The sequence below is a fragment of the Capricornis sumatraensis genome, chromosome 6 (assembly GCF_032405125.1).
Source record: "Capricornis sumatraensis isolate serow.1 chromosome 6, serow.2, whole genome shotgun sequence".
NCBI classification, from domain to species: Eukaryota; Metazoa; Chordata; class Mammalia; order Artiodactyla; family Bovidae; genus Capricornis; species Capricornis sumatraensis.
The window spans coordinates 14947938-15020026 of record NC_091074.1 but is presented as its reverse complement, the minus strand read 5'-3'; the positions used below and the strand labels follow the sequence as shown (position 1 = coordinate 15020026).

At 38.8% G+C, this 72089-nt stretch overlaps 1 protein-coding gene across 3 annotated transcripts; it reads left to right on the top strand.

Annotated features, from left to right (window-relative positions):
* Nucleotides 1–35178: 35178 nt before the first annotated feature.
* Nucleotides 35179–70570, top strand: HPGD (15-hydroxyprostaglandin dehydrogenase). 3 transcript variants are annotated; one of them, XM_068974090.1, is made up of 7 exons: nt 35179–35297; nt 35580–35703; nt 38192–38298; nt 48495–48591; nt 62681–62757; nt 66456–66619; nt 68607–70570. In XM_068974090.1, the coding sequence occupies exons 1-7, from the start codon at nt 35205–35207 to the stop codon at nt 68743–68745; spliced, it is 801 nt and encodes a 266-aa protein (XP_068830191.1). In that variant the 5' UTR covers nt 35179–35204; the 3' UTR covers nt 68746–70570. The 3 variants fall into 3 exon arrangements, with proteins under 3 accessions (XP_068830191.1, XP_068830193.1, XP_068830192.1); XM_068974092.1 differs by lacking the exon at nt 66456–66619; XM_068974091.1 differs by lacking the exons at nt 38192–38298; nt 48495–48591.
* The last annotated feature ends 1519 nt before the right edge of the window (nt 70571–72089 follow it).

Sequence of the window (72089 nt, the reverse complement as noted above, 5' to 3'; positions counted from 1 at the left end):
TGTGTGTGTGTGTGCATGTATGTCCAACTCTTTGTGACCCCATGGACTGTAGTCCACAAGGCTTCTCTGTCTATGGGATTTCCCAGGCAAGAATATTGGTATGGGTTGCCATTTCCTACTCCAGGGGATCTTCCTGTCCCAGGGATTAAACTCGTGTTTCTTGCATTGGCAGGCAGATTCTTCACCACTGTGCCACTTGGGAAGCCCCATTAAGAACCAATACTCGGGGCATATCAATGGGAGTTCAGGTTGTAGGGGAAGCAAACATGTCTTTTCCTTCTACCCATTTTAGGTTATCTGGCTAGGGCTCTGTAAGTCAGACTGACAAAAAACTAACAAGAAAAAAATAAGCAGAAGTTTATGAACATGTTTATTGCACATACAAATGGAAACACCCAGTGATGAGTAACTTTAAAAGGTGGTTAAAATTTGGGTTTATATAGCATCTTAAAAAAAAAAAAAAAGAACGATGTTATAAAGAAATGGCAAACCAGAAGAAAGACTTTGAGCTTCTGGGGTGTGCTTCAGTTCAGTTCAGTCACTCAGTCGTGTCCGACTCTTTGTGACCCCATGAATCACAGCACACCAGGCCTCCCTGTCCATCACCAACTCCCGGAGTTCACTCAGATTCGCGTCCATCTAGTCAGTGATGCCATCCAGCCATCTCATCCTCTGTTGTCCCCTTCTCTTCCTGCCCCCGATCCCTCCGAGCATCAAAGTCTTTTCCAATGAGTCAACTCTTCACATGAGGTGGCCAAAGTACTGGAGTTTCAGCTTTAGCATCATTCCTTCCAAAGAAATCCCAGGGTTGATCTCCTTCAGAATGGACTGGTTGGATCTCCTTGCAGTCCAAGGGACTCTCAAGAGTCTTCTCCAACACCACAGTTCAAACACATCAATTCTTTGGCACTCAGCCTTCTTCACAGTCCAACTCTCACATCCATACATGACCACTGGAAAAACCATAGCCTTGACTAGACGGACCTTAGTCGGCAAAGTAATGTCTCTGCTTTTGAATATGCTATCTAGGTTGGTCATAACTTTTCTTCCAAGGAGTAAGCATCTTTTAATTTCATGGCTGCAGTCACCATCTGCAGTGATTTTTGATCCCCCCAAAATAAAGTCTGACACTGTTTCCACTGTTTCCCCATCTATTTCCCATGAAGTGATGGGACCAGATGCCATGATCTTCGTTTTCTGAATGTTGAGCTTTAAGACAACTTTTTCGCTCTCCTCTTTCACTTTCATCAAGAGTCTTTTTAGTTCCTCTTCACTTTCTGCCATAAGGGTGGTGTCATCTGCATATCTGAGATTATTGATATTTCTCCCGGCAATCTTGATTCCAGCTTGTGTTTCTTCCAGTCCAGCATTTCTCATGATGTACTCTGCATATAAGTTAAAGAAGCAGGGTGACAATACACAGCCTTGATGTACTCCTTTTCCTATTTGGAACAGTCTGTTGTTCCATGTCCAGTTCTAACTGTTGCTTCCTAACCTGCATACAGATTTCTCAAGAGGCAGGTCAGGTGGTTTGGTATTCCCATCTATTTCAGAATTTTCCACAGTTTCTTGTGATCCACACAGTCAAAGGCTTTGGCATAGTCAATAAAGCAGAAATAGATGTTTTTCTGGAACTCTTGCTTTTTCCATGATCCAGTGGATGTTGGCAATTTGATCTCTGGTTCCTCTGCCTTTTCATGTCCAACTCTTCGCAACCCCTGAACTGTAGCCCGACAGGCTCCTCTATCCATGGGGATTGTCCAGGCAAGAATACTGAAGTGTGTTACCATTTCCTCCTCCAGGGAATCTTCCCAACCCAGAGACCAAAGCCAGGTCTCCTGTATTGCAGGCCAATTCTTTACCATCTGAGCCATCATGGAAGCCCAAGAATACTGGAGTGGATAGCCTATCTCTCCTTCAGGGGATCTTCCTGACTCAGCAATAGAACTGGGGTCTTCTGCATTGCAGGCAGATTCTGTACCAGTTGAGCTACCAGGGAAGCCCCCCTTTGAGCTTCTAAGGGAAGCGAATTCTGGGAAGGCAAACACAGGAGGTCCCCTCCATAGGAACAAGTTCCATTTTGAGAGCATGCTTGTGAGTCCAATTTGTTCTTAAGTCCAATAAAGTTAGCCTAGATACCCAACTAACATAATCAGCTATAAAACACTATACTGTAATAGGTCTGTAATACTTTTCACATAAATAATACACAACAAACACAGAAAATAAGGAAAACATTTTTACTCTTATGGTACAGTACTTTGAAAAGCATAGCTGTACTAGCCACATAATCACTGCTTTTACCCTTGCTTTCGGACATCCTGGGCTTGAAATAAAGATACTGTATTACTGTACTCTATATAGGACTATACAGTAAAGGACAGAAAAGCGCAACCACTTGTAGAGGATTCATGCACATAACAATGTACACCAGACACGTGAACTAACTTACCGGATTTGACAGGTCAATGAACATTCGCATCTTTGAAAGTTTGCTAAGTTCATATGTAAGGGACTTAATATATAGGGGAACTTGATGGTAGATCAGAGCTACTTTAAGCAATGTTTGTTGTATAGATTCTTCTAGTGCTGCCTCTGGGCTGACACAGGTCTAGCATTGTCTCAGGTAATTATCATCTGGTCTTCCTGGTAGAAACGAGACAGGAGACACCTACACAAATTTATATCCTGATCTTGGGCAAATAATGAGAGAGCAGAGAGCTTTTCTTACATCTACTTCTCATTTACCTTCATATCAAAACAATCACTATGACAAAGGGACATATTTTGGAATAGCATCTTCCACCTTTGACAGTCATCGCAAACTGTCTTCAATAATGTAATTCAGGAAATGTGTTTCTTCATTTTATTAAGGGTTTTTTTTTTGCATGAAAAAAAGAAATTTTGTTTTGTAGATGTTCAGTTCATACATTTTACTTAAATGAAGAAAAAAAAATTTTCCCTACCTTGTCTACAAGTAAATTAATTTTACCATATCATTACCCTAGAAGGCTTTTTTAAGTTTTGTTTTCCCGTATGTTTAAGGATTGAAAAAGCCGGTAATAAAGCAAGATATCTCATGATTAGTATATGCCCTATGGAATAGCAGATGTTACAATGCACCCTAAGGACAAAAGAAGCTGCCAAAATAGAACAGGCCAGCTTTAACAACCCTGGAATTCAGTTTTGCCAAATGTTTTAAGTACAGGAAATGACTGGAGCCACTCTGTATTTCTTTTTATTTAAAGCATGACTAAAGGTTGAGTCTTCCAGATCTGAGGCAAGTAGCCAATTAAAGCCATGTCTATCACCTGCAAATTTCTCCATGAGATTGCTGTGCCCAATAACCCAGAGAGTTATTTACTTCAATTATCTCAAGTAATAAGTCAATGCTAAGACCCCCAACCCCATGTTTTCAGAGTTATTTGCAATGATCCAGACTATATGGTCCAAGTCAGATGGTACGAATAAGGAATTGGAGGAAATATGTTAAAAAAAAAAAGTTAAAATCTCAATGTGATATTTACTTTCCCATTTTTTATTCTCTGGATTATAAATCTTGTATTTATGTTTTCATCCAACATATATTTATGAGTTTTTTTTAACCCAATTCACATTTATAATTATAGATACTCAAAGCATACTAAAGGGGCATGGAAATTAATAAAAATACTTAAAATAGTCTATCATGATTTATTGGATTAATTTTGTGAGAAATTGTAGACTTTTGTAAATTTGTAAGAAGTTGACTAGAGGAAAAATCAGGAATATTTTTGGACATATATTGTACATATATTTATGTTTGAACAAACAACCCTTAAGCCATTTAACAGTTTATTCTGGCAGAGGGCGGAAGGTCATATGGTTAGCCTCTTTGTGTGACAGATGACTTTCTTTTATAATCTCTGACATCCTTGAAGGATTACAGCTGTATTTGTCACAAATTTATCATCAACGACAGAAAAACAAGTCAAAGTACATGCAGATTGGGCCAATAACATCATGATTTGCATAGGTACTGCAAGACTTTTAAATCCTGCTCTCTTGTTTCAATTTTTCATGTGTCCAGGTTACACTGTCACTATAATCCTAGATTGCATCAAGGATATACAGAAGGGGTGTGGATATACAAGTCGTGGTGTGTGTGAAACGTAGTATAAATGGCTCCTGGAATTGTCAGAGTAGAAGAGATGGATGACTCTTTCGTTCTGGCAAAACCCCATCCTCTCAGAACTCAGCTTAAAAATCATTTCCTCTGGGAAACACTGAACGACCCTCCACTTATCCACCTCTTCAGATAATTTGTTTCCATTGTGCTACATGGGAATTCTACTTCCTGTTCAATTTTTTTGCAAACCTGAAAGTGCTCTAAAAATTTAAATCTATTCACTTAGATGTCCTGAAAAATAGAATGCGTAGGGGGTCACAATTTTGTTTCACATCCTTAATTGTGTTAAATTTTTTTTCTTAAACTTTACAACTGCCATCAGAGTATTTAAAAACTCTAGGGTCAGCATATTAAGATTAATTTGGCCAAGCTATATTTTGACTATCTCAGATTCTTTACATTTCTGACACACTGCCAATAATCATTACTTGGCAAAGCAAGTTTCTCCTTAGGGAAACTTCCCTACTTCTAAACATGCTTTTCTGCCTGTCAGCAGCCTGCTAATGTTCACAGTAGATGTTTTTGCAAGGGAAGAGTTCCGTGTTCAGCTGTAGTAGTATTTGTTTGAGGATTCTATGTGAACTTTTTAATAACCTGTATAATGAATTTATTATACTAATAGATTATATTCATATGATATGTATGCCTATATTTATTTATTTTTGACTGTGCTGGACCTCTGTTGCTGCATGGGCTCTTCCTCTAGTTGCAGTGAGCTGGGCGCTGGGGTTGAGTGGGGGTTTTCTAATCTCTATTGCAGTGCATGGGCCTTTCATTGAAACGGCTTCTCTTCTGTGGAGCACCAGCTCTGGGGCGCTCGGACTTCAGGAGTCACAGCACATGGGCTCAGTAGTTTAGGCTCCTGGGATCTAGAGCAGAGGCTCATAGTTGTGGCACACAAGCTTAGTTGATCCGCTATATGAGGGATGTTCCTGGACCATGGTTTGAACCCATGTCTCCTGCATTGGCAGGTGGATTCTTTATCACTGAGCCATCAGGGAAGCCCCTCAAATAGTGTGTGTGTATATATATATATATATATAGACTCAAATCTATAGTGCTGAAACTATTTCCTCTATCAAAATAAATCTTTAAAATCTGCCCCATATACACTTTCAGCTGTTATGTACTTCATTAAGCTCAAAAATACTGAAACAGTTAAATAGGATTATAATTTTCCAGTGGTCATGTATGGACATGAGAGTTGGACTGTGAAGAAAGCTGAGAGCTGAAGAATTGATGCTTTTAAACTGTGGTGTTGGAGAAGACTCTTAAGAGTCCCTTGGACTGCAAGGAGATCCAACCGGTCCATTCTAAAAATCAGTCCTGGGTGTTCTTTGGAAGGACTGATGCTAAAGCTGAAACTTCAATACTTTGGCCACCTGATGCGAAGAGTTGACTTGTTGGAAAAGACTCTGATGCTGGGAGGGATTAGGGGCAGGAGAAGAAGGGTACAACACAGGATGAGATGGCTGGATGGCATCACTGACTTGATGGACATGAGTCTGAGTGAACTCCGGGAGTTGGTGTTGGACAGGGAGGCCTGGCATGCTGCGATTCATGGGGTCACAAAGAGTTGGACATGACTGAGCGACAGAACTGAACTGAACTGAATAATTTCTCTAGAATCTCTTATCCTTCCAACAAATGTTTTTAACTACATAACTTCCAGACCAGGTGTGAGAAGCTGGGAATATAAAAGAGAACAATCTTACCACTAAGGAATTTACACTTTCTTGAGTGAAAGGGACCAATGAACAATTATACTACAGCATAATAATTTCTGGACTTCCCTGGTGGCTCAGACGGTAAAGTGCCTGTCTACAATGCGGGGGACCTGGGTTCAATCCCTGGGTCAGGAAGATCTGCTGGAGAAGGAAATGGCAATCCACTCCAGTACTATTGCCTGGAAAATCCCATGAACAGAAGAGCCTGGTAGGCTACAGTCCATGGGGTCACAAAGAGTCGGACACGACTGAGGGACTTCACTTACTTATAATAATTTCTACAATAATAGGTAAATTTAAGATTGTTAGTGAGTAAAAAAGTATTCACATACCTATTGCTCTTATTGTCATTCTGAAAATATTGCAGAGTTGAATTGACTGGATAAGAAAAATGATTAGGAAAGGGAACAAGAGATGAAGAAATAGTAAGGATATCACGGGGGAAGTGAGATAGAGACACAGCGCAAATGAGCAGGACCTAATTCTGGAGTCCGTTCGAGGTGAGAACGGGAGAGTGATCTATATAGATGAAATTTTAGGTTCAAGAACTGGACTTTAGATTTGAGAATGGTCTCAGTTCAGTTCAGTCACTCAGTCGTGTTCGACTCTTTGCGACCCCATGAATCGCTCTAGTAATTTTCTTGTGGAGTCTTTAGGGTTTTCTATGTAGAGGATCATGTCATCTGCAAACAGTGAAAGTTTTACTTCTTCTTTTCCAATTTGGATTCCTTTTATTTCTTTTTCTGCTCTTATTGCTGTGGCCAAAACTTCCAAAACTATGTTGAATAGTAGCAGTGAAAGTGGGCACCCTTGTCTTTTTCCTGACTTTAGGGGAAATGCTTTCAATTTTTCACCATTGAGGATAATGTTTGCTGTGGGTTTGTCATATATAGCTTTTATTATGTTGAGGTATGTTCCTTCTATTCCTGCTTTCTGGAGCGTTTTTATCATAAATGGATGTTGAATTTTGTCAAAGGCCTTCTCTGCATCTATTGAGATAATCATATGGTTTTTATTTTTCAATTTGTTAATGTGGTGAATTACATTGATTGATTTGTGGATATTGAAGAATCCTTGCATCCCTGGGATAAAGCCCACTTGGTCATGGTGTATGATCTTTTTAATGTGTTGTTGGATTCTGATTGCTAGAATTTTATTGAGGATTTTTGCATCTATGTTCATCAGTGATATTGGCCTGTAGTTTTCTTTTTTTGTAGTATCTTTGTCAGGTTTTGGTATTAGGGTGATGGTGGCCTCATAGAATGAGTTTGGAAGTTTACTTTCCTCTGCAATTTTCTGGAAGAGTTTGAGTAGGATAGGTGTTAGCTCTTCTTGCAATTTTTGGTAGAATTCAGCTGTGAAGCCGTCTGGGCCTGGGCTTTTGTTTGCTGGAAGATTTCTGATTACAGTTTCAATTTCCATGCTTGTGATGGGTCTGTTAAGATTTTCTATTTCTTCCTGGTTCAGTTTTGGAATATTGTACTTTTCTAAGAATTTGTCCATTTCTTCCATGTTGTCCATTTTATTGGCATATAACTGCTGATAGTAGTCTCTTATGATCCTTTGTATTTCTGTGTTGTCTGTTGTGATCTCTCCCTTTTCATTTCTAATTTTATTGATTTGATTTTTCTCTCTTTGCTTCCTGATGAGTCTGGCTAATGGTTTGTCAATTTTATTTATCCTTTCAAAGAACCAGCTTTTGGCTCTGTTGATTTTTGCTATGGTCTCTTTTGTTTCTTTTGCATTGATTTCTGCCCTAATTTTTAAGATTTCTTTCCTTCTACTAACTCTGGGGTTCTCTAATTCTTCCTTTTCTAGTTGCTTTAGGTGTAGAGTTAGGTTATTTATTTGACTTTTTTCTTGTTTCTTGAGGTATGCCTGTATTGCTATGAACTTTCCTCTTAGCATTGCTTTTATAGTGTCCCACAGGTTTTGGGTCGTTGTGTTTTCATTTTCATTAGTTTCTATGCATATTTTGATTTCCTTTTTGATTTCTTCTGTGATTTGTTGGTTATTCAGAAGTGTGTTGTTCAACCTCCATATGTTGGAATTTTTAATAGTTTTTCTCCTGTAATTGAGATCTAATCTTAATGCATTATGGTCAGAAAAGATGCTTGGAATGATTTCGATTTTTTTGAATTCATCAAGTTTAGATTTATGGCCCAGGATGTGATCTATCCTGGAGAATGTTCCATGAGCACTTGAGAAAAAGGTGAAATTCATTGTTTTGGGGTGAAATGTCCTATAGATATCAATTAGGTCTAACTGGTCTAATGTATCATTTAAAGTTTGCGTTTCTTTGTTGATTTTCTGTTTAGTTGATCTGTCCATAGGTGTGAGTGGGGTATTAAAGTCTCCCACTATTATTGTGTTATTGTTGATTTCCCCTTTCATACTTGTTAGCATTTGTCTTACATATTGCAGTGCTCCTATATTGGGTGCATATATATTTATAATTGTTATATCTTTTTCTTGGATTGATCCTTTGATCATTATGTAGTGGCCTTCTTTGCCTCTTTTCACAGCCTTTGTTTTAAAGTCTATTTTATCTGAAATGAGTATTGCCACTCCTGCTTTCTTTTGGTCTCTATTTGCATGGTATATCTTTTTCCAGCCCTTCACTTTCAGTCTGTATGTGTCCCTTGTTTTGAGGTGGGTCTCTTGTAAGCAGCATATAGAGGGTTTTGTGTCGGCCAGTCTTTGTCTTTTGGTTGGGGCATTCAACCCATTTACGTTTAAGGTAATCATTGATAAGTATGATCCCGTTACCATTTACTTTATTGTTTTGGGTTCGGGTTTATATACCCTTTTTGTGTTTCCTGTCTAGAGAATATCCTTAAGAATTTGTGGGAGAGCTGGTTTGGTGGTGCTGAATTCTTTCAGCTTTTGCTTGTCTGTAAAGCTTTTGATTTCTCCTTTGTATTTGAATGAGATCCTTGCTGGGTACAGTAATCTGGGCTGTAGGTTATTTTCTTTCATCACTTTAAGTATGTCTTGCCATTCCCTCCTGGCCTGAAGAGTTTCTATTGAAAGATCAGCTGTTATCCTTATGGGAATCCCCTTGTGTGGTATTTGTTGTTTTTCCCTTGCTGCTTTTAATATTTGTTCTTTATGTTTGATCTTTGTTAATTTGATTAATATGTGTCTTGGGGTGTTTCGCCTTGGGTTTATCCTATTTGGAACTCTCTGTGTTTCTTGGACTTGGGTGATTATTTCCTTCCCCATTTTAGGGAAGTTTTCAACTATTATTTCCTCAAGTATTTTCTCATGGTCTTTCTTTTTGTCTTCTTCTTCTGGGACTCCTATAATTCAAATGTTGGAGCATTTCATATCATCCTGGAGGTTTCTGAGATTGTCCTCATTTCTTTTAATTCGTTTTTCTTGTTTCCTCTCTGATTCATTTATTTCTACCATTCTATCTTCTATTTCACTAATCCTATCTTCTGCCTCTGTTATTCTGCTATTTGTTGCTTCCAGAGTGTTTCTGATATCATTTATTGCGTTATTCATTATATATTGACTCTTTTTTATTTCTTATAGGTCCTTGTTAAACCTTTCTTGCATCTTCTCAGTCCTTGTCTCTAGGCTATTTATCTGTGATTCCATTTTGATTTCAAGATTTTGGATCATTTTCACTATCAATATTCAGAATTCTTTCTCAGGTAGATTCCCTACCTCTTCCTCTTTTGTTTGGTTTGGTGGGCAACCCTCCTGTTCCTTTACCTGCTGAGTATTCCTCTGTCTCTTCATCTTGATTATATTGCTGCATTTGGGGTGGCCTTTTTATATTCTGGTAATTTTTGGAGTTCTCTTTATTATGGAGCTTCCTCACTGTGGGTGGGGTTCTATCAGTGGCTTGTCTAGGTTTCCTGGTTAGGAGGCTTGTGTTGGAGTTCTGGTGGGTGGAGCTGGGTTTCTTCTCTCTGGAGTGCAGTGGAGTGATCAGTAATGGGTTATGAGACGTCAAAGGTTTTGGAGTAACTTTGAGCTGCCTGTATATTGAAGTTCAGGAGTGTGTTCCTGTGTTGCTGGAGAATTTGTGTGGTATGTCTTGTTCTGGAACTTGTTGGTCCTTGGGTGGAGCTTGGTTTCACTGTAGGTATGAAGGCATTTGATGAGCTCCTATTGCTTAATGTTCCCTGAATTCAGGAGTTCTCTGATGTTTTCAGGCTTTGGACTTAAACCTCCTGCTTCTGGTTTTCAGTTTTATTTTTACAGTAGCCTCTAGACTTCTCCATCTATATAGCACCGATGATAAAACATCTAGGTTAAAGATGAAAAGTTTCTCCACATTGAGGGACACCCGGAGAAGTTCATGAAATCCTGAATTGCAGTAGTTAATGCAGAAAGCCAGGGACTGTCACACACAACATGGAGCCACACCTTGTTTACAACTCCCACAGACAGATGAAATTCAATTCCATGCCAATCATACCCCTTCAATCACGCCTAGCTCTCCTCCCGGCCCGGGCTCCGCGGCGGTCCCCGCTCCAGCTCTCAACAGCGCGTGTCTCCTCCCGAGGCTCAGCGTCCAGCCAGGACGCACGGAGCTATGGATAAGTCGGTGCGAGCGGAGGGCGTGCAGCGAGCAGAGCTGAGCGGGTGGGAAGGATGGGATGGTCGCGCTCACCGCTGCCACCGCGGGGACACCACAGACACGGCCTCCTCTTTCACTTTCCTCAAGAGGCTTTTTAGTTCCTCTTCACTTTCTGCCATAAGGGTGGTGTCATCTGCATATCTGAAGTTATTGATATTTCTCCCAGCAATCTTGATTCCAGCTTGTGCTTCTTACAGCCCAGCATTTCTCATGATGTACTCTGCATATAAGTTAAATAAGCAGGGTGACAATAAACAGCGTTGACGTACTCCTTTCCTATTTGGAACCAGTCTATATTTAGATAAAACCGATGCCAGAAAATGCATATGCATAACCAGGGAGTCTGCATAATGTGTGAAAACAAGAGAAGGTGTTAACATTTAGAAGTTGACTTCAACAGATTAATAAAAGACTTTGCAAATAACCATGAAAAGACTCAAAAATTAGAGGGGAAAAATGCAGAGTGCAAGTTCAGGAAAATTCAGGACAAGAAAATGTTTCAATAGGTAAGTTATAGAAAGGGCCAAGTGGGTAAGATAAGTAAATGTGATCAAGACTGAAATGTGCACGGGCCTGTGGTGTGGGTACAGTTGTCACCTCAAGGGAAATTTAACACAGTTCTGTTTCCTCTCCCCACTCTCAGTGGGGAGTCTAACTTGGGATCCACCATCATTTGCTCGCTCAAAAAATATTTGTTGAGGGTCTATTATGTCCCATGGAGAAGGAAATGGCAACCTACTCCAATGTTCTTGCCTGGAGAATTCCATGGATGGAGAAGCCTGGTGGGCTGTGGTCCATGGGGTCGCAAAGAGTTGGACACAACTGAGCGACTAACCCATTACGTCCCAAGAAATGGGGTTTTTGAAAGAAAAGGGCTCTTTTTTGCTCTTTCAGGCTTGGGCTACATCAGAACCAAAAGACCCAAACCCTTGCCCTTGTTGTGCATCCCTGACAGAATTAGGTAAGATGGACAATAAAAATACTTTTTATTGTAAATTAATAATTTTTGTATTTATTTGTATAAATATAAGAAGAAACTTTATATTCTTCAATCCATTTTAATGGATTAAAGAATAAATAGGAAGTGATAGATTTAAGATGATTAGTATGTACCGATATCAAAATTGTTGTTGTTGCTGTTTAGTTACTAAGTCGTGTCCAACTCTTTGCAACCCTAGGGACTGTAGCCTACCAGCTCCTCTGTCCATGGGATTCTCCAGGCAAGAATACTGGAGTGGGTTGCCATTTCCTTCTCCCGGGGATCTTCTGGACCTAGGGATTGAACTGAGGTCTGCTGCATTGCAGGCGAATTCTTTACCGCTGAGCCAATGTGACAGCAACAGATCTTTTTTTTTTTTTTCTAAAGTGTTTCCGTAAGATTGATGCCAATGGAGAAAGAGAAACTGAATATAAGGGGGAAAGAAAGCAGATAAATGGTGAACTAACATTGCCATGAAGAGGAAAGGACTGGATTTTAAAGTATAGATGGAAAAATTAGAGTTATGCCAAAGATGTGACATTGCTAGTGTGGTCTAGATGCAAGGAAACAGGAAGAAAAAGTCATGGGTATGATAATAATAAGAGAGACAATAAGATAATAATATTATGATAATAACACTTTATGCTTTCAGGGAAATTATAAGGTCTCCTCCTGACAGTAAAAGGAAAAGTATAGAGATAGAAGGGCTAGTAGAGACTTTGAATCCTTGAATTATTACCCCTGAGTATGAGAGGACAGCAAAGAGCTGGGCATGAGAGAGAGGACTGCCAAGAGGGTCACCCTTATCATTAGAGTTAATGCCCTTGTAGGACCCGAGGCCTGAATTTGAAAATAGAGAAGTTGGATAGATTTGTCATTATAGTTCATCCAGTATATGAACATTGGTGCTTAGGTAATTGGCAAGAAGGTAACGCACTAATGGGTTGTGGATCCTAGAGAATATGTGTGTGTGTGCTCAGCTGCTCAGTCATGTCTGACTCTCTGTAACCCCGTGGACGGTAGCCCACCAGGCTCCTCTGTCCATGAAGTTTTCCAGGCAAGAATACTGGAGTGAGTTTCTATTTCCAATTCCAGGGGATCTTCCTGTCTCAGGGATTGAATCCATGTCTCCTGCATTGCAGGCAGATTCTTTACCACTGTGCCACCTGGGAAGCCCAGAAAAGATGAGGATCAGAGAAAATGAGATGCCAGGTAGGCAAGGAGAATGCCTGAAGATATGGAGGTGCAAGTTTAAAAACCTCATATGTTCAGCTAATCAATTCTTTTGTGGATCATGCTGGATGTACAGACTTATTATCAAACCCAAAGTCAACCTACATATCCACCTATTTTACCTTCCAGGGATTTTATAGTTTTGCATTTTACATGTAAGCCTGTGATCCATTTTGAGTTAATTTTTGTGAAGGGTCTGTGCCTGTTCATTATTTTGCACATGAAAAAATGTGTTCCAGCTGTCCCACCACTGTTTGTTGAAAAGACTGTCTTTACGCCATTATATTGTCTTTGCTCCTCTGATGAAGATCAGTAACTACACAGATCTCTCTTGACTTATGATGGGGTTGTGTCCTGTAATTTGAAAATATCAAAAGTCAAAAATGCATCTAATATACCTAATCTACCTCTTAGGAACAGCTTGTTCCTCCTTTCTGACTAGTTAGGACATGGTTCTGACCCCATTTTGGAAAATAAGACCCAGACTGGATATTGCTGGCAACTTGCAAAAAACTATGTTCTTCCAGTTTCAGTCTAATTTGAGTTGCTGACAAACCCCACCTAGAAAAGATTACAGGGCTCTGTGGTACTATTTTGTGTTCTGGATGCCATGGTTTTTTGATGGTCCAGAGGTTGCCCTGTGGAGGAGGAAGCTGTGACAGTCTCTCATGCTTTCAGGAGAAGGATGAATTGATTCTCTTTCCCCAGGGGATGTCACATAACACCCAGCATACAGGAGGAGAGCTGTTCCCAGGTACTGCAAAGGAGCGTGCACTCTGACGTCCAGAATTTGGTTTGCTAGAATTACTTGTGGTAAGTTGACAGGGGACAGGCTGAAACCATAATTGGTGCAGAGACACTGAGGAGAAGGCAATGGCACCCCACCCCAGTACTCCTGCCTGGGAAATCCCATGGGCGGAGGAGCCTGGAAGGCTGCAGTCCATGGGGTCGCTAAGAGTCGGACACGACTGAGCGACTTCACTTTCACTTTTCACTTTCATGCACTGGAGAAGGAAATGGCAACCCACTCCAGTGTTCTTGCCTGGAGAATCCCAGGGACGGGGGAGCCTGGTGGGCTGCTGTCTATGGGGTCGCACAGAGTCAGACACGACTGAAGTGACTTAGCAGCAGCAGCAGCAGCAGAGACACTGCATATGATTAATAGGGTCTGGAGCTGACTGCCCTGAGTTAGAGAGAAGGTGCCTTTTCTGAAAGTGCATCCATAGATGTCCCAGTGACAAAGTCTATAAGAGATGAATGTGTACACCCCATACTAGGACTCTTCCTGGAACTGAGGTCATTGTCAGAGCAACTAAGGGTTTGTTTACTCCCACAGCCTCCAGACTGTTCACCTTAAGGCTATTGCTGCACAGTCAAGAAAATGAAGATAGAGGAGAGAGAAATCGTATAGTCTTTTATCACGCAGCCAGAGTTTTGTTGACTCAGATAGAGATAATTTTTACTGCTTGCCAATGTGGCCAGCTACTAAGGAGGGCTGCTCTTCCCAAGGCATGGAGAGACAGAAGGTCAAGTAATTATAAGCTTGCCAAAGCCTCTGGTTTCTGGAAAAAATATAGATAGAAACTTTTACTGAATCATTTTTTAAAAGTTCTATTGACATCTGATATGCTATAGACTGCATATTATTAAAGTGTACAATTGGATTTGTATGCTGCTGCTGCTGCTCAGTCGCTTCAGTCGCGTCCGACTCTGTGTGAGGTACGTATAAATCCATGAAACCATTGTAACCATGCTAACGAACACATCCATTGCCCCTATGTTCACCCTGTGTCCTTTTATAATCTCATCCTGCCCTCACCAGCCCTCTGGGAATCCACTGACTTACTTTCTTTGACAATAAACTCATTTAAATTTTCTAGAATTTTCCATGACTGGAATCATAACGTTTACTTTAAAAAAAAAATCTGGTTTTCTTCCTGCTTCATAAGAAGAAGGAACCTGTTTATTTTCAGGCTCAAAAACAGTATTTATGTGAATAGTTTATTATTTCTGTTGTTGAGTAGTATTCTACTGTTTGGATATACCACTACTTGTTCATCTATTTAGCTGTTAATGGACATTGGGGCTCCTTCCAGTTTGGGGCTATTACAGAGAAAGCTGCAGATTTTAAATGTATAATTTGATGTTTTGATACATGCTTAAATCTTTGATACCGAAAGTCTCTTTTCAGCCTTTTTACATCCATCCTTTGTGACTTGTAAAATTATTGGTGCAAGGACTCTCAGAGTGGATATTCACTTGCAGTGGATATTGATATGTCCATACAAATGATGAGGGCCCTGTTATGAAGCCCTAGTCCTTCACTGACTGTCATCTCACAGCTATTCTTGTATCATCAGTCTCCACCACATTACAGGGTTATTTTACTTGTAAGTTCAGACATCCTGTCACTTAATGCATAACCTCTTCAGAGTGTATTTCTAAAGTGTAATTTCATAGCCTTAATAGCTATCACACAAAATAAAAATATTTAAACTATGACCAAAAATGGATAAGGTGAAGGAGTTTACAATTCACAGAATAAAAACATTAAAATTGACCAATAAACATACAAAAAATACCCAGCTACACTAGCAATCAAGATATACACATTCAAATACAACCAACAACCAGCTGTATTAATTTTTTTGCTCAAATTTAGCAAAAATTTAAAAGTGTGACAGCATTAGCTAGTAGGAAAATGGTCACTTTTATACTAGTTGGTGGGAGTATACATTGGTATCACATTTTTGGAAATTTAATCTGGTATATCCTAACTCAGAACTTTTACTTTTTGGAATTTAAATTAAGGAAATAATTATAAAGGGTTTTTTAAAGTAAAAATGCAAATAATTGAAATATCCAAAATAAGATATTTCCTTTCATGGAGTAATATGTGTCATTTAAAATAATGATGTTAAATAAAGAAGATGGGTATATAAATACAATGAAATATTACTCAACCATTTAAAAGAACGAGATAATGCCATTTGCAGCAACATGGATGAACCTAGAGACTGTCATACTGGGTGAAGCAAGTCAGACAGAGAAGGAGAAATAGTGTTTGACATCCCTCCTATGCAAAATCTAAAAAGAAATGATACAAAAGAATTTATTTATAAAACAGAAACAGACTCACAGATTTAGCAAATTAATTTATGGTTGCCAGGGATAAGGATAGGAGAAGGGTGATTAGGGAGTTTGGGATCTACAGGAACACACTGCTGTATTTAAAATGGATAACTAACAAGGTCCTACTGTATAGCACAGGGAAATCTGCTGAGTGTTATGTAGCAATCAGGATGGGAAGGGAGTTTGGGGGAGAATGAATCATGTATATGTATGGCTGAGTCCCTTTGCTGTCCACCCAAACTATCACAAGTTGGTTAATTGGCTATACTCCAATATAAAATTAAAAGTTTAAAAAAATTAGATAATGTGGTTAATAGGATAGCAAATGTATTTCAATTCATGTGCAAAGTCTAAAATATGACTTTCCTTTATGGATCACAGTATTATGTAAATATAAGTAACACTGATTTGTTTGTGTGTTTAAATGTTGACATTTTATTAGCAAAGTCATACATGTGTTGGAAATAGTGTGTCCATGGCAGTATAATCCAAGCAATCAATATTCAGTTAATAAATGCTTTGTAGACCACATGACTTTAGTACAACAGAAAGACATTTGAAATATATAATGTTCACAAAAATATAATAAAAGAATTACAAATATATATGTACAGAAACATTTATCAAATGATTATTATTATAATAACAACAATAATAAAGATGATATAGTATTTGCAGCATGGAGTAACAAGAAAGCATTGTCTGGCATTATTCTGCAACTTACCCATTATATCTTTCATCTTAACTTTTAAATATAATGCTTATTCTATACTTATGTAGGATAATGTTCTTGTTTATTGACCCAAAATGTTATGGGGTTATGGGGCAATGTGTTGATAACTTATTCTCAGATGGTAGTGGGAAAAAAGTTCCTTTTGTTATATTTTGGATATTTTTCCAAGTTTGAGATTATTCCAAAATAAAGACTAATTTAAAAATCTTACCAAGTGAATTCATTCATAAGTCACATGTGTAGCATTATGACTCACTAACACACCAGGCAGACAATACCTCTGTACATAATTTTATTTATCATTGATTGACATGTATTATTTAACTCCACATCTTGATGGGAGATTTTCACTTTCAAAGCATAAATAAACTCAGTGTTTCATAGGGTCATATACTGTTTTACCAGATGTAGATACAGCCACATATTCATTATAAACAGATTTATCCTGTCTTTTAGTCTTCAAAGGCAGATTTGGAATTTGTTAGTTTATTACAAAGCAAAAATGGGTATTTTATTTACTGAAAACACTTTACCATTTACCTTACGCATTTTATTTGGAATGTAAATCACTAAAATGAAAGAGAGTGAAAGAGAGATTAATAACAAAATTACATGCTATGTTACTATCGGCAAATAAAACGGACATTTCTAATGTAGTTATGCAATTTTTGAAAATAAAGGAAATTTGAAAATTTTGCAAAATAACTTTAAAAAAGCAAGCTATTAAACCAAACTTTTTCCTCATATGCCTTTCTCAAATCTAGAATTGTTTTGCCTACTGAACTATTGGGTGGAAATTATACTGGGTTAGTTTGACATGAGGACTTCTTATGGAACCCAGGCTGGCTCCTAGTGTTAACCATCCCAACTCCCTGAGAGCTTAAAAAACATTGATTCATGTTAGAGCATAAAAGTATGCTGGAGATGGATGTCAAAGTCATCCAACTACAACTTCTGGAATGTTCCTATGCTAACTTCTCCCCGCAACTTGCTTCCCCGCCCTCATTTTGACTTGTCCTTTGAAAACATAGCCATTTGTGCATTCTGGTCATCTGACACTGGGCACAGTCCCCTCCAAGAATCTTCTCAGCAGATCTTCAATAATAAAAGAAAATACTTATATGTTGAAGAATGTCATCTGTTTGGATTAACAAGTAACTCATTTTAAAACTAGACCTTTCATTTGTTGTGCAGAAGCTTTTAATTTTAATTAGAGCCCATTTGTTTATTTTTGCTTTTATTTCCAGAATTCTGGGAGGTGGGTCACAGAGGATCCTGCTGTGGTGTATGTCGGAGAGTGTTTTGCCTATGTTCTCCTCTAGGAGTTTTATAGTTTCTGGTCTTACATTTAGATCTTTAATCCATTTTGAGTTTATTTTTCTGTGTGGTGTTAGAAAGTGGTCTAGTTTCATTCTTTTACAAGTGGCTGACCAGTTTTCCCAGCACCACTTGTTAAAGAGATTGTCTTTACTCCATTGTATATTCTTGCCTCCTTTGTAAAAGATCAGGTGTCCATATGTGTGTGGATTTATCTCTGGGCTTTCTATTTTGTTCCATTGATCTATATTTCTGTCTTTGTGCCAGTACCATACTGTCTTGATGACTGTGGCTTTGTAGTAGAGCCTGAAGTCAGGCAGGTTGATTACTCCAGTTCCATTCTTCGTTCTCAAGATTGCTTTGGCTATTCGAGGTTTTTTGTATTTCCATACAAATCTTGAAATTATTTGTTCTAGTTCTGTGAAAAATATCACTGGTAGCTTGATAGGGATTGCATTGAATTTGTAAATTGTTTTGGGTAGTATACTCATTTTCACTATATTAATTCTTCCGATCCATGAACATGGCATATTTCTCCATCTATTAGACTTTTGGACTCAGAGGGAGAGGGAGAGGGTGGGATGATTTGGGAGAATGACATTGAAACATGTATACTATCATGTAAGAATCGAATCACCAGTCTGATGCAGGATACAGCATGCTTGGGGCTGGTGCATGGGGATGACCCAGAGAGATGTTATGGGGAGGGAAGAGGGAGGGGGGTTCATGTTTGGGAATGCATGTACACCTATGGTGGATTCATGCCAATGTATGGCAAAACCAATACAGTATTGTAAAGTAAAATAAAGTAAAAATAAAAATTTAATAAAAGAAAAAAAATAATAAAATAAAATAAAATTCTTTTGAATTCTAAAAAAGATAAAAATAAAAATAAAACTAGACCTTTCAATCTTCTAAAGTTTTTGTGATCTTCAGACCACATTTGTTTTGTTCTATTTAGTGTAAATAATGCTCTCAAAGATGGCTACAAATAAATAGCAACACTACAGTGTTATGGATATTCAACTATTCATGATCATTTGTTACATCAGCCACTCTGTAATCTCCTTGCCATATATTTGTGTATGTGCGTGCTGTGTGTTCTCAGTCACTTCAGCTGTGTCCAGCTCTTTTCAACCCTATCGACAGTAGCCTGCCAGGCTCCTCTGTCCATAGGATTTCCCAGGCAGGAATACTGAAGTGGGTTGCCATTTCCTCCTCAAGGGCATCTTCCCAACCCAGGAATCAAACCCACTTTTCTTGTGTCTCCTGTAGTGCGGACAGATTCTTTAACACTGGCTGGAACTGGGAGCCCATATTTGTGTGTATATATATGTATATGTATATATATGTATGTATATGTACATATTTTTATTTTTATACATTTCACATACATTTATCTATACATAAACATACACACATATGTGTTACTTTTTTTTCACACATTTTAAAGAGCATTTTGTAACCCATCCACAGTTTAGAAATCTCAGTTCAGGAGAGGCTTTGAGTGTTAGTCACTCAGTCTGGTCTGATTCTTTGCAACCCTATGGACTGTAACTTGCAAGGCTCCTCTGTCCATGGAATTCTCTAGGCAAGAATACTGAAGTCAGTATTCCCTTCTCCAGGAGATCCTTCCAACCCTGATCAAACCCAGGTCTCCTACATTGCAGAAAGATTTTTTATTGTCTGAGCTACCAGGGAAGTCTGACCATAATAAAACTCTTCTTCAAACCTTGGACTTGTTTTTTCCAGCAACCTTCACAAAGCTCCTCTTCCTTGTTTGCTCTCAACTCCCGAGGCACTTCCTCAGATGCCTCCTTTTATGGCTGGATCTCATGAAATCCTTCCACTTCTCCCACCCATATCACTGGAACTTAGTCCTGATTTATTGTTTTTGTACCACTTATTCCTACCTGCAGTAATTATTTTTCGGTCTTCTTCAGCTAGAATGTGAGCTTCATGAAGGCAGGACAACTACTGAGACCCTAGGGCTTAGTCCTGACACAAGCACACAGTAAATATCAAATAAATATCTGTTGAATACAGTGCTGATGCCCCAAACATTAACTGGTACAGGACAGACACTGGACAATCAGAACAGGGGTGAGAAGTGAACAACTGGGGGTGCCCTCTTGGCCTGAACAGACTGAACATTGGCCTTCCTTAAATGAATGAGAGTCTCAGCTGATGTCATCTGCCTTCTTTCCACAAATGGAGTATGGCTTTCCTCATTGGCTTCTTAGGAATACCTCTCAAATTTGTACTTATAAGAGTGACCACTTGTAGTTATAAAGCAGAATGTTATTACTGCAAACCTCACAGATATTTCCAGTAATATTTCTTTATATTGACATCTAGTCATGGGATCGTTCTCATACTTTCTCAGAATTTTCCATAATCTGGCTTTTGAAAGACTAATTCTTTTTTAAAAAGTTTGTTTATTTATTTGGCTGCCCTGGGTCTTAGTTGCATCATGTGGGATCTAGTTCCCTGACCAACGATGAAACATGGACTCTCTACATTCGGAGTTCTGAGTCTGCCCCTGCACCACCAGGGAAGTCTCAAGACTGATTCTAATTTTAGCATTTCTTTCTTTGTCCAAGGTGAACACAAGATGCCCAACTTATTACAAAATCTCAGCATAAAATCAGTTCTTCCTTTTAGATCAGAAGGCAACATTGTTGCACTTTTCCTTTTTTTGCTTCATCTCTCTTGAGATTGAGAATGAGTAAAATCAAATATATTTCACATGCTTTGCTCTTTCAGTTGAAAAGAGACACAGTCCACTGCCCCATGATCCTGTCTTCCTGTCCTCCTTCTGGGAGAGTGTTGTCTACTTGCTCTACTCACAGCTTCCAGGGAGTAAGTTATTTAAAGTCATGACTCGTTTATTCATTTTTTCAAATCCTCGCCACTAGGCAGCAGAGTCTGACTATAAATGGGAACAATAGCTTTAGGTGAAATTGAATTGAATATTCTTTTTCTTTCTTTCTTGGCCCAATAATTTCTTCTTTACCTTCTTGGAATTTCAATTATGCACATGCTATCTACTCCCCTGTCCCTGTTCTTAGAGATCTAATACAAGGAAGCTTTTAGCCTGCCATATTCCAGTCTTGACTGTCATCTCACTAGTTCCCAGTAATAAGGGAGATCTAGTTTACCTCTTTCTGGTTCGTTTAAATGTCATTTTATTCATTACTCCAAATCACTCACATTTTCTTATTCATTTTCCTGTTGCTTTCATTTAAGAGTTACCAGGACCATCCATGTTGCTGCAAATGGCATTATTTCATTCTTTTTAATGGCTGAGTAATATTCCAATGTATATATGTACCACATCTTTATCAATTCATCTGTTAATGGACTTTTAGTTTGCTTCCATGTCTTGGCTATTGTAAACAGTGCTGCAGTGAGAAATGGGGTGCATTTATCCTTTGGAACATGTGTTTCTTCAGATATATGCCCCTGGAGTGGGATTTCTAGATCATATGGAAGCTCTATTTTTAGTTTTTCAAGAAACCTCCATACAGTTCTCCATACCGGTTGACCAAATTTACGTTCCTACCAAAAGCGTAGGAGTGTTCCCGTCTCTCCACACCCTCTCCAGCATTTGTTATTTGTAGATTTTTCTTTTTTCTTTTTTTTGATGATAGCCAGTCTGGATGAAAGTGAGGTTTGAGGGAGAATGGATCCATATATATGTATGGCTGGATTTCCCAGGTGGCACTAGTGGTAAAGAACCCGCCTGCCAATGCAATAGACATGAGATACGGGTTCAGTCCCTGGGTTGGGAAGATTCCCTAGAGAGGGGTATAGCAACCCACTCCAGTATTCTTGTCTGGAGAACCCCATGGACAGAAGAACCTGGTGGTTACAGTCCATAGGGTTGCAAAGAGTCCAACACTACTGAAGCGACTTAGGATGCACACAGAGCACATATGTATGGCTGAGTCCCTTCGTTGTTCACCTGAAATTATCACAACATTGTTTAAAGTTTGAGAAAAAAAAATGTTTTAATAAGATTATCATTCTGTAAAAAAAAGTTACTGGGAAACCCAGCCAAAGTATTTGGATTTTAATTTTATCTAATTATGTGCCCCTTCTTCTGAAATTTTTTCCTTCCATCCATCTTTTCCCCCTCCTTTCTTCCCTTCCTTCCCTCTTTCCTTCCTTTCTTTCTTCCTTCTTCTTTCAGCTTCTGCCTCTGTCCTCTCTCTCTCACTTTCTAAGCCAGACTATTGACTCTAATTCCACAAGATACCCAGGTTACTTTCAATAGTTACAGTTAAAACCCATAGCGCCTGTCAGCAGGAATTTTTCCATCATTAGCTTCCATTGTTATTTAGACAGCATAATATAAGGTCTCACCTTATTGGTTCCAAAGTTTGACAGCAATTAAGAAAACTAAATTCCAAAGCAGAGGGAAAGCAAGCTAGCATATTTTCCCAAAGGTTAAAGTCTTGAAAAGACAACCTCAGTATCAGTTTTCAATTAAAGAGCCTGATTGTTTGAGTTATTTAGGTGTGTCCAGATATATTTTAAAACAAAATTAAACAAAGTACAACATTTTAAGGGGTGTCTGGAAAACTACACTTGCCTAACTTCTCCAATTATTTATGTCCTTTTGTGAGTCAAAGAGCAAATGAGAAAGTAAAAGTCTTCTTTGGTCAGATAGAGCTCCAGAAATTCCACTGTGTTCCCAGATCAATGAGAGAATGTTCCTGAAATGTAACCAATAAATTATACAGCACATAACTAGCCTTTATTTTTAGGTCACCTTGAGGAAGTCAGTTCATAAATATTAATGGCTCTGGATCAAAGATAATAACTTTATTATTTTATTTATTTATTTATTTATTTTTCCAAACTAAAGGTTAACCTAGTTGTCCCTATTTGAAATAGATGTGTCTGATCATGGGCCTCTGATATAGAGATGGCTAGTTCTGATTCCATATCTTAATATATGTTATGTGTTAGTAGTATTAGATCCAAGATAACTGAGACATACACTTCGAATTTCGTAGCACTTGAAAATGCTACATCTAGTCCATCCTATTCTTTTTTTTCATTCAAATGACTCTGTGTTGTTATCATGTGTCACTGATCTTCACCAATATTTCAAGAGCAGAGAGCATGTGGTAGGTGGAATGGACATATGTGTACCCCTGAAACTTGTCTGCCCCACTCTCCACGATGCCTTCTCCCATCTTCCACCTTCTCCCTCTTCCACCAGGACTCACGGGACTCAGAGGGGCCTGTCCCGAACCTGCACATGCAAAGCCTTCAAACCAAGGAAGAAGTCTGCTTGATACCGAGTTCCCTGTCCTGCTTACATTCTTCATTCCCTATTTTTCAAGGAATTTTAAGCCTGAATTGGAGCACAGGGAAAAGCGGAGGAAAGAGACAGAGAGAGAGAAGGAAGAAGATGGGGGGTTAGGGAGGAGTTCTCCCATCTCCCCAAGCCCTAATCTTTAGGACCAGACAACTGAGGATTCACTTTGCAAATACCCACAAAGCCTACAGAGGGGCAAATTCTCCAGGATTCCAAGTCATAGATCCTAGCATTTCTGAATTTGGTTTTCTGTTGCATATTCTAACTCTCAGAACCAAAAATAGCTTCACTGAGGAACATTTTTCAACCTTCATGTATAAAGGCCATTAAATCGATTGCCTTAATGCCCTGCCCAACTTATACAAAACATGGAAAATCATGCATTTTAAAAGTTCCTTGCAAGTCTAGGCACTAGATATCTCTGAAAGTTGTCCTCTACCATTATTAGAAGGCTGACCATCGAAGAATTGATGCTTTTTTTTTCTTTTTTAAATTTAAATTTATTTATTTTAATTGGAAGCTAATTAATTTACAATATTGAATTGGCTTTGCAATACATCAGCATGAATCTGCCACAGGTGTACACGTGTTCCCATCCAGAAACCCCCTCCCACCTACCTCCCCATACCATCCCTCTGGGTCATCCCAGTCCACCAGCCCCAAGCATCGTGTATCCTGCATTGAACCTGGACTGGCGATTTGTTTCATATATGATATTATACATGCCATTCAATGCCATTCTACCAAATTATCCCACCCTAGCCCTCTCCCACAGAGTCCGAAAGACTGTTCTATACATCTGTGTATCTTTTGCTGTCTCACATACAGGGTTATCGTTACCATCTTTCTAAATTCCATATATATGCATTAGTATACTGTATTGGTGTTTTTCTTTCTGGCTTACTTCACTCTGTACAATAGACTCCAGTTTCATCCACCTCATTAGAACTGATTCAGATGTATTCTTTTTAATAGCTGAGTAATACTCCATTGTGTATATGTACCACAGCTTTCTTATCCATTCATCTGCTGATGGACATCTAGGTTGCTTCCATGTCCTGGCTATTATAAACAATGCTGCGATGAACATTGGGGTACACGTGTCTCTTTCAATTCTGGTTTCCTTGGTGTGTATGCCCAGCAGTGGGATTGCTGGGTCATAAGGCAGTTCTATTTGTAGTTTTTTTAAGGAATCTCCGCACTCTTCTCCATAGTGGCTGTACTAGTTTGCATTTCACCAACAGTGTAGAAGTGTTCCCTTTTCTCCACACCCTCTCCAGCATTTATTGCTTGTAGACTTTTGGATCACAGCCATTCTGACTGGTGTGAAATGGTACCTCATTGTGGTTTTGACTTGCATTTCTCTGATAATGAGTGATGTTGAGCATCTTCTCATGTGTTTGTTAGCTATCTGTATGTCTTCTTTGGAGAAATGTCTGTTTAGTTCTTTGGCCCATTTTTTGATTGGGTCATTTATTTTTCTGGAATTGAGCTGCAGGAGTTGCTTGTATATTTTTTAGATTAGTTGTTTGTTAGTTGTTTCATTTGCTATTATTTTCTCCCATTCTGAAGGCTGTGTTTTTACCTTGCTTATAGTTTCCTTTGTTGTGCAGAAGCTTTTAAGTTTAATTAGAGCCCATTTGTTTATTTTTGCTTTTATTTCCAATATTCTGGGAGGTGGGTCATAGAGGATCCTGCTGTGATTTATGTCAGAGAGTGTTTTGCCTATGTTCTCCTCTAGGAGTTTTATAGTTTCTGGTCTTACATTTAGATCTTTAAGCCATTTCGAGTTTATTTTTGTGTATGATGTTAGAAAGTGATCTAGTTTCATTCTTTTACAAGTGGTTGACTAGTTTTCCCAGCACCACTTGTTAAAGAGATTGTCTTTTCTCCATTGTATATTCCTGCCTCCTTTGTCAAAGATAAGGTGTCCATAGGTGCATGGATTTATCTCTGGGCTTTCTATTTTGTTCCTTTGATCTATATTTCTGTCTTTGTGCCAGTACCATACTGTCTTGATGACTGTGGCTTTATAGTAGAGCCTGAAGTCGGGCAGTTGATTCCTCCAGTTCCATTCTTCTTTCTCAAGATTGCTTTGGCTATTTGAGTTTTTTTGTATTTCAATTCAAATTGTGAAATTATTTGTTCTAGCTCTGTGAAAAATATTGCTGGTAGCTTGATAGGGATTGCATTGAATCTGTAGATTGCTTTGGGTAGTATACTCATTTTCACTATATTGATTCTTCTGATCCATGAACATGGTATATTTCTCCATCTATTAGTGTCCTCTTTGATTTCTTTCACCAGCGTTTTATAGTTTTCTATATATAGGTCTTTAGTTTCTTTAGGTAGATATATTCCTAAGTATTTTATTCTTTTCGTTGCAATGGTGAATGGAATTGTTTCCTTAATTTCTCTATTTCCTCATTATTAGTGTATGGGAATGGAAGGGATTTCTGTGTGTTGATTTTATATCCTGAAACTTTACTATATTCATTGATTAGGTCTAGTAATTTTATGGTGGAGTCTTTAGGGTTTTCTGTGTCATCTGGAGACAAGGATTGAGAAGATGCAAGAAAGTTTTAACCAGGACCTAGAAGAAATAAAAAAGAGTGAATATATACTGAATAATGCAATAAATGAGATCAAAAACACTCTGGAGGCAACAAACAATAGAATAACAGAGGCAGAAGATAGGATTAGTGAAGGAGAAGATAGAATGGTAGAAATAAATGAATCAGAGAGGAAAAAAGAAAAATGAATTAAAAGAAATGAGGACAATCTCAGAGACCTAAAGGAGAATATTAAACACCCCAACATTTGAATCATAGAAGAAGACAAAAAGAAAGACCATGAGAAAATACTTGAGGAGATAATAGTTGAAAACTTCCTTAAAATGGGGAAGGAAATAATCACCCAAGTCCAAGAATGGATGCTTTTGAACTGTGGTGTCAGAGAAAACTCTTGAGGGTCCCTTGGACTGCAGGGAGATCAAACTAGTCAATCATAAAGGAAGTCAGTCATGAATATTCATTGGAAGGACTGGTGCTGAAGCTAAAGCTCCAATACTTTGGCCACCTGATGCAAAGAACTGACTCATTGGAAAAGACCTTGATGCTGGGAAGTATTGAAGGCAGGAGGGGAAGGGGACAACAGAGGATGAGTTGATTGTATGGCATCACAGACTCAATGGACATGAGTTTGAGCAAGCTCTGGAAAATGGCAAAGGACAGAAGCCTGACATGTTATGGTCCATGGTGTCACAAAGAGTAGGACACGACTGAGCAACTGAACAATAACACAAAAACCATTACTAGGTGCTAAAGAGCAGGGACTTTTTTGACAGCCAAAAAAAAAAAAAAAAAAACCCCTCAGGTCACCAATGGCACATGAGCAACATATACACTACTGAATTCTTAAATCTTTCCTCCAAAGAAGACTTTGCTTGTGTATTTGAGCATAGTGAGACACAGGCCAGTTTTGCTAAAACCTTTCATAGTCTCCCTGTCTGGTAAGTCCTCTTACTGGAGAACCTAAAGAATGGGGAAGTGTTTTGGTAATCTGTGCCATGAAGTTTGAAAACCACCAAATATCAAGGAAAATTTTGTGTTCAGTTCCTTTTCTGGTGTAATGTTAAATTGTATAGATTATTAATGCATGTCCACTGAACATAACCCTGGTTTTGTGATATAACTGCTTAGATTTTATTGGTGATTTAGATTAGTGGTTGCATTAAACAGCTAAATTTCCATTGTGATTATTAATTGAAAAAAAAAAAAAAAGAATGGGGAAGTGTTTTCTCCATGGTGCATGGGAGGGTCTAAAAATTGCATAGAAAACCTTCAGTGCAGGAAACTTGCATCTCATTTTCCCCATCATACTATGGCACTAGAAAAGACTAATCTGATTACCCTTCTGTGACTAGAATGGTTAAATTTCCAAATAAAAACATGCAAACCACTAGGTATAAAATGTGGGTATGTTGTACAATGCAGGGAGTATACAGCCAATACTTTATAACTAATAAATGGAGAACAATCCTGAAAGTTGTGAATCACTATATTGAGCACACGTGGCTTACATAATATTGTACAGCAAATATGCTTCAATAAAAATAAATAAGAAATTTAAGAAAAGGGATAGTCTTAAAGAATTTTCTAGGACACTACCTAAAAATTCAAAAAGAATAAATAACATTCCAAAGATAAAGTAGCTCAGCCAAGTACCAAGAAAATTTCCTTCTCCAAGATTAAAAACCAGATGTATAAGCCCTAACATCCAGCATTATACATACACAACATATTTGTTTTTCACTTATCAAGAGTGCTACAAACTCAAAAACAAGAAACAATTCAATGGAAATGTGACTAGGTGGCTGTCCCAGGAAGTTTCACTGACAGGCATCCTCCTGATTCTATCTTGCCTGGTGGATTCGTGTGGTCAGTGTCATGAAGGAATCTTCTCTTCTCTTGCTGTCCCCACCAGAACCATTCCTCCAAAACCCCTAGACTCTGTCAGTGTAAAACAAGATAAATACAGTTGATCTTATTCCCTTGCCCTCAACTCCAACTCATTCTCCAAATGGAATCAAGATAAACTTTTAAAAAAAATGTTTAATGAATCTTTTATTTGGACTATATTCCACTACATAAAATCATAAAGCAATGAAAAAGTATTTCAAATTGTTGTTTATATATATATATATATATATATATATATTCTCTTTAGTAGACAGCGTGGTAAAGAAGGAAATAGCAATTACCCCAAATCTCACCACTAAAAAACTGTCACCATTAAAGCATTGATAGATTTTCTAACAGTTCTGTTTTCACAAGCAATATACATAATTTTTAATCAAGATTTTGGTGTTGTTGTATTTTGAGTTTAGCATTCCATTCCATTAGGATTTCAGCTTACTGCTATATCAGAAGATTCTCTAATTTTTCAGCATTTGTTGTCTAATAATCTTTATTCATCATACCATTAACTGAAAAGTAGAGATGAATTTAGCTTTCAACAGCTAAGGAATTGCTAGTACATCATTGTACATCCTCTCCATCAAACATTTAACCAACATTAAAAATAATTTTCTTAAACATAAACTTCTAAACACTTAAATCTGAGAGCAATCTCTGTTTTTTTAAGGCCATTCAGTGACTTGTTAATGTCCGAGAGTGAAATCTGATGTTCATTTTATTACTTACAAGGTTCCTGGGATCTGGTTCTTGGCTTTTTCTTCAGCCTTACCTTCTGCCATTACTTCAACCCCCACCATCATCACCAAGTGAGGAATTTCTTTTTCTGCTCCCTATACCCCCATCACAGATCACCACCAAGTGAGCATTTAGCAGCTGTGACCTTGACCGTTTAACTCTCCTCCCATTTTCTTTGCCTTCCAGGTCTTAATGCCCACAGGAAAATGTGATGCCTTGTCAGTTACAAGTCACAAGACTAACTCAGCCTCAAATGCCATGTAGATTACAAGGTTCTCCGGTTTAGTAGAGTCAATAAATGGAATTCCATTTTCAAACTGGAAAACCTGCTATGGGATGAACTCTCCTCCCACCAATCATAAATTCATCTGTTGGAACCCTAAACCCTAGGACCTCAAAATGTGATTGTATTTAGAGATAGGGCTTTTAAAGGAGGGGTGAAGTTAAAGTAAAGGCCATAATGATGGGGCCCTAATCTAATTATTATCCTATAAGAACCAGAGATTGGGATACACAGGGTAACACCAGGTAATGCACAGAGAAAGACCATGTCAGGACACAGAGAGAAGGTGGTCCTCTGCAGGAGAGAGGCCTCAGAAGAAATTACTCCTGCTAACACTTTGATTGATCTTGGACTTCCAGCTTCGAGAGCTGTGAGAAATAAATATCTGTTGTTGAAGCAACAGAGTCTATGGTGTTTTATTGTGGCAATCCGAGCAGACTCGTACACTATGAAAAGTTAGAAATATTTAACTTGCATTCTGGAGCTGAAAATCTATCTATATCATCATTAATTTTCCATTTTCAACTGTCTTTACCTCTAAATCTAGAAATAAATATGAACATTAAAGAAGAACCTAATAACAAGGATTCATTCATTGGTCAACATGTACAGGGCAGGCCCTATAATGGGTGCTTCATGAATGCCAATTTATTCTCCACATAACAGACCAGGACACTTAGGACCACACAGGTTGAGTAACCAGCCCAAGATCACACCATAAGCACAAAGTTAGAGATGACATTTGAAAGTGCATCTCTGTGAGAGCTGAGTTTGGTAGGAGCAAAGGCTTGAACCCAGAAGTGTTGCTAAATCTCCAAGTCTGATCTTAAATCAGATTATTTGTCTTCCATGAGCTCAGTTTCCTCATCTGTAAAATGAGGATAGTGTGTTATTTACTTTGCAAGATTGGAGAAAGGATTAAATGAGATAATATGCAGAAGAATAAGAATGCAGTAGATATTCAAAAGTGGTCAACCCCTCTATTGTAGCTTGTCTCAGAGGCAAAGCCAAGAAAAGAATCCTTGATGCCAATATCAGCAGAAATTGCCTTGTTTCAGCAAGGCCCTTCAGTTTCAATAAAGAAAAAGCTTATTTCTCTGTTTATTTATATGTGATCATTTATAAATTAAATAGGCTTTTAAGTGACTGATCTGCCTCCGTCTAAAGTGGGGCCTGTGACTAGGTGCTTTGGGGATGTCTGTGCTCACCTCTAGAACAGGACAAAGGAAAATCAAGTGAAGACTGGCCCATCTCAACGAGTCAGAGCTGAGCTAACAAAGTCTAGTGCCTGTGTGAAAATATAAAGTGAACAAGGAACTCTGATTTGAATTAAAGTCTATTTGTGTTTTTTAAAGAAATCACTATTCAATCATGGTGACGAGTACTGCTCAGCTACAATACTTTCAAAAAAATAAGAAGTTTAATTAAAAAAAAAAAAAGCACCACTCAGGAGTCAGCCACACTTAGAGTCAAAGTCACCTCCTTCAATTTTCGAGATAAGTGACCTTGGCCAAATTCCCTAACCTCCCCAAACTGGTTTTCCTCATCTGTAAAATAACCACAATAATAACTGCCTCATGGTCTGGTTGTAAATAATAAATGCAATTATATATGTATAGTGCTTCATGATAATAGCATTTACATAACACTTGCTATGTGTCAGTCATTGGCTTAAGCACTTGACTTATATTTATTCAATTTGGTATAGTCTTCATAACAATTTTTTGAAATAAGTACTATCATCAGCTTCATTTTACTGAGGAGGAAGCTGAGATTCAGAGAAGTTAAGTCACTTGCCCAAGGTCACACAGGAGTAGTTGGTGGAGCTGGATTCCAGAGGCTGTACATTTAGCCTTTATGGAATGCCTGCCTCTGAGTAAATACTTAATACTTCAGTTCAGTCACTCAGTCATGTCCAACTCTTTGTGACCCCATGGACTGCAGCACGCCAGGCCTCCCTTTCCATCACCAACTCCCAGAGTTTACTCAAATTCATGTCCATTGAGTCGGTGATGCCATCCAACCATCTCAGCCTCTGTTGTCCCCTTCTCCTCCCGCCTTCAGTCTTTCCCAGAATCAGGGTCTTTTTTCCAATGAGTCAGTTCTTTGCATCAGGTGGCCAAAGTATTGGAGTTTCAGCTCCAGCATCAGTCCTTCCAATGAATATTCAGGACTGATCTCCTTTAGGATGGACTGGTTGCCTCTCCTTGCAGTCCAATGGACTCTCAAGAGTCTTCTCCAACACCACAGTTCAAAAGCATCAATTCTTCAGCACTCTGTTTTCTTTATAGTCCAACTCTCACATCTATACATGACTACTAGAAAAACCATAGCTTTGACTAGATGGACCTTTGTTGGCAAAGCAATGTCTCTGTTTTTTAATATGCTCTCTAGGTTGGTCATAACCTAATACTTACAATTGCATTAAACAAAAACTAATCCCTTTTGACTCTTAATTTTTGTTTTTTATTTTAAGAGGACTTTGTACAACAAACTAAAGCATAACCTATCAATAGGAATGCTTTCAAAAATCATATGAATATGGTTTGTTTCAGATTTAGCCTAGTTTTAACTAAGAATTATGTTTTTAATTACATAAATTACATTGATGATAGAATCACAGTAAGTTAATGTAAATGAAATTAAATAATGTTAGGAGCACAGAAGATGAGAAATGTTTATCAAAAAGTCATAGAGGAATGGAGGATTTGTTTACTGAATAAAGAGTACCTTTTTTATGATTTTCAAATATACTGTACATAATATCCTATAGTTTTAAGTGAAAATGTACCTTTCATATAAAATATAATATGATCTCAAAACATTCTTGTCCAAAGATATAACACCTATGCATTTTTTTTCCAATCTTATGTTTAAGTTGTGTAAAAATGTAATCACAGTATATAGGAATTTTCACCATCTAATTCAAATTCAGGGACTTCCCTGGTGGCTCAGAGATTAAAGCGTCTGCCTGGAATGCGGGAGACCCAGGTTCGATCCCTGGGTTGGGAAGATCCCCTGGAGAAGGAAATGGCAACCCACTCCAGTACCCTTGCCTGGAGAATCCCATGGAGGGAGGAGCCTGGTAGGCTACAGTCCATGGGGTTGCAAAGAGTCGGACACAACTGAGCGACTTCACTTCACTTAATAATTCAAATTTTCTGTCTTTTCTTGAACACATATCTTACATTTATCTCACATATCATACTTATTATTTTTCTTCATTCAATCCTGCTGGCTCAAATGGTAAAGAATCTGCCTGCAGTGCAAGATAGCTGGATTCAATCCCTGAGTACAGAAGATTCCTTTTGAGAAGGGAAAGGGAATGACTATCTACTCTAGTATACTTGCATGGAGAACTCCATGGACAGAGGAACCTGGCAGGCTTCAGTCCATGGGGTCCAAAGAATCAGACATGACTAAGCGACTAACACTAAACTACTAACATTTACTAAGTACTCACTTTGGGTGGTCCTGCCCTGAATGCTCAGGACACAGCTGTCCTTGGAGACACTCAGAGACAGGAAGGTAATTATAATAAGGCGAGCGGTGTTTCCACTGTAGTTCTTCAGCTCACTAGGAAGACGAGTGAAGAAGGTAGGAGAGGACTGTGTTCAGGTAAGCAGATACTGTACTGGTATGCCAAAGCCTGAGCCTGGGCAGTGAGGTCAGTTTTAATGGATGCAGCTTCCCAGGCTGCAAAGCGGAGCTACAAGAAAGATAATGGGTGTGGAATGCCTCCCATGCCATGCCAAGGATTGAGATATTTTAAGGATTTTAAACATAAGAATGTCTAAACATAATCAGATTTGTGTTTTAGGATTTTTATTGGAAGGAGTGTGGAAACTAAATTTTTTTTTTAATTGGAGGATAATTGCTTGACAGTGTTGTACTAGTTTCTTCTGTACAACAATGTGAATCAGTTATATGTATACATATATCTCCTCCCTTCTGAACCTCCCTCCCACTCCACTCCCCATCCCACCTCTCTAGGTCACTGCAGAGCACTGAGTTGAGCTCCCTGGGCTATACAGCATGTTCCCACTAGCTATCTGTTTTACACATGGTAGTGTATATATGTCAATGCCATCTGGAGGCAAAGAAATAATTCAGGAGTCTAACTGCTATTTGTATCGGAAGAGAAAGTATAAAGGGTCTGAACAAAGACAGTCACCATGGAAACCAAGGGGAAGGAAAGGGGTGGGGGTTACCAACTGTGCTCGAACTCACAGTCTTTCCTTTCTACTAATAAAACTATTTCTCACATTTTTCTCCATCTCATGTGAACTAAAATTGTTATCAACTTATGCCAGACCTAATTTCATTGTCCCTAAAGTCTGATAGGAACTGCTACTTACCAATAAGGGCTCTGAAAACACAGAGCTGAAGCAACTCAGGGCAGGACCAGAGAGACAAGACCCAAACCAGCTTTGTCTGAATCTGCAGCTGATGTACCCCACCCCCACCCACGCACCCACCCACCCCCTTTCTGCTTCTATTCCCCTGTTTTTCACTCGCACTGACTGGCTTTTAACCTGAATCCGTCCTTGTCCTTTCTTAAAAGAATAACTCATCTGTTTACTAGTCTTTCCAACTACCGTGCAATCTCTTGCTTTCCATGTCATGTTAGTCTTAAACCTCTGCAATGTTCACCTTGTCATCATTTTTTTCCTTAAATTTCAGCATTTGGTTTCCATGCCATCTAAATGTACTGATGCCAGGACTTCCCTGGGGGTCCAGTGGTTAAGACTTTGTGTTCCCACTGCAGGGGCATGGGTTTGATCCGTGGTTGAGGAACTAAAATCCCACAAGCCACAGGATGTGGCCAAAATATAAGTAAACATAAACATTGATTTAAAAAAAAAATCCATGGATGAACAAAAATCAAATTTAAAAAGCAAATATACTGACACCAATTATTGTCTGGAAAATTTTAAAGTATTTCTTCATCCTTCTTTCCCTGTGCTTATGAGACTACTTTGCATTAGTAATAACTCCTTTATTCCCTGGAACTCTTTTCCCATATGCTTTTCCAACATGTCCCTGTGTCACTCCAGCGGCTCCCTCTCTGGCTCTTATGTTAGTTCTTTCCTGATAAAGAAAAACATTTCCTTTCTGCTATGTTCTGTACGTGCTTCTAGAGGTTTGGGTTTTCCTTTGCTTCCTTTTAAATTTTTTTTTAATCCTCTGCTGTTCTCTTTCAATATAAAGACCTCTGTTTCAGTGGTGTGCTGACAACATATATTTCACACAACCTCCCCATACGTGCCTGCGTGCCAGTTACCTCACCTGCTGCCTCTTGGGAGCAACAAAGAAGTACACAAAGGATTCATCCCTGTTGTGTAAGCTTTCTGCCTGACGTCTCTCTCCCCAAGTACTTGGATTTCTTTGATCATGAAAATAAATAGGTATTCAGTTTACAGAACTAGAACTGAAGCCTGCAGATGATAACAGGAAAGAGAGAAAGACAAAGTCAGCGGAATACCCCCAACTGAATGCATCTTAGTGCAACAGCTCAAGCTCAAGTTCCTGGAGGACCAGGAACCTCTGTCCCATACTTAACTGGAAGCCTCCAGAACTAGTATGACTCAACCAGCAAACATTCCATTGAACCTGCGCCTCACCAGGCTGACAGCGAGGCTGGAAGCCCAGTGCAGTCAGTGATGACAGTTCTTGCTAGGCACTCTCAGAGTGACCCAGAATTGACACTGATCTGAAACCCGGGTGTCAACAAGACTCCTAAAAGTTCCAGCCTTGAAAGACAGGATCCATGGGTTTCTGTCCAGAGCACAGTGCACTTTAAAGCACAATTCAGTAAGAAAAAAAAAAGAAAGAAAGAAAGAAACCTAAAAACGGTGTTAGTCACCTCTGCTCCCTCCATCCCCACTTCGATGTCCATGAGATAAGAATTAAAAACTTAGATCAAGACAAAAGGGCAGCCCCTAAAATTGTGCTTTACTGTTTTTGTTTTGTTTTGTTTCTTCTTTTTCTATTATTTGGAGGGTGGGGGTGTGGGGGGAGAGTGGGGTGAGGGAGGGAGACCTGGGCACAGAGGAGGATTCCAAGCTCTTCAGCTTCTCCTCTGCCCTCCTTTTATGGGGTGGTCTTCAGCGCACGGAAGGGATCTCTTTTTGGGGAGTAACCTTTCTGCCGTGCTCTTTAACCAGCCAGCCTGCGTCCAAATCATCATCTCCCCAGCTAGCTTAGGTTACAAGCTCCACAGAGGCAGAGATGTTTATTTACCGTATGTCTCATGCCCTACTGCAGGGGGAGGCTCCTAGGTTCGGCTACGAGTCAGGAAGGCAAAGATCGCCGGGCCGGAGCGCTCAGGGCCAGGTGACAGAGTCCTGGGTGCCGGCGCTGCTTGACAGCTTCATCCCCGCCCACTGGCAGGCGAGCGCGGCCCGGCCACACATGCGCGCGCGCAGGGTCCTTAAAAGCCGCGGCCGCGCGGAGACGCCGAGCTCGCCCACCGAGCGCAGGCGGCGACATGCACGTGAACGGCAAAGTGGCGCTGGTGACTGGCGCGGCCCAGGGCATCGGCCGAGCCTCCGCCGAGGCGCTGCTGCTCAAGGGCGCCAAGGTAAGCGCGGCGAGGCGCACGGCCCACCCGAGACCCGCTCTCCAGTCGAGGCCCCGGGGAGTGAGCGACCCAGGCTGTGCCCCCGGTGCTCTCCTTGCCGCCTCCAGAGCTGTCCAGGCTGGCGCACTCCAGCGGACTTCGAATGCGCTGACAGAGAACCCGATCTGTAAACTGCCCGATCTCAGGTCCAAACGAGGAGCTTCCTGTTGTCTCTGTATTGTCGGTCTGTCTGCCTGTTTTACCAGGCGCGAAGGATCTCGATTCCTCTCCTTTTGTCCGTAGGTAGCGCTGGTAGATTGGAATCTCGAAGCAGGTGTCAAGTGTAAAGCTGCCCTGGATGAGAAGTTTGAACCTCAGAAGACTCTGTTTATTCAGTGCGATGTGGCCGATCAGGAACAACTGAGAGGTAAGCGAGGGGAAAATCAATCCATCAGCGCGGAGCGCGCTTTGAGCAAGTAGCAACCTGAAGGCAGCCTGCGCCAGAGAGCTAGCTTGGGGTGGCGGCGGGGCTACCTCCTGCAGAGCAACTACCTCAGAGCTCCAAGAGATAGCCGACTGCTACCTGACATCCCAATAGACATAAAAAAAAACTAAGGAGGGATATCTGACATCCCAATAGACATACAAAAACTAAGGAGGAAGAAAAGCCAAGCATGTTTGAGAAATCCTTTTCTTTTAGTCATTTGGCAGCACATAATGTAATCAAAATTCCTTGGTGTATTCCAAGATAGTGCTGCTTCAGTAGTTATTAAATGATTGAACTTGCAAATGGAACTTAGAAAGATAAAGTAGGCTAGGGGATTACGGCAGACTGCTTGTCCCAGAAAGCTGGAAGACGGCAGAATCCAATGGCAGTCAAATGTGGCAATGTTTCTCCTTGGAACATGCTAGAATGCAAGGTCAAGGGTTGTCATCACAGCTGTGCTGGATGCTTTTGACCAGATGGTCTCCCTGATTTTTCCCCTATGAAATGCTTTAAAAACAGTAATAGTTGTATTGCAGAAGAAAAGTTCCTGTCAGATTTTCCTCAATGCTTTCCTGTTTCTGTCTACTCGCTTAAGACAGACGGATCTACTTGACCAATCCAGAGACAGTGTTGGTACAGACAAAAAACAGATTTGGTCATTTAGAAGTCCAACAGATCGGTATGAGAAAATACATGTATTTCGAGGAAAAATGAGAAAATAGAACATTTGTATTTCACAAAGTTTTTTTTTTGAAAGACTAAGTGAAAAAAATTGCTAGGCACATCTTTAACGGATCAAAAAACTTTCATGAAAGTCATTTTAGTACTTCTTAACATGGATGAGTCTGTGTGTGATTTTTTTTTTTTTAATGTTGGAGTGTTCTGTGAAAGAGTGAAAATGGAGTGGTATGTTAGAAGGAAACAAATTGTTCAGGGAAATTGTTTTAAAGGAAATTATGTAATTAAACTGAAAATTTTATAAAGACCCATAACATGGATTATAAGTGTGAGCAGAAGAGACCTGTAAACACAGTGCCAGAGCTATGTATTTTGCCAGAGGATAAAGTTTTGCTGATTGCACAGGGTATTTTTCTTCAAGGGTAAAGTCATGTCAAATCCCAACAGCCATGATGATAGAATAGGGAACAGTATAGGTCATCTGAAAGCTATTTCTGTCTGAATTTATGTAGTTTTTCACATGACATTTAACCTTAATTGTTTTGCTTCCCAGTATTTAAAATTAGTACCTTGGCTGTAAACACGTTCCTTAAGGATAACTGATTGTGGAGGAGGAAACCAGACACATAATCAGTGACCAGGAGAAGCCATGATAGTCAATGAGAAAGCCACATGTTTTCTGGACATCAGTGTTTATTTGCATTTTAGGGAAACTTGGCATTGACTCTTCCAGTTTCAGGATTTAGTGTGGCCTACAACTTTTAAAACTATGTAGACACGTGGCCCAAGAGACGTCATTGAAATCATAAAAATACAGAGGTAAAAAAGTTCTTGGAGATGACCTACAGATGGAAAAAAAAAAAAGGCAACAGGAAGAGTTTAGGCAAATTATAAAGGATGCCACAGCGTTTAAATGTCAGCAAAACCTAGATTGTAAGTTGCTTGGGCCCAAAAGTGAGACGCCATTAGTATTTGACAACCTAATTTCCTGTAAGGTGGTTGTGGAGTTCTGAAGAGTGTGTGCATACCTGCTAAGTCACTTAAGTCATGTCCAACTCTTTGTGACCCTGTGGACGGTAGCCCTCCAGGCTCCTCTGTCCATGGGATTCTCCAGGCAAGAATGCTGAAGTGTGCTGTCATGCCCGTCTCCCCATCGAACCCGCATCTCTTGTGCCTCCTGTATTTACAGGCAGGTTCTTTACCACTAGCACCACCTGGGAAGCCCACTAGGTACTAGATGCACTGAAAAGGTCATAATGGATCTGAATACACAAGTGTTTAATATGACACCTTCTGAAGATAATATGGCTTATTTTTAAAAGGATGTTTGTCATAGGCTAAGCCACAGAACTTTAGTAACTTCTCAGGGACAGAGATGCTGGCTGCCCAGACTGACTTCCAAGAGCACTTAGCACAGTGCTCAGCTCTCTAAAATTTACCCCATTGAGGTACTGCTTACAGAACTTTAATGTGCATACAAATTGTCTATGGATCTTACTAAGGTTAAGATTCTGATTCCGTAGGTCTGTGGTGACCACCGATTCTGCATTTTTGACAGGTTCCCAGGTAATTCTGATTGATGGTGCTGGCTTCCAAACCACACTGAGAAGCAAAGCAATAAGCCACAGTCTAAGACTGTAATTTTCACCAGAAGACTGCATAAGTTAAAACATCATTTCAGGGCATACACTGTGATAAATGTGTCTGGGCAAAGTAAGAACGGATCTATAACATCTTCTTTTTTTACTAGATACTTTTAGGAAAGTTGTAGACCACTTTGGAAAGCTGGACATCTTGGTCAATAATGCTGGAGTGAATAATGAGAAAAACTGGGAAAAAACTCTGCAGATTAATTTGGTAAGCTGTCTAAACCATGTTCATTCTCTACAATTGTTTCATAAAAGGATGTCTTAAAAGGAAAAAAGAATTTTTTTCATGGAAACAATATAATGACCTACAATTTAGAAAAAGAGAATTTACAAAAAGCTAGGGGAAAAAGCACTTCCTTTCACAAATAGGAAGACATTTGAGATGTTCAATTATGAAAATAAATCTGCCTTAAAATATTAAAGGAAATAGGAAAAAAACATCATTTATTGAATAACTTAATAGTTGTCAAACTATGATCTTCAGCCAAACTAGCCTGCCACCTGTTTTTGTATGACCTGCAAGCTACAAATGGGCTTTACATGTTTTAATAGTTGAAAAAATAGTAAGAAAAGAAGAAAAAAATGAAAAGTATAAATATATGAAATTCCAATTTCAGTGTCTGTAAAGCCTTATTGGCACACAGCCAAAGTCGTTTATTTACATGTTGTCTCTGGCTACTTTTCTGCTACAACAATAGAGCTGCATAATTGTGACAGTGGTCCTGTGATACACAATGCCCAAAATGTTTACCATTTGAATTTTTTCAGAAAAAAAACTTTCCAATTTCTGCCTTACATTATTTATTTAAAAACTAAATTTAGTTCCAGGACTACAATAGAAAACAAGGCTAAAGTGACCATTGTACTTTGTAATAATTAAGATTTTTATTATTAATGTCAGTGTATGCGTGTGTGTGTGCATATACGTGTGTCATTTCTACAATGTTTGATGATTATTTAATTCTTTCTTGAATTGTGAAAATGTAGAATTAGGAAATAAAATTTGTTTTCTGCATTGTATTACAAGCTTACTGATTATCCCATTTTATAAACACATGACATAAACCATTGGGGTTTAGAAATACTGAAACTTTAGCTAAAGCCAGATGTCAGAGCTGGGCTGGGCATGGGGTCACCATGCCCTTGGTAATTTCTTTTATTTGGTAATCTTTTTTATTAGTCTTGCAAAGCAAGCATGTGTAAAGTGCAGAGGGGCTATGGTGTGTATATAAACACATAGGGAGTGCTCCCTACTTCACCATATCCAACTTCTTAAAAACAAGTACCATGTGATGTTTTTCTTTGTTCTTCTCTCAGTAATCAACACGATATCCTGAAGATAGTGCTTAGTCAATAAATATTTTACTTGAATTGACATTCTCATGAGTAATGACTTAACTGTAACAACTTGATAGAATTGATGAGAATTACCCTAACTCGCAAAAAAAAGGAATCTGTGAGCACTACTTTTTTTAAGGTACAGAGTTGCACCCCAAGCTTGACAGATACCTAAAATCCTTTGACCCAGATCGAAAGGTACTGTTTTAAAATGCAAACACCCTCCTTCTAGTTCTATCTAAAATTTGTCTCAAGCATTCCTGGGTATCGTATTTCAAAATGACTTTAAAAGGTGTTTGTCAAGTGTCTCTCAAAATGTTTCTGATGTGTGTGTGTATGTTTAGAGACCTCACAACTGCTGTTTCTGAGTTGAGACAACTCTTTGATTTTCTTCTACTTTACACAAATAGTATAGATAAGTAAAATGAAATATTTTCATTCTGTGAACCATAGTTACATCTCTTGGCTAAATCTTACTTTATTACTGTATATCAATGTCTAATGCCATTGACTTTGCTTAGTTACACCTAATTTAATTTTATATTCCTGTCTCTCTTATGAATGATAAGATCTTATCATTTTCTGAAAATATTTCTATTTGATTTGGCTGTCAGTTATTCCTTTGCTTACTTTATCTCCTTCATTTTTCTGTGTCTGAATAGAATGTAGTTATATCTCAAATGACAATTGTCAATTTGCCTACCTCTTTCAGTCATCCTGTCAGTTTTAATTCTGCATAAATGGCTGGTGATCATAATTTATCGACTGTTGACTTTTTAAAGTTGTAACCCTATTGCAACCTGGGATTTTTTATTTGTTTTCTATTTCCAGATATAAAATTGGCATCCATGTTTTCTTTTGATTCTCATTTACCTAGGCATACTTTTTTGTTTCTTTATTTTGAAAATGAAAATAACCTTTTATGTTAATTTTATCTCTTGCTAACAGTATAATGTAAAATCTTATTTTTCAAATCACATCCTAGAACTTTTTATATTTGTGAATTTAAGCCACTCATATTTATTTTTACTCTTCTGTTGGGATTTATTCCTTTTGCTTTAGTTCATACTTCATGTTCACTAAATTTTTTTTTTTGTCTATGTTCTGTTTCCATGCTTATCTTAAATTCCATTGGATAGCCTTAATTTTCTTTGGCTGGTAAGAAAATAGTACATTTTATGCATACTTTTTGGTGGTTATCCCTGACTGATTATGCACCATACTTCAGTATATCCTTTGGTTGCCAGACTTAAAAAAATATTGTTTTTGAACATGCAACCAATTGGAAACGTCAGGAATTTAAAAAAGATATATTTTTATGAACTTATGCCACTCTCTGAAACCACATAAACTGACCAGATTTTTTTAATTGAGCTATACTAATAAAAAAAATTACACAACAGTTCTTTCCCTTGTGTATCACTATTATTTTCGTTTCATCAGTAAAACTCCAGATATTTTATAGATAGAGGTCCCTAGGATGTAAATTTTCCATATTCAGTTCATTCATAATGGGTAACTACTGTGTCTTTTCTCTGAGAAATCAGCTGTCAGAAAACATGTGCAATGATTAGAGTTAATATAAAGAAACATGAAAATAGTGAAGAGAGATCACAGGGGGAATAGGTTGGAGTCTAGTGATCTGTTTTCATCCAGCAGAGCGGGCATGTTTGCTTTATTTTAATAAACACACAGGTGAATAAACATCTGCTCCAAGCTGGGAAGTTCTTGCATTATCTTCAAATAGAGAATTCTGGAAGATAGGAATTTTATTTGTCCCCTTTGGTTATAGCTCACTCTCCAGGATTCTTCCTCACTAAAACTCAACTGGCCTTTACTTTGCTTTGAACTCTGCTGACAGAGGCCACTCCTTAGCTTAACTCTGGAGACTGATGACATTTGTTTAATGTTACAGAAAGAGAACAAGCTATAACCTTTGTCACCCATATATAACTTAAAAACAAGTTCCTTCACTGCTACCTACAATACTCATTGCAAGAGTAGATTAGAGTCTGACTAATCATTGTCCTCCAACTGGATTACCTCTGGTAGTAGAATGCAAATATTTGTGTGTGGTTTGTGTATAATGTTTTTTTTCAATTCTGCCCTGGATATAATTTGCTTCCTTGAATTATACAATTTCATGTCTGGTCTTTTCCATGTTTTTCCATGTTCTTGTCCATGTCAGAGAGTCACCACTTAGTTAAAGAACCTCACCACATATCATTCCCTCTTCTGAAAGCTTATATAACATAACGTATCCTCATAGGGCTTATCGGTTTTTGAAATTTTGTTAGAATTATTTTGATACGTGTACAACTTATGCTTATATGCTATAAGTTCTTTAAAGGCAGAACATTTTTGTTTTGCATGCTTAGTAGATGTTCAATTAAAATGTATTAGAAAAATAAACTGCTATCCTGTGATATTTTGCAGACATGGATATTCGTTTTAGTGTTTCAGTACTATGTTTGGATGGTTTCCTATTACATCAGTGTTGCAAACAGTATCGTCTATCCTTCCACTTTTATTCCTTACCAAATTTATCCCTTCTTTATTCTTCAGACAGTGGTTCTCACCGTGTGTCCCACACAAGAGCTCCAGTAAACCTCTTCCCAGTCTTTTTTTCCCATGAGACTTCTCTGTCCTTCCTTTTCAGTCTGAAATCAGCCACAGGAGCCTTATTTGTAGCTGCTCAGACTCACAAGGAACATTCAGGAAAGAAATACTTTTTACATAACTATCGGTTGGTCTGGCCATTGAGCAGAGGTTGAATACTGATAAAGTTATTTGGTAATGTATTTATTTCACTACTTGAAACTTTAATAAACCAAAATAACTCATTCACACTCGGGTGGGACTTACGACTTAATTTGGACATATGACTAACTTGTATTGACTCCATTAGTATATTCAAATAAAAATTAAATAAAATTGACGGGTATCACTGGGGATTCTTTAAAAGGATTTGTTCTGTACCTGAATTTAAAATTCATGAACTTTTGGGACTTCCCTGATGGTCCAATAGGTAAGCATCCATGCTCCCAATGCAGGGGGCCCGAGTTTGATCCCTGGTCAGGGAACTGGAGCCCACATGCCATAACTAAGACCCAGCACAGCTGAAGAAATAAATAAAAGTAAGATAAGTAAAATATTTTTTAAAGTTTATGAATTTTTATTTCATTTTTCTGATTTTGTATTTCCCAGATTGGAAAAAGATGAAAATAATCCTTTTACCTCTAAGGTTGGTTAAGCTTCGATAAAGCATAATTTGTATGAAGTCACACTTTCTTCATTCCCACCATCCCATTTCTAAATGAGGTAGACTTTTCTGCTCCACTCTGCCTCTAATGAAGAGTTGAGGAAACAGATAGAAACACTGTTGTCAAGCATACTCCTTTTTCTTGGCTCCCAAGCATGCTGATTACAACTTAAATTAATAACTACTTTCTGTTATTGCAACTCTATCATATCTAAAGACCCTATAGAACTATTTTAGTTAGTTAGGCAAGGCTTCCTGAATTATAAGTAGCTTCTGCAAGGGGGAACACAATCATATTTACCCCCTAAATAAGCAGAAATGTTGAAAGATTGAACATGGAAGAAAAAAAAGATGAAAATAGATTTCAGAAAAAAATGATCATCTCTATTAGTATCCCTTGAAAACTGACTGGAGGAAAAACAAGATCCTAAAAGGTAGAGTTTTATGATTATATGACAGAATTTTTTATAATTGCTTTAGTTACTATGTAGCACAAGAATCATAAATAAACTGAAAGCAACTCCAGAGTGGAGGGAAATGGGATAAAGGAAATAACAGGCTAGAAAATTTCAGTAGTAAACACACACACACAAATATAAGTAGAACATATATACATACATGTGTGTGTATGGTGCTCTGTTGTGTCTGACTCTTTGCGACTCTGTGGTTCCTCTGTCTAGGGAATTCTCCAGACAAGAATACTGGAGTGGGTAGCCATTTTCTTCTCCAGGGATCTTCCCAACCTGGCAATCAAACCCAGGTCTCCTGCATTGCAGACAGATTCTTCTTTACTGTCTGAGCCACCAGGGAAGCCCATGCTCTCCTCCACGGGATCTTCCTAAGCCAGGGATTAAACCCATGTCTCCTGGGTCTTCTGCGTGGTACGTGGTTTTTTTTTCTGCTGAGCCCCCAGAGAAGCCTGTCTCTACATATTTGTGTGTATAATAGAAGACATGATGCTTAATGAGAGGAGCTAAGTTCATTTATGCATTTATCTTTATTACTAGAGAATCATTTCCAGGATAGGGGAATTTATGAGAGTGATTTTTAAGTTACAGAATGCCTTAATTCATGAAAAAAACTACTTTAAGATTTGGAATACTAAACAATTGTAATTTCAATATACACATAAAAATTCTCTCATAACCAAAAATATTGAGTAAGCCTGTGTTCATTAGATTATTTTGTCAAAAGTCAAGTTTTTATTTATTCTCACTATGTAAAATTAGGGCTTCCCTGATGGCTCAGTCGGTAAAGAATCCACCTGCAATGCTGGAGACCTGGGTTCGATCCCTGGGTTGGGAAGATCCTGTGGAGGGCATGGCAACCCACTCCAGTATTCTTGCCTGGAGAATTCCCATGGACAGGGAACCAGGCTGGCTGCAGTCCATGGGCTTGCAAAGAGTCAGACACAACTGAGTGACTAACCACACGTAAAATTAGACATTGAATTTTCCTTAATATATGATCTGGGATGTGGAAGAGATTGTCATAGTAAAGGAAAAGAGGTGAAAATATCATATATGTACAGCTAAAACATTAGAGATTTTTTTCTTGTAGATTTATTTGAAGAATACTTTCATTTGAAAAAGTACTCAATTCTTAACCTGATAATAGATAGCACGACAATTATTTTTCCTCCTCAATCAAAAAAAAAAAAAAAACCAAACAAACAGAAATAAATATAGCTTTTAAAAAAATTGGAAACACTCCTCAATCTTCTATCTGGCTGTATCATGTAGATGTTGAAAACCCAAAACAGGTGTCAGCAAAGCTGTAAATACCTGAGAATAAAGGAGTAGTGCCAATACGCATAAACAGAAATCCTGTTCAGACATGCCAGAGACCTGGACAGAAACACACAGAATCTGACTTCAGTAATTCCAGTCATGTACATTTTTTAATCCTTCTTATATAAACCACTGAAGGTGTTTTTTTTTTTTTCCCTTTAAAAGGGAATCATGTGCAAGTTTTATTCATTCTCCCTGAGTTTGCTTAATATCACACTGATACATGGCTTGAATCTTCAGTTTACTTCTTTGTGTTAAAACTACTGTTAGGTATAGAGGCAACTCTGAATGCTTGTCAAGAAAACTCCAAAAGGAATTTTTAAAATAAAAAGAAGGTAACCATCAATATATGCCCTCAGGTTCAGACTCGTTATCTCATTCTGTTATATTGTTTTCTTTCCAGTATTGTAAAAAATGAAAGTCATAAGAATTAAGATGTCAAAAGGAAATTTTCTATTAAAAGTCTGAGTTGGAAGGGAGAGGCGTTCTTAATTCTAAAAGGGAATGCTGCTGCTGCTGCTGTTGCTAAGTCGCGTCAGTCCTGTCCGACTCTGTGCGACCCCACAGATGGCAGCCCACCGGGATCCCCCGTCCCTGGGATTCTCCAGGCAAGAACACTGGAGTGGGTTGCCATTTCCTTCTCCAATGCATGAAAGTGAAAAGTGAAAGGGAAGTCGCTCAGTCATGTCTGACTCAGCGACCTCATGGACTGCAGCCTACCAGACTCCTCCGTCCATGGGATTTTTCAGGCAAGAGTACTGGAGTGGGGTGCCATCGCCTTCTCCGAAAAGGGAATGTACGGTTTCAAATGTGTTGCATGTCACAAGTTGCTTTTGATAGTGGTTAGTTCTTATTTATTTACTTTTGCTTGTGCTGGGTTTTTGTTGCTGCACTCAGGCTTTCTCTAGTTGTGGAGAGCAGGGGCTATCTCAGGTTACAATGCACAGGCTTCTCTTGTCATGGAGCACAGGCTCAGTAGTTGTGGCACATGGGTTTAGTTGCTCTGTGGCGTGTGGGATCTTTCAGGACCAGGAGTCAGACCAGTGTCTTCTGCACTACAAGGCAGATTCTTAACCACTGGACCACCATAGAAGCGCCAATTCATTCTTAAGTGTTAGAATAATACCGAAAAGGTGCCTATATGTGGGTGTCAGTAATAAAACAGAATTAGCTATCAAAAAGGTAGCTGGAAGAATGATGAACAAAATTAAGTGGTTTAATTACTGAAGACCATGTGTCCAGGGAACAATAATCCCCCACTCAGTCTAGGTGAAACAGCTATGTGATCTCACAGGACACTGAGCTCAGGGCTGCTTGATGCTGCGGCTCTGTGATATCATCAGGACAGTCCCTGTCATCTTTCCCACCTGCCATCCTTCATGGTGGTTCCCTCTTAACAATGCTATCTCTATAACTTCATTCCAGCATTGTTGCTCAGTCACTCAGTCATGTCCAGCTCTTTGCCATCTCGTGGACTACAGCATGGCAGGCTTCCCTGTCTGTCACCAACTTCCAGAGTTTGCTCAAACTCATGTTCATTGAGTCGGTGCCATCCAATCATCTCATCTTCTGTCACTCCCTTCTCCTCCTGCCTACAATCTTTCCCAGCATCAGGATTTTTTCCAATTAGTTGGTTCTTGGCATCAAGTGGCCAAAGTATTGGAGCTTCAGCTTCAGCATTGGTCCTTCCGATGAATATTCAGAACTGATTTTCGTTAGGACTAACTGGTTTGATCTCTTTTCAATCCAAGGGATTCTCAAGAGTCTTCTCCAACACCACAGTTCAAAAGCATCAATTCTTCAGTACTCAGCCTTCTTTATGTTCCAACTCTCACATCCATACATGACTACTGGAAAAGGTCAGTTTTCATTCTAATCCCAAAGAAAGGCAATGCCAAAGAATGTTCAAACTACCACACAATTGCACTCATTTCACATGCTAGCAAAGTAAGGCTCAAAATTCTCCAAGCCAGGCTTCAATAGTATATAAACCATGAACTTCCAGATGTTCAAGCTGGATTTAGAAAAGGCAGAGAAACCAGAAATCAAACTGCCAACATCCGTTGGATTATAGAAAAAGCAAGAGAGTTCCAGAAAAACATCTACTTCTGCTTTATTGACTATGCCAAAGCCTTTGACTGTGTGGATCACAATAAACTGTGGAAAATTCTGAAAGAGATGTGAATACAAGAACACCTGACCTGTCTCTTGAGAAATCTGTGTGCAGGTCAACAAACAACAGTTAGAACCAAACTCGGAACAACAGACTGGTTCCAAATCGAGAAAGGAGTATGTCAAGGCTGTATATTGTCACCCTACTTATTTAACTGATATTCAGAGTACATCATGAGAAATGCCAGGCTGAATGACGCACAAGTTGGAATCAAGATTGCTGGCAGAAATATCAATAACCTCAGATATGCAGATGACACCACCCTTATGGCAGAAAGTGAAGAAGAACTAAAGAGCCTCTTGAGAAAAGTGAAAGAGGAGAGTGAAAAAGTTGGCTTAAAACTCAACATTCAGAATACTAAGATCATAGCATCTGGTCCCATTACTTCATGGCAAATAGATGGGGAAACAATGGAAGCTGTGAGAGACTTTCTTTTGGGGGCTCCCAAACCACTGCAGATGGTGAGACTGCAACCATGAAATTAAAAAACACTTGCTCCTTGGAAGAAAAGCTATGACCATTCTGGATACATATTGGAAAGCAGAGACGTTACTTTGCTGACAAAGGTTCATCTAGTCAAAGCTATGGTTTTTCCAGTAGTTATGTATGGATGGAGAGTTGGACTGTGAAGAAAGCTGAGCACTGAAGAGTTGATATTTTCGAACTGTGGTGTTGGAGAAGACTCTTGAGAGTGCCTTGGACTGCAAGGAGATCCAACCAGTCCACCCTAAAGAAAATCAGTCCTGAATATTCTTTGGAAAGACTGATGCTGAAGCTGAAACTCCATTACTTTGGCCACCTAATGCTAAGAACTGACTCATTGGAAAGACCCTGATGCTGGGAAAGATAGAAGGCGGGAGGAGAAGGGGATGACAGGGGCTGAGATGGTTGGATGGCATCACTGACTGGATGGACATGAGTTTGAGCAAGCTCTGGGTGTTGGTGATGGACAGCCTTCTATACTGCAGTCCACGAGGTTGCAAAGAGTCAGACATGACTGAGCAACTGAACTGAACCTTTGTTGGCAAAATAATATCTCTGCTTTTCAAAGTAATGTCCCTGCCATTCCCTGCATACAAAGCAATGAAAAGGGAGTAATGCAATCATTTGGTTTTCTTAAGAGCACTGAAAATTTTCTCTGTAGCATACTCTTTCATCACCCTCCCCAATCTGGACCCGACTTGCAGCTGACTCCTCTGGTCTTACTGGCTGGGAAATGGGTCACTTTCATCTCCTAAACCAGTCACAGGCAAGGGGAATGGGATTTCTGTGACTCAATTAGATTAACCACTGTCAGCACTAAAGCAAGGGAGATCACCTTCCTTTGTATTACATGAAGAAGTAAATACCAATGCAAAAAAGAAGGAAATGAGAACTGTACAGGCAGTCAAGGGTATCCACTATGATATATTCCAAGAGGCAAGAGAATGAAACACAGCAGATAGATAGAATTCTTGGGCAAGAGAACTATGGGCTAAACAGGGTGAATAAATTTTGTATCCAGTATTTAGAAGAGAAAAAGAATATATAGAATTCTTGAAGGTGCTGTGAATTAACGAAAGTTAATAAGATACTTGTGCAATATAACATTTATCATAAAATCTCAGAAATTGGACAACTAAGTGAAATTTTGCAGAAATGTGATGAGCTCTACAAGTTTGGGCAAACAAAAGAGTTAATGACTAACTTAAAACAAAAACACAGCCATTTCATAACCTTTCATTGATAACTTTTGCAGGAATCTCCATCAGTGTCTGAGATAGCAATAGAAACGTTGGGGTGTGACTATATCATAAAATATAATGATTCTGTTGCTTTTCCTATTTCTGCCCCTGGACTAGGTTTCTGTGATCAGTGGAACCTACCTGGGCTTGGATTACATGAGCAAGCAAAATGGAGGTGAAGGTGGTATCATTATTAATATGTCCTCTTTAGCAGGTAAGGACAATTATGATGTCAATAATGATTTCTTATTGGTCATTTGGACTACAAAAGTATCTCTTCAAAGTGCATTAATTACCAACTCAGGTTTGAGATAGCAACTTGGTTTACTTTTCTTTTTACTGGTTCTATGGGATTTTCTGTTTCATAATATCAGAAGTTTGAACTCAAAGTTTCTTTCTTTTGTTTTAAATTGTGACTTTAAAGTTACCTAATGCAGTACTGCTTTCAAGAAACATGTTGTTGTTGTTCAGTCATTAAGTCCTATCTGACTCTTTCAAACCCAAGGACTGTAGCACACCAGACTCCTCTGACCTCCACTGTCTTCCAGAGTTTGCTCTAATTCATGTCCATTGAGTCAGTGAAGCTATCTAACCATTTCATTCTCTGCTGCCCCCTTCTCCCTTTGCCTTCAATCTTTTCCAGCATCAAGGTCTTTTCCAATGAGTTGTCTTTGTATCAGGTGGCCAAAGTATTAGAGTTTCAGCTTCAGCAGCAATCCTTGCAATGAAATTTCAGGGTTGATTTCCTTTAGGATCCACTGGATTGGTCTCCTTGCAGTCCAAGGGACTCTCAAGAGTCTTCTCCAGCACAAGGTGGAGAAGATCTTTTTCTCCAGAAAAAGGTGAAAGCATGGGCAATACTTAAAAGACATAATTGATCCTAGAGAGGGCTGAAGTTTAGATTCTCTGAGACTGGAATCCTAATTCAACAGCATCAATTCTTTGGCACTCAGCCTTCTTTATGTTATAATTCTTACATACAAACATGACTACTGACAAAGCTATAGCTTTGATTGTACATATATATTTTCCTAGCATTGCTATTTGTCAAAGGTTATTGTGAGATTCCTAAACAGTAAAGTTTGTAAAAACACCTTTGATGAACTGAAAAGGACTAAAATGAAGTTAAGGTATCTCTACTCATGTGTGATGGTACTAACAGTGTATAATTTTAAAATATGGCGTATATAGTTAGTTGGGATGTGCTATAGGGGAAACCAAACTTTATCTCTTTCTTGGTGTCCCTAGCCCAGTGCGAGAATTAAATTGACATAAGATAGATCAACAGAGGAGCAAAGTATACAGGTTCTCACATGTCCACGAGAGCCCCTATGGGAGAACGAAGATCCAAAGAAATGGTGAGACCTCAGTGTTTGTAAACTAGGTTGAATGAAGTGAGGCATTTGTGGGAAAGTAACTAAAATATATGAGGAGACTCAAGAAAGAGAAGAGTTGTTTTAACAAGATCTGTATAGATGTCTCTTCTTGACACCAGTCTTTGATGACAAAGTTTCCTTCCTCCTGGGACTGGGACAGCATCTTTTGCATGGAACTTCTGTGTCCTGTTTTCAGGAAGAAAAGAGAGATTAAAGTGTTCCCTTGCACCTGCTGTTTTACAAGTGCCTTTAGCTCAAAAGTCACCCTTATGCTCAGGTGACATATTTTGAGATGCCATACTCCACCTCCTTCCAGTACTAAACTTCTTTCATAAATAGACCCAAACGGGTAGTGGCTTAAATATAGCATAAACTTGTTCGCCACTCATGGATCAATGTAGGGCAGGATGCTCGCTGCAGGAAACCTTTTCTGTAGGCAACCTTTTGGGAAACCAGGCTGGCTGAAGCTGGGAGTCTGGGAAATGCAGGCTAGTTGTGTGCCTAGCCTGCACACAATGATCAGCAGAGAGCTGATCATTCTTTCCACAATATGCCATTCAAATTGTGTTTTATTCAGGGCTATGTGACTTGTGATCAGCTGATATCATTTTGCTTGGTATAAGCCATAAACCTTTAGGGTTTCCCAGGTGGCACAGTGTTAAAGAACCCACTGCCAATGCAGGAAACGCTAGAGATGCAGGTTTGATCCCTGGGTCGGGAAGATACCCTGTAGTAAGAAATGGCAACCCACTCCAATATTATTGCCTGGAGAATTCCATGGACAGAGGAGCCTGGTAAGCTACAGTCCATGGGATTACAGAGTCGAGCACAACTAAGCACAACACAAGCAGGAGCTATAATCCTTATGGCAGGAACTTTTGGAGCAAAAGATTTCACTTTGAAAATTCTAGGAAAATCATCATGAATGGTTCTTGAATAGTTCAAGTGGAGTCATGAAATTTTATAAACCTGACCAATATTGACACCAAGTCTAAACTATCTGTATTCAAAAACAATGAGACTTTCTTCAGTCATCAGATTGGTTTCAGTTATTGGGTAATGGCAGAATCAGTGTGCCCATTTCCTGTTCTCCACCCCTCAGCTCCAGTAGCATTGCAAGCATCAGCATTAGAGGTGCCTGTGATTACGTACATGTCTGAGGCTCTGCGTTTTTCTCATTCCATTGGGAATCATTGTCAGATAGTGCTTAAACCACTGTGAACTTCACCCGAGTAGAAATGCTGACATCTCCTTTCAGTTCAGTTCAGTTCAGTTGCTCAGTCGTGTCTGACTCTTTGCGACCCCATGAATTGCAGCACGCCAGGCCTCCCTGTCCATCATCAACACCCAGAGTTCACTCAGACTCACGTTCATCGAGTCAGTGATGCCATCCAGCCATCTCATCCTCTGTCATCCCCTTCTCCTCCTGCCCCCAATCCCTCCCAGCATCAGAGTCTTTTCCAATGAGTCAACTCTTCACATGAGGTGGCCAAAGTACTGGAGTTTCAGCTTCAGCATTATTCCTTCCAAAGAAATCCAAGGGCTGATCTCCTTCAGAATGGACTGGTTGGATCTCCCTGCAGTCCAAGGGACTCTCAAGAGTCTTCTCCAACATCACAGTTCGAAAGCATCAATTCTTCAGTGCTCAGCTTTCTTCACAGTCCAACTCTCACATCCATACATGACCACTGGAAAAACCATAGCCTTGACTGGACAGACCTTTGTTGGCAAGGTAATGTCTCTGCTTTTCAATATGCCATCCAGGTTGGTCATAACTTTCCTTCCAAGGAGTAAGCGTCTTTTAATTTCATGGCTGCAGTCACCATCTGCAGTGATTTTGGAGCCCCCAAAAATAAAGTCTGACACTGTTTCCACTGTTTCCCCATCTATTTCCCATGAAGTGATGGGACCAAAGGTTCTCAAAAATAAACTAGCATTTCATTTTCTGGGTTGCTTCAAGACAAAAATGACATCTCTAGAGTTATTATAGATGTAGTTATATAAACTGTTCAGGGTAATCCGGTTAGTTTTCCTAATGTGACATCTACTTACAAATTATAATACTTCAAGTCCAAGAAAAAGGTGAAAGCATGGGAAATACTTAAAATACATATTTGATCCTAGAGAGGGCTGAAGTTTAGATTCTCAGAGACTGGAATCCTAAAGGGAAATTGTCAAGGCTAAATCTATACACCTTTGAAATAAAATCCTAAGAAAAATATATAAATGATTGGAAAATTAAGAACAATGTTTAACAGTTTATTAAAATATAAACATGGAAAGAACCTATGAAGGCAATCAAAAGGTAATTCCGTGAATTCCCTCTTAAAGTTAAGAGGTCTCATGACACTTGGAGAACCATGAATGCCATATAGTGGGAGACCCTTGACCTTGTATCATTGGAGGCACTGATTTCAGTCTCAAGAGGACTAGAAGCCCTCAGTGTTGAATCAATGTAGGATTCTCTGGGAGAGATTCTATAGCAGAAGAGGCTCAATTTCCCCCAAGAGCATGAATAGAGAAACGCAATGTAGTACTGCCTCGTATCCAATGAAATTATTTAAACATATAACAGCAATTAACTTTAACTGAGCACTCACCATTCACAGGATACTCTTTTAAATACTATGGACACCTTGTGCTGTGCTTAGTCACTCAGTCGTGTCCAACTCTTTGTGACTCCATGGATGGTAGCCCACCAGGCTCCTCTGTCCATGGGGATTCTCCAGGCAAGCATACTGGAGTGGGTTGCCATGCCCTTCTCCAGGGGATCTTCCCAACCCAGGGATCGAACCTAGGTCTCCCACATTGCAGGTGGATTCTCTACCAACTAAGCCACCAGGGAAGTCCTTATCTCGTTTAATTTTCTCAACAGCCCTGTGCAGTGGTTTCTATAATATCCATCTTGAAGATAAGGGAGCCTAGTCTGGAGAGCGTAATAAGTATCTTGCACAACCTTACATGCAAGGAAGCTGGGGAGTTGGAGTTCTCATAACAGCAGCCTGATAGGAGATCCCCTATGCCTTAACCACAAGATTTTCTATCTCTTCTGTGAGTTTGTTAAATTTGTGTCTGTTTCCATGTCTATCTTAGCCTAACTATAAAGAAAGAGAAACTGAAGTCCTGTAACTTAATTAAGCCAGTGTGATGTCCCAGTATATTCAGGACTCCTGGGCACTATTTTAGTCTCAGGACTACTTACTCAACCTTCAGTGAAAGCTTAAGCTTTTGCCCTGTTTGACACACACAGAGTAAAGCCCTGGAACCATGTGGGGAGATTACCAATGTCACAAGTCAAAACATGCCAAATAGAAGAGCAATTTAGATGTCCACTCACCTTAGATATCCACTCGCCTTTCTTGGCTAAGAGCTTGGTTTGTCACACTTCTTCCCATCCTGAGTGTTAATTAGCTCTTCTTCATTATCCCAGAGTTAATATTGGAACCATGCGTGAATCTTTTGCTAGTCATGTAGATAAAGCAATGAATGGATAGAAATTCAATGAGGAGACCATTCTGGCTTTGAGTTACTTTCTGACACTCTTACAATCTAGTGAAAATCAGAGCAATCCAAAATGATTCTCCCTCTGATATTCCTCCTGATAGGCAGGGTAGTTCCACTGATGATGGTTCATTAGTTCATCTCTGTCCATTACACTTGACTAGGTACCTTCATAATGTCCATCCTCCATACCTGCAACATCTAACACCATTTCCTTGTTGCCTCTGGCCCATCTGGGCAACCCCTGCTAGCTCTCCTCTGACCCTTGGCTTTGACACTGAGGTTCTCTCATCTCAGAAAGAATATTAAAATGGACTGGTGTGTGTCTTATCCACTCATTATGAGCCTCTGATCTTCCCTTAATGAAGTCAGTTTGGTAAAAATCCAAGATTTTGTAATAGTATAGCAGAAAATAAATTGTGGCTATCTCACATCTTCACACTTTCCTCAGAAATAATATCAAAAATTTTGTACCCTTGAAGTCAGAGCATGTTGGCAGACGCCAGATGACCAAAAAAGTCTTTGGGAATTACCAGAGTCAAAGTTTTGGTTGTTTGTTTGTTTGTTTTTACTTCTCAGCTTATATGAGATATAACTGACAAATGAAATCATAGGAAAACTAGTTCTAGCGCTTCCTTCCTGTGTTTTCCGGATGTTCTTTCCCTATAGACCTTTCCTCTGTTCCCCTACTGCTCTCTCTGTTGAAGGAGTAATGGGTGCTCTTCAGTCCAACCAGAGTCCATCCCATGATCTCGTGCTCAGATCCAGTGGAATCATTTAGTGTCATAGAAAAACCTCCGGTTGACACACTGGTTTGGGCAGAGGAGTTAATGAGTAATGACCACTGACGCAGACAGAGTATCAGATGCAATTAATAAGTCTAACAAACAGAGGAGTAGTTACAGTAGAGAGTGATTCTTTGCTGTGTTGAGGGAAGGGTGTCTCCAGTCTGGAGCCAGGGAAGTTGTTCCAATCTCTGTTAACCACATAGGCTCTTCTGTATGAGCTTTTGTCTATAAATGTAATATATAAACCTGCACTCAGTTTGCCACATTCATCCTTAATTATTAAGCAAGAAAAAGTTGAACAACAGAGAAGAGCAAGGTCTGGTTTAATGCAGATAATCAAACAGCTCTGCTCCCATAAGACATCCCATATATGTGTGCGTGAGTGCTCAGTCGTGTCTGACTCTTTGTGACACCGTGAACTGAGCCTGCCAGGCTCCTCTGTCCATGGGATTCTCCAGGCAAGAATACTGGAGTGGGTTGCCATTGCCTCCTCCAGAGGATCTTCCCAACCCAGGGATCAAACTCATGCCTCCTGCACTGGGAGGTGGGTCTTTACTAATGAGCCATCTGGGAAGCCCAAGGCATCCAATAGGAGTCAAGTATGCTTCTCTATACTTAGTTACTCAAATAGTGGGAAAAGAGGAGAAGTCGTCATAGGAAAACGAGTCTGCCCACCAAACCTGTTCCCAGCTGCTCAGCTGCTGCAAAATTGGTGTTTGCTGCAGGTGATCTATGTGCTTCAGAAATAAGGCGTTCAGTGGCATTTTGTGAGTGACACTGTGAAGGTCATATCACTGAATTGAAAACATTAAGAGTCCTGTGAAAATATTTGGATATCCCAGAATTTTTTGTAGTTGAATACCAGCCCAGTGACATACTCATTTGAGCTATGTCATATCTAGAACAATATAATTTGTTGTGTTACAATAAAAGTGCTAAGGTTACCACTTCAAATAACACATTCAAGTTAACCAAACATGCTGAACATCTACAGAAAGGAAGTTATATGTCAGGAGCTGTATGTCAGTGTCTGTTGTAAGTATGCAGCACTAAATATTGGGTTGGCCAAAAATGTTCATTTGGGTTTTTCTGTCACATCTTACGGAAAAACCCAAATAAACTTTTTTTGGCCAACCCATTAGTTATCATGGCATAGATGAAGCAGAAACATAATAAGCAGTGAAAGTCTTTAAGACTTATGTGGCCTGAAGAGAAGCATTTGGGCTGCAATGTCACAACAGACCAGAAATTTCAGGTTATCACATGGTACAACCCTCTGAAACTCTTCTTGCTTTAAAGAAGGGGGACTAACATATTTAGCAAGTTCCAGGCATTGTGATAAACCATTGGCTATATGATGTTACATTTAACTTTCACAGTTCCCTACAATAGAAGTCTGTTTAATTATCTTCAATTTATAGTTGAACAGCTCATCTTGAACAAGTTGCATAACTTGGGTAAAGTGGTGAGAATTAGTTAAGAAAGCAATGGACATGAGTTTGAGCAAACTTAGGGAGACAGTGAAGGACAGAGAAGCTTGGCATGCTGCAGTCCATGGGATCGCAGAATTGGACATGACTTAGAGACTGAACAACAATGATTTAGTGTATCTTGTACAATGGATGACTCTTCATTATCTGGAGCTTCATTGGTCCAAAGAGCCACCTCCCTCCTTTAGTACCAAAGGACGTTTTCATGGTGCCATTTTGCTGTCTTATGACTTAAAATCATTAAGAAGACACACACTAGAATGAGTCCGTAGGAAAGGTCAAATATTTTATTGGCCTTTGAGAAATGGATAAAAAATTTAGCATTTCCTAGCCGTGTTGGGGGTTAGGAAGACTGTTAAGGAAATGAATAGTCTTTCAGAATTCAATATGAGAGATATTACTTTTGTTTAGAGGTAAATTCTACTCTGGGGCAGGTCCTGCCATTATGATGCCAGTCCTTGGCCCCAACTTTGAGGAACAGGCCCCTAAAGTTTGCACAGGGACATTCTTTGAGTGGCTAAAAAAGCTCATCTTGGTTTCCTCTAAACCCAGCATAGGCAATAACTGAACTTTTAGGAAGGGGTATTTTGATGGGATATTAGGGGCAACTTTCTGAGAATTAACAATCCCTGGAAAGTGCTACTGAAGTTACCTATTGGAAAGATTTTTATTACGAAGATGCAGTCGTTTTGTGAAAATTTAAGCCACTTTTTACATCACGGCACATTTCAAAGCATAATTTGTTAATGGCAGGCATGAGACTGAGAGGGGAAAAAGCAGCATCAGATAAGGTCTTCTACTGTGTGAAAGATCATCTAATGAAGACATCCACCAGTTACTTCAGTTTAGCTTTCTGCATAAACACAGATAAATGCATTCTCACTAGTTCTCTCTTCCCCTTCTATTAGAGAAGTGGTGGTCAAATGCAGAGAGATAGGTAGACAGTGTGAGATGGGTAGAAACTGTGAAGAGTTCCAATTCCTGCTTTTGGGCACAGCTGCTGAGGCCGTTTATCACCCAAAGAAATCAGTAAGTTTAGACTCTCAATTTACTTTCCTAAGTCGAATTTCTTTAACACTTCTGTGTAGTTTATTTTACGTGGTTTCTATCCACTTAAAAGCAAGCATGTTCACAGATTCAGTAAAATTGCCATCTGAGTGTATTTCAGTTTTTTGCACCGAAACTTTTTGAGCTTTTTACTGTCAGTGAAATGTAGATATTGAAGCTATCTTTTGTAAATACGGGTAGAAAGAATGTTAAAAGTCGAAGAACTAATGGAAATGGAAATGATATTTTATCTTTCTGAATGACTTTATTCTTTAATTGCATGTTTAATTTTCAAGTATTTAAACGGGTTTTGATAGTTATTCCACCAGTTTGTATCATTTTGTGTTGTTATCCTGAGCGGTTGTAGAAAATATTTCTCTGTTTCATGAGTAGAATGTCTCGCTCTGTTGATATTATTTTTCTTAATCTCAGTTATGACAGACATAAACCTGCTACTAATTAGACGTGTTCTATTTTGGAGAGAGCCATTTTGCAATTCTTTAAGTAAACTTGCACAGTGCTGGGCCTAGAATAAATAAGCATTAAAAGTTACTTCCTAACTTTTTTATAATTTAAGGCATCTATTTTTAAGCACAATTGAGGATTCCCCGCAACGTCCAACAAAATGACATTTCTTTAGAGACTGTTCTCTCCTGGTCACAATCCTTGTTTTGTTATTCTTAAATCCTTTAACATGAAGACAATAGAATTTCTCTGTGCCTATGGGAATTAATTTGCAAGATTTTAAAATGTCTAAATTCATTCCAGCAACTGCGCCTGCAGTCATTATACTGGCAGAATTCCCTGTGAAGTCAGATGGGGTCATCTGGCTGGTTGAATATCAAAGTTCTACCCTACCCCAGCACAAGAGGCCCTCCGGTTTGGTTTACACATTTCAACAGAGCATATTTTAAATACTACTCTCATTATCCTTTGTATTTAAAGTTGCTGAATACATAGTTCTTAAATGAAGACACTCTGTAAAGACTTTCGAATTGGGATTAGCAACAGTCCACAGTTGGCCAAGGGTTAGAAACCAAATCGAGTTAGGGTGCTGTACCAGATTTGTGGCATTTTTAGTATAAAAGATACATTTTCATAAAAAGGTACACTGTGGATAAACAGGTAAACTAATTAATAAAACAAGACTTTGAGATGTTTCATCTTAAGAAAAATGTTTAATTTGCATTTATAGAAAAATAACAGCAAATGATAGGTAGAGCTTATTATGTGGTATGCACAGCTTTAAGTATTTTGTGTAAATTAGCTCATTTAAGACGCACAATAGCTACTATTACTCCTCAAGTTCACACAAGGAAAACACCACGATATCCAGAAGTAACCCCTCCAAAGGTAGAGCTCACTGTGGTAGATTCAGAATTTGAGATCAGCTAGTCTGGCACCCCAGATCCAAACTCCTGTAATTCCTCTCAACAAATTCAATTAAAAGGACATTTTTAAATGGTTCAATAATATAAGAGATGGCATTCTGGTCAAATGGTGATCCTCCCCTTGGTTTTATACATTTTTAACTAGCAATTTAAAACATGTTTTCATTCTATTTGGCACCTAATTGGTACCAAACACATATTTCTAAAGTGAATTCACTCCTATAAAAGCTTTTGAATTAGCACACACTGTGTTTTAAGGGAAGAAAACTAATGGGAAGTCTCGAGACAGAGGAAGAGATCCTGGCTGGAAATGTGGAATTTAAATTTAAAAATCATGTGTGTTTCTGTGAGAGGGAGAGAATGAAAGAGACACTGAGAGAATAAATTGCATCCACAAGACTGGATAAAGTCACATAGGGAAAGAGTGTGCATGGAAAGAGAGGGGGCTTCTTTGGTGGCTCAGTGAGTGCTAAAGCATCTTCCTGCCAAGGCAGGGCACACGGGTTTGACCCCTGGCCTAGGAAGAATCCCACATGCCTTGGAGCGACTAAGCTGTGCACCACAACTTTTGAGCCATGCTCTAGAGCCCAGGAGCTGCAACCGTAGAGCTCACGCACCTAGATCCAATGTTCTGCAACAAGAGAAGATACTGCAGTGAGAAGCCTGCACGCTAGATGGTAGCTCCCACTCTCTGAGTCTAGAGAAAGCCCACGCAGCAAGGAAGACCCAGGACAGCCAAAGATAAATAAATAAATTATTTAAAAAGGCAGAGAGGGCCAAGGTCAGCTCTTGGGTCCTCCAGCCTATTCCTGGGTCTGGTTGAGGAGGAGGAGCTGCTAGCAAGGGTAAGGTGGAAGGACACCAGCGAAAGGAGGGAAGTATTTCAAGGAGAGCTTAACTCACTGTGTTTGTTGCGGCTGAGGAAAGTGTCCAGCAAGATGAAGGCTTAGCTTTAGCAGACATAGGTCACTGGCAACTTCCACAAGATCTGTTTGACTGGACTGGTCAGATGAAAGCCTGATTAGGGTGAACTATGGAGCTATGCAGAGGTAGCTGGAGAAAGAGGTGAAACCAAGAGGGCTACTATTTTTATTTATTTTTTTAAGTTTGATTTTTTTTGTTGTTCATCATGGATTTTCTGGCACCAGTTTTTAATTTTTATTTACTTTTGGGTGACAGCTACAATTTTTAGATGAGAGATTTTGAGACTTGCTAATATCTCAAAGAAAAGAGATTCTCTTTTGATTCTGCACTTGATAAAAGCAACCAATGTAGGCTTCTTAAAATATTTCCATCTTTAATTTCTATGACACGATGCTTAACTTGTTTTCTTCCTACCTCCACTGGTTCATCCTCCTCTACCACAGAGGGCTTCCATGTATGGTTGTGCAGGTTATAAACTGCAGGAACTCTGTGGGGCACAATTTCTACGAACTACCATGTGAGTGGTGATCCCAGAGTCATATTGCACACACCCTGAACAATTCTCTGTGCTGACCCTTATTTCTAGCCTCAGAACAGATTTTTATCTGAAGCATGTGGAAACCATATATGAGTATATGCTAGTACTGTGAGTCTAAGGTCAGTAACAGAGTATGGCTAACCAACACTGAAGTTGATTGCAACAGAAATAATGTGTATACTTGGATCGTGAGATCCAAGAGAAAATGTTGGATTTCTGAAACATTTCAACCTCAGTTAAAGTCATTGTCAAAAAAACAAAAACACTTTTCTCTCTCCCTTTAGCCTTCCTTTCCAAAGCAGCAAACTTACGGAGAAAGAGCAAATTCTACATTGAAAGTCAGTTGGCAAGCTGGGGACAAAATCCTGTAGGATCTTTAGCTGTTCAAAATGTAAGAAGCAATAGTTAAAATCTGCATGTAGTGGGGAGATAAAGAAAAACTATTTAACTAAATTAACTACAACTTGCCTAAATAAAATAATTGAAAAAATAGAATTTTCTTTCTTTTATCATCCTCCAAACTGAATATATCTATCAAAAGAGCAAGGTATATGCAATTGATAGGTATATCCTTACAGTGTAATACTATTCAGAAAAAGAAAGAGAAATGACTTATTGATAGACGTTACAACATGGGATGAATCCCATAAGAATTATCCTGAAAGAATCCCGATAGAAAAGTTTACGTTGTGTGCTTATATTTATATAAACTTCTAAAAGAGGCAAACTAATCTATAGTGACACAGAACAGATCAGTGGTTGCTTAGAGGGGAGGGAAAGGCAGAAGGAAGGGATGACAGAGTACGCACAAGGAAACTTTTGGGGGATGTTTGTGTTCGTATCTTGATTGTGGTCATGGTTTCGTGAGTGTCGATGTATGTCAAAGCTTATCAAACCACACACTTTAAATATGTGCCAGTTTATTTTATGCCAGTTATACCACCAAGCTGTAAAAATATCTTAAAAGGATGTTTGGTTTTTGAATGTCTGAAAAGGATTTATGCAGCCTTTGATCTAATACCAGAAAGTGAAAGCAGAGCAAGAGGAAACATTTTGCAGGATCATAGTGAAAATATCACTGGAATGCTAAGGGAGTTACAAGACCAAGCACCACTTTAAAGATGCAGACAAATTCTGATTGCATCTCCAATATACCTTTAAAGGAAAGTGCATTTATTTTGCAGCTTGCTTCTTAGAAGCAACACAACAATATTAGATCTCCTTCACTGCTGTGACACTTTGAACTAGTTTGGGTTCAGAAGTTCATTGCTCCCACATATGTAACAGAAATTCATTCCACCTTCATCTTTGACAACATCTGTGAACAGTGTCCTTCTGGGTTTTGTGCTGTCAACTAGCTCATCTCTGATTCAGGTTCACTCTGCATATCCTGCAGTCTGTGAACACCACCTTCAACCATTGCCTTGGCCTCATAAACAGTGAAGGAGACGATAGAACAGTAACTAACTTATAAGAACAAGAAGAAGCAGTGTCTGACTGTACCTGTTTATTTGCTTTATCTTGATCTCTGAATACACCTGTACACCTAATACATCTGTGAAAGAATCATTAATTCTTTCTTGTTGACCGACACTGAAGACCTTAATTAACTTGCACATGTTACTGAGCAAAAACAAAATGAAAAGGAGAACCACATGTTCCATGCTTTGAGATCACTGGGTGGATGCGCTCTGTGTGATCTACCATCCCAGGGATTTAAACTGCTCTTGAGCAAACATACTTCATAAATTGAGACTTGGCAGGCACCCAGGAAGTGGTTAAGGTTCACTGAACTTTGGCATAACCGGCTCACGATCCATCCGTAGGGTTCTCGGACTAGTTAGTGGGTGGAGGTGAGCACATCTCAGCAGAATCATATAGTAGTATTAGCATGATATTTGATAGTAATAACATTATAGAATCAGGGATTGCTGCTTCCTGATTTGGAGAAGGCACAAATTTTAAAAATGATAGAGCATGTTAACTCAGGAAGTTAAAAGCCAAGATGGAAAAATGGCTGTAATTAAAAGTTTCACTGTTGATTGAGATAGAGAATTGACAATTAGGAGAAATAAAAGTGAACTTATTTACAAAACAGAAACAGACTCACAGACATAGAGCACGAACTTAAGGTTGCTCAGGGGAAGGATGGGAGAAGGGACAGTTAGGGAATTTGTGATGGACATGTACATACTGCTATATTTGAAATGGATAACCAACAAGGAGCTACTGTCTCCCCCCAAAACCCCTCCCATCCAGGGGAGTTTGGGGAAGAATGGATACATGTATATATGTATGGCTGAGACTGTTCTCCTGAAACTGTCACAACATTGTTAATTGGCTATACTCCCATTAAACAGAAAAAAAAATTTAAAAAAATAAGCTTGATAGTACAAATATCTACAGTAAAGTTTGTTTTTCTCGATTCATTTCTTTGGGTGGGAGGTGCTGTTGGGCTGGAAAGTAGGTGAGAAAAGATACTATATATGCTATAATACTACCTTTTCCTGGACTGTGAATTTAATCATATATTTGAAGAGTTACTATTGCATGTCTATGGAAAATTAAGCCAACTGTAAAATTGCTTGAATTCTGTTGTTGAGCATGTAATTATGAAAGGAAATAAAATAGGATCAAACATGTTTGTTTCTGGTTTTCTTTTCCTAAGTCATGGAATGAGAAGATATAGGCATCTGCTACCTCAGAATCAAAAGAAGTTAATTTTTAATTTTCTTCAACACTTAGAGGCATCTTTCAGGGCAGGGCAGAGAAATGCTGACCAACCTAAAATGAAGACAAATAAAACCCTCCAAATCCTACTTAAGCTATCTAAATTCCTTCAGCCTTTAAAAATGTAAAATATACACTTTTTGAAAATCCAGGCTTAAAAACTGAAAATTAGATAATAACTTACTGGATTTCAAGATGATTCTTTTGGTGTTTTAGATAAGGTCAACTTTCCTTGACTTTGTCAAGGAGGCAGATAAACTTTTATATCACCCTTGCCTGTATCCCTAGGCTGTAACTTACCAATTGTAAATTCAGAACAATAGAGCAGAGGTCATGCTAGAAATATATGATGCTAGGACTAGTGAGTTTTACAAAGTTGTCCAGTGATGACCTTAGAGTATTTTCTAAGATTAATCTTAAAATGGAACATGCACAGATTATGTATTTTCTTAGCAATTGTTGGGGTTTGTCTGCTTTTTTTAAATAAAATTGTTTTGGTTTTTATTTGTCTGTTTCAGGGCTCATGCCTGTTGCACAGCAGCCTGTTTATTGTGCTTCAAAACATGGCATAATCGGATTCACACGCTCGGCAGCGGTGAGAACACAGCCACAATATCTCTCTTTCTCTTTCTGGGCAAATGTGACAGATGAGCTCTATAAAGTAGAGGGGAACAGAGTTAAAATTCAGTACATTTATGGACTTCCCTGGTGGTCCAGTTTTTGAGATTCCTCGCTTCCAATGCAGGGGGCGTGGGTTCAATCTTTGGTCAAGGAACTGAGATCACACATGCTCCGTGGTGTGATCAAAAAAAAAAAGCAGAAAAGTAAACAGTGCAGGTAGAGTGCATTGTATGTTTACATTTTTATGAAAAAAAAAAAAAAGCCAAAATTTGCTTTAAATTTTTTTGATACATTTAGATTAAAGATAGAAAAATAAATTATACTTCAGAGTTGTTGTTCAGTCACTAAGCCGCGTCTGACTGTCTGTGATCCCATGGACTGCAACATGCCAGACTTCCTGGCCTTTCACTATTTCCCAGAGTTTGCTGAAATTAATGTCCTTTGATTTGGTGATACTAGCTAACCATCTCATCCTTATTTATTATTAAAAATAGTTTCCAGGTAACATAAAGGACCAACTATAGAAGGCAATGGCACCCCACTCCAGTACTCTTGCCTGGAAAATCCTATGGATGGAGGAGCCTGATAGGCTTCAGTCCATGGGGTCGCAAAGAGTCAGACACGACTGAGCGACTTCACTTTTACTTTTCACTTTCCTGCATTGGAGAAGGAAATGGCAACCCACTCCAGTGTTCTTGCCTGGAGAATCCCAGGGACGGCAGAGGCTGGTGGGCTGCCGTCTATGGGGTCGCACAAAGTCGGACACGACTGACGTGACTTAGCAGCAGCAGCAGCATAGAGTAGATTGTTTTAACATGAAGTAGATTCTAAACACAGGTTACTGAAAAAATCTTTAAGGATTGAAAAAAACAAAAAGATAGGCTTTATTTTTGAAATTGACTCCAAATTTAAAAATCATTAACTATAGACTTCCTTAAATGCTCAAGGCATTACTTATCTTGACGATATGGTAAAAATGAGTCAGAGCCTGGAGGATGGAGGAAGGGGTGAGGCTAGCTTTTATCTGGTAGCATTGTCAAGGATTCTATCTCCATAGAGATCTAGGGTAAATGTGTGCGGAGCTTAGAAAAATATTTTAGCCGTAACTGACCACATGCGTTGATAGTATGATGTACCTTAATATAATAACTGAAAAAAAAAAAATACAGCTTAAGTGAAGCCTGATGAACAAGGGTAAAGTAGAAGGATGACTGATTAGAGGTGTAAGCAAGAACCAGACCAAAAGCGACTTATGGGTCAAGGTCATGAACTTGGACTTTATTCTAAGTGTAGCCGTCATTGGGTCTTTTCTGCACAGGAGTGACAAGATTATATTTCCATGTGAAGAGGACCATTCTTGCTACTATTTAGAGGACGTATGGGAATTCCCTGGTGATCCAGTGGTTATGACTCTGCACTCTCACTGCCAGGGCTGAGGGTTCAATCCCTGGTCAGGGAACTAAGATCCCTCAGGCCGTGTGGTGCTGCCAAAGACAAAACAAAGAAAATGTATGAGAGAGGACAAAAGTAGAAGACAAAAGAGCAGCTGAGAGACCTCTGCAGTGGTTAGTCTAGGTGAGACGGAGAGAGGGGCCTGATGACGAGGAAATCGTTAATTGCAAGGAATGATAAGCATAGAGAAAGCAGATGGTGAATGGTAAATGTTCAGTCAAAAAGAAAGATGAGCAGCTGTCACACTCGTAATTGAAACTGACTGAAAATTTTAACTTGCAAAGTCTTAATCTTCAAATCAAGTTTTAATGAACACATAACACTATTACAAAGCAAAGTGCAATCACGCGTGCACACTAAGTTGCTTCACTGGTGTCAGACTTTGCAACCCCATGGACTGTAGCCTGCCAGGCTCCTCTGTCCATGGGATTCTCCAGACAAGAATACTGGAGTGGGTTGCCATGCCCTCCTCCAGGGGATCTTCCTGGCACAGGGATCGAACCCGTGTCTCCTACAGCTCCTGCATTGCAGGATCCTTTACTGCTGAGCCACCAGGGAACCAAATAAATCAAAGCAAAGACCAGAAATGTTGCATTTACAGTTACAAGACTGGAACTTGTACAGTTGATGCTCATTATTCATTAGTTATGTTCTGTAAAATCACTTGCAAACACTGAATTAGAGGATACTGAACTATTACTTTTAAGGGAAATGTGTGGTTAAGCTCCTGCAAGGAACTTGTCACAATGTCTTGTTCAACCAATCCACACATAGCATAGTTTTAAGTATATTTCTATTTAAAGACACCTTATTTAATATGTGTTGTGTGTAATATGTATTGTATTATTAATAGCATGGCCAATAGCATTTATACCTCACACCTGAAGGAAGCTCCTCTAATGTATGCATTTTCTCCCATAAGGCACATTGCAGCCTTCTTGCACTTAGAAATACTAGACAGCACTTCAGCACTATGCCTTGAGGGCATTTCAAATAGTAAAATCACCAACAAAAAGCACAAAGATGAGAAAAACCTGGGCAAGTACCCTGAAAAGGATGCGTGTTTATGGTAGAGGATCTGAAACAAGAAAGCAGAGCATCGTTTTGTTTGACCTTAGTCCACATCAGGCAACTCAAATTTCTTATTACTCTCTGTTAGTCTACAGATAAACTTGAAAGCACTATGAGTATTGATTTGAGGTCTTATGAGTAAATTTTAGTAAGGAAGAAAAATGAATCTACAAACAATTGACTTACATTTTGTTTTACAAATAGTTCAGATAAAACCTATAGGTTGAAAATTAAGCCAAAAGATGTTAGTCTGAAAATACTTAAAATTGTCTTCCTGCTACTGCTAGGTCACTTCAGTCGTGTCCAACTCTGTGCGACCCCATAGATGGCAGCCCACCAGGCTCCCCCATCCCTGGGATTCTCCAGGCAAGAACAGTGGAGTGGGTTGCCATTTCCTTCTCCAGTGCATGAAAGTGAAAAGTGAAAGGAAAGTCGCTCAGTCATGTCTGACTCTTAGCGACCCCATGGACTGCAGCCTACCAGGCTCCTCCATCCATGGGATTTTCCAGGCAAGAGTACTGGAGTGGGGTGCCATTGCCTTCTCCGAAAATTGTCTTCCAGATAGTGCCAATTACTAAATGTCTTTAGAATAATCAAAGCCCTAAAATTTTCCACTAAAAGTATTTTTAAGCAAGTAAGAATACTTTAATACAACCCATTGCAAAGAAAACTTTGGATATCAATTCTAAAGCCTTAGCTTCTTTTTTAATTTTATTTTAAACTTTTTATGTGTTTGGTGGGGTATAGCTGATTAGCAACATTGTGGTAGTTTCAGGTGGACAGTGAAGGAGCTCAGTCCTACATATACATCTTTCCACCTAAGCCTTAGCTTCTTGCCTTCAGCTTCCTGCAATGTTCAGTAGGTAAGAGTACTTTAGATAATCAAGTATTTTCAGAAGTGCCCAATACTGATTTTTTTAGAAAGTAATCAAGTGAGGCTTTTGGGAATTAGTTTACCACTTTAGTTTGGTATTCCTTTACTTTCTGCCATCAGTCAGCCTTATCATAGCCATCTTTACAGAGCTAGAAGGATAGCTGTTTCGTGATTTTCACATCAGAGTCTTTTAACTAGCTTTAATTGTCAGTTTACCCTACATGATACATTTATGAAACTCCTGAAAGCTGCAACCTTCTACTTCCAATTGACAGATGGCTGCTAATCTCATGAACAGTGGTGTGAGACTGAACGCAATTTGCCCAGGCTTTGTTGATACACCCATCCTCAAATCCATTGAAAATGAAGAAAACATGGGGAAATATATAGAATACATGGGTCCTATCAAGGATATGATGAAATACTATGGAATTTTGGAGTAAGTAAAGCTATACCTATCTTCCTTTAATATGACAAAGCAAAGGGCTATCTAGACATAAGCAATCAAAAGGGAAAAAATAGCTTTTATATCTGAGAAACTCACGTGAGCTTCAAAGTTTTAGTTTGGCAAAATCTCTGCAAAAAAACTTTTTTTTCTGGGTTTCTGAATAGACTATATTTATATATCATGAATTTTGTTTTTAGATGTAGAGAATGCATTATTAATACCTTCAGCCATAAGGAAGTATTTTTTTAAAAGGTGATGTTTAATTGTCTTTCAAAGAAGTGATACCTTATCTGCCTAAATTCCAAGCAATGTTTAAATATACCCTTCGTGACATTTCATGTGGCCCCTAACTTCATCCACTTTCCTAACCATGTCTGAGTTAGAGCAGTTGACATTTCACAGGATGGAGTCATTGGTATCAAATCCTGAGTCTACCACCGACCACAAACTTATCCGTCAACTTCTGGGAACCTCAATTTTCTCACATGTAGAATGGGAGTGATAGTAAAACAAGCTTACAGGACTTGGAAGTCTACAAACAAGTTGATAAACGGAAGGTACTTAAAACAGCAGCAGATAAATAATAGACATTCAGTAAATGTTGGCTACAATTCTTTCTCCTTCTAAAATTCTTTCTCCTTCTACAATTCTGCCTCCTGAGAAATCAGTACGCAGGTCAAGAAGCAACAGTTAGAACTGGACATGGAACAACAAACTGGTTCCAAATCAGGAAAGGAGTATGTTAAGGCTGTATATTGTCACCCTGCTTATTCAACTTACATGCAGAGTACATCATGAGAAATGCCGGGCTGGATGAAGCACAAACTGGAATGAAGATTGCTGGTAGAAACATCAATAACCTCAGATATGCAATGACACTAACCTTATGGCAGAAAGTGAAGAAGAACTAAAAAGCCTCTTGATGAAAGTGAGAGAGGAGAGTGAAAAAGTTGGCTTAAAACTCAACATTCAGAAAACTAACATCGTGGCATCCAGTCTTATCACTTCATGGCAAATAGATGGAGAAACAATGGAAACAGTGAGAGACTTTATTTTCCTGGGCTCCAAAATCACTGCAATTGGTAACTTCAGCCATGAAATTAAAAGACACTTGCTCCTTGGAAGACGAACTCTGATCAACCTAGATAGCATATTAAAAAGCAGAGACATTACTTTGCCAACAAAGGTCCGTCTAGTCAAGGCTATGGTTTTTCTAGTAGTCATGTATGGATGTGAGAGTTGGACTATAAAGAAAGCTGAGCACTGAAGAATTGATGCTTTTGAACTGTGGTGTTGGAGAAGACTCTTGAGAGTCCCTTGGACAGCAAGGAGATCCAACCAGTCCATCCTAAAGGAAATTAGTCCTGAATATTCATTGGAAGGACTGATGCTGAAGCTGAAACTCCAATACTTTGGCCACCTGATGAAAAGAACTGACTCATTGGAAAAGACCCTGATGCTGGGAAAGATTGAAGGCAGGAGGAGAAGGGGATGACAGAGGATGAGATGATTGGATGGCATCACTGAATCGATGGACATGAGTTTGAGTAGGCTCTGAGAGTTGGTGATGGACAGGGAGGCCTGGAATTCTGCAGTCCATGGGACAGCAAAGAGTCAGACATGACTGAGTAACTAAACTGACAATTCTTTAAATTTCTACTCTAAGAATATTTCTGATAGGTCTAAATTCTGCTGATAGGCTAAAGGTGGGAAAATAATCATTTACTCAATGTAAATAATAAGGATAAATTTATGAATCCTTCCTATCAAAACAACAAGGTTAGGTGTGGACATCTACAGCAAATTTATCGTTCAGTAAATATCTCATTGAATTAAAAACTCAGGTAGCAGTGCTTCATAACATACATTTCTCAATTATTTGTTAAAGGTAATAGATACTTCAAAAATAACTCAAAGTGATGTGACAATTATGCCTTATTCTTTAATTTTAAAATATTGATTTTCCCTTTATATTTAGCCCTTCGATGATTGCCAATGGATTAATAACACTCATCGAGGATGATGCTTTGAATGGTGCTATTATGAAGATCACAACTTCTAAGGGAATTCATTTTCAAGATTATGACACAACCCCATTTCACATGAAAATGCAGTGAACATCTTATATGTCAGCTTTAACTGAAAATAAGCACAAATGACGTACTCCATCTTCTATTGAATATAGCTTTTTAAGTGAAATGTTACTGTTTTAAGCCTTCCTTTCACGCATGTGATGTTCATTTTCTCAAAATGATTAGTTAAGTATCTAGACTTTAAAAAATGAGGAACTATAAAAAATATGACATAGACCAAAGCTAGGTTTCGATCTTTATAGTCTAAACAAGGGATATTCCAGGAATATTCTGCCTTTCAGAAGATATATTTAAATTTGTGATTCATAAATGTTAATTTCTTCATAACTTCATTTTAAAAGAGATACTTGAATTGTTATTTAACTCAAAGCAGATGTAAAAAGCTCATTTTGTCTCTATGTTCACACTTTAAAAGAAGGAAGCTACCTACAATGGCAAATATTTAGTAACAATAACTTTTACTTATGCACCCTCTTTCAGCTGACTATTTCAGCTCTTTGAGAACATGACATATTCAGGGCCCAGTAGGTAAGGAGTACATTATTGTATGAATATATCCCAAATGAAAAAGCTAATGCATGGAAAAATGACAAAAAATAACTGGCTGAAGTGTTGATCTACAGTTCACCCTTCCATCTGGTGAAAACATCTTTTCCTCTGTGCTTGCTTTAAAAATTTTGACTCCAAAAATCTCAGGAATGAAATTTTTAATAGCTACAGCAAAAAAGCATAGTTAGTGCTCCTAAAGTGTTGTATTTAAGACACACTTGTTAAGAAAGAAATACAAATGTAATTTTTTTCAGATTCCTTCATTTGTGCCAATTTCAAAAATGCCTGCTTTTCAGTAAAACTATTTTTTTTCTAATCTTCATGAATTACTCAGTGTTCTATGTATAGATGTAGAGAAGAAACCAATTTTGTGACAGCCTCAACTGAAGATGTTTTTGTGTTTTCAAAGCCATAATAACAAGAAGTAAAAATAGCTGTGGTATTTTGCCATTTTTCCCTGTCAGGTATTTTAAGATAGGATCATTAAATGCACCTGCTTCAGGTAATGCTATTTGCAAGCAATAATTAATGCTAATAATAATGACATGCAAGATTTCCAAATCAATCATTTCCATGTAGAAATATTGAAAAGTAACTCATTCTGCCTGCTAGCTCCTAAGCTCCCAGGTGGAGCAAAATCCATCCATGTGAGATTAGTATGGATTTCTTAGGGATATTGGTGAGTTGTCAGATTATGGCTGTTTTAATTCTGCCATAGAGATCTATTACCTTCACTTTTAAGGAGTGGATTGAATATGAGGAACTGTTGTCTAGATGTCCACATACTTGAAAAACACCAAGACGTGAACATCAGTGAAAATCTAAGAAAAGTTAAGTTGTATAATTAGGCACAAGCGTGTTCATAACTTGTGGCGGTAACAAACCAGTTAGTGTGTAGGTATGAGGAATATCATTTATCTTACTCTGTCTTCCACTGTAATGCTCAAAGCTATAGCTTAAGCTTATAATTTATGGAGAAGTCTTTGTACTGGTGGCCTTCACTATACATTGTGCTTTGAATTATTGTTTTTAAATCAATAAAGTATGCAGACATTTAAACCCAAATACTGAGTAAAACTGAAAAGAATGTGTTTTATTTTTTAAGATTATTTTTACATTAAAATGTTTATTCTATAAAAAAACTTTAAATAAATCATAATGTTATATGCTGCTGTCTATACTGGTTAAGAAAACTAAATATTAAATTTTCAGGAAAGGGAGTGGTGAAATCTTAAATGGATTTTTTCAGTGAAAACCCTAATGTAAATAATTTTTTTGAGCCAATTTTTCTTATTAAGTGAAGTAGGGGTCCCAAGGTAGCAAAACTAAAAATGTATCGGTACTGAAAAAAGATTAAAAGATTGGATAATGACACTGAAATGTCTCACACACTTAGTTGTCCCATATGAACATAATTTTATATACTTGTAATAACATTTAAAATAGAAGTGATTATGTGATGATTTCTAATGTTGCCCTGTGTAAAAATTTAGGACACTGAAGAGGTCTGACAGTGTACATATTTAATAAAAATTTAAGTCATTTCACAAATTAAGTATCATTTATGAATAGCTTTTTCTTGCATGTGGTTTGCAGGGTCAGCCCCTAGTGATACAGAACTGAGCAGTGTAGTGGAAAGGAATGGATTTGAGAATAAATAGACAAATGACAGGCATGACAATCCATTTGATATTTTTCCTGATATTGTCCCTGCTGTAGACTTGAGCTTGTCACTTCAGTTCAGTTCAGTCGCTCAGTCGTGTCCGACTCTTTGCGACCCCGTGAATCGCAGCACGCCAGGCCTCCCTGTCCATCACCAACTCCCGGAGTTCACTCAGACTCACATCCATCGAGTCCGTGATGCCATCCAGCCATCTCATCTTCGGTCGTCCCCTTCTCCTCCTGCCCCCGATCCCTCCCAGCATAGCACCAACTAAAAGTTGTTTTTAAGAGCCATGAATAAAGTGAAAGTGAAAGTGTTAGTCGCTCAGTCGTGTTTGACTCTTTGCGACCCCGTGTGCTGTGGCCCACCAGGCTCCTCTGGCCGTGGAATTCTCCAGGCAAGAATACTGGAGCAGTTTGCCGTGCCCTCCTCCAGCGGATCTTCCCAACCCAGGAATTGACCCTAGGTCTCCTGCATTGCAGCTGGATTCTTTACCATCTGAGCCACCAGGGAAGCCCCCAGGGATACAATATTAAAACACATTGCTGGCCTTATTAAATCCTATCACATTTTTCGTGTTTAACCTCTTGGGTTTAAATGAAAAGGATAAACTGGTAAATTCCTAGATTTAGGTTGACCTGAAGTAATTGCATGCTAGTCAGGCACCATTTTCTAAAATCTAAATGTATAAATTTAAGTAAAATTTTATTTCTTTGTCCTTAAATTCATATGTGTGTGAAATATACAGAGAGAGACATATAAATATATATTTGCTCCTATAGCCACAAAATAATTTTTAGAACTATGTGTCCATTGTAATTATCTAGTATGAGTAACAGAGGATTCAGATAAACCTTGAAACTCATGATTTAACATAATAGAATTGTTTTCCTTTGGTCACACAAGAGTCCAATGCTGGTATTCAGTAAGCATGTTTCCAAAAGGTGGTTTAGACTGCTTCTGCCTTGTAGCCCCACCGTGTAGGACTCTGGAGTCATTCAAATCCAGCCAGTGGACTGGAGAAGAAAAAATGAAGAAGGTATTCCTGCTTCTTAAACATTTCAGCCTGGAAATAGCAGTCATTATTTTTACTCCTAGCCCATTGATGAGAGCTAGTGTAAAAGCCCTACCTGAAAGCAAAAGATGCTGGGAGATG

Bases quoted from the DNA above. Each gene is read 5' to 3' on its own strand.
- HPGD (XM_068974090.1), top strand. From the start codon at position 35,205: ATGCACGTGAACGGCAAAGTGGCGCTGGTGACTGGCGCGGCCCAGGGC. The intron at 38,299-48,494 runs GTAAGCTGTCTA...CCCCTGGACTAG, and splicing joins AAACTCTGCAGATTAATTTG to GTTTCTGTGATCAGTGGAAC. The intron at 66,620-68,606 runs GTAAGTAAAGCT...CTTTATATTTAG, and splicing joins AAATACTATGGAATTTTGGA to CCCTTCGATGATTGCCAATG.